Genomic DNA, 72089 nt, shown 5'->3' with positions numbered 1-72089 from the left:
ATTAAAAAATTACACTTTCAATGTATTTGGGTTAGCGTTCTTCATGACTATTCCAAATTTCAAATCGATAGCTTAAGTAGTTCTCGAGATATGTAGCAATGTGACAGCCAGACGGACGGACAGAGTCGCACCATAAGGGTTCCTTTTGTACCTTTTTGGTACGGAACCCTAAAAAGTGACGCAACCCTCCAATGGTGAAGGCCGGATTCCGGCGTCTTTAGCAACCCGGGCTAAGGCCTTGAACCTTTAGGCCACCCCGCCACGGCAGGAATATTTAATAAAATAATTTGATTTGTTCCCAAAGTTTTAAACTTTACGAAGTGTACGATCTTGAACCTCAGTTTAAACTAGAAGAACTATCGAACTATATCGTCAACTACTAGTACTTTAATAATAAAATTAAATAAAGTTTCGTAATGTAGGTATCAAACTTAATAAGTAGTGCCATTACCGTGCCATGTTACCAAATTAAAGTAAGTTGGCTTTTATTGTTAACTAGCTTTTGGCCGCGACTTCGTCTGCGTAAAGTTAGTAATTTGGGTAGCTTATTTTTTATCCAATCTGCTTTTTATCGATTTCCCATACAAACTTACACCCCCCTTTTAACCCCCTTAAATATTTTTTGGAATAAAAACACCCCCATTTCCTTCCCCGGGACTCAAACTATCCTTATACCAAATTTCAACTAAATCGGTTCAGCAATTTAAGCTTGAAGAGGTCCTTCATTTGATCTTACGTTGACATGTATTAAATTTAAATCATACTTACGTTGAAAGTAGAAAACTAAATTAGTGTGGCATGTGATCAATTTTACCAACCTTTGCTAGTTTGCTCATCATCAGAGATATGTAATGTGTGCTATGACCTGTGATCAGTCTTGTTCAGTAAAGACTGAGTTTGTTATCGTATTTTCATTGAATGCCCTCACTTTCCACGATTTAATTATCTAACGTGTTATCTCCAGTATAATACGCCTACAATTTCATACATATACATATACCAAAACCAATTCAAACAAAAACACAATCAAGATTTTATTACTACCAACAAGTCTCGACAGACAATCACAGAAACCGTCAATCAATTGACCAAAGTTTATTCTTTTTAACACGATTGTAAATTTGTCCACCAATTCACACTCGCATGGTCAGTAAGTGTCAAGTGGCTCGTTTTACACATCAACACCTATTTGTCGAAGTATTTAGTGGAGTGTGAACCGAGTTGTGACTTGTGACACTTACACGCTGGATGGTCTACTATTACAAATGTTGTACCGTTAATTAAGTACTACCTCAGATATCGCATTGGTTTTTTTTTCTAGGTAGACAAGCAAATGAGCAGACTTGATGGCAGTGGAAAGTTCCAGAGGCAGATAAGAGATAATTCCTTAATGCTAAATAGTTGATGATTAAGTACGTTGAAAGAAGTAAATATATAGGTAATCTTATGATTAAAACTTACCTACTGTCAGGGATGATGATGCAACGCCTATGGCTTTTGTGCAATATTAAACGTATATTTGTGCAATAAATATTAAAATATACCTATTAATGGGACCCGTTTAAATACTCGTATATTACAATCAAAAGCTAGGACAGGTGTCAGTAAATGTGTGCGTAAGCACTAGCGTCGTATTAGCGCTGTTTTCAAGGAGTAGTAAAACAAAGATAAACAATATCGAAGCAATAAGAACTCGTTATCTACAAATTACTAAATTGCATTGCTCTTCATATTCGTCACATCCTTTAGATTTTATTAGCAACGTAATTCATCTTACGTCTAACATCGCAAGCTGTAAAAGCGCCCGAAGCACTTGCATTGAGTGTGGCCACATTTTGGCTCATATCGAGCCGCCCGTGAGGCTAAATTTGTACCATTCCGAAATACGCTTACTCCGGCACATTATTCCATTTTATGACCTATAAAAGTCAGGGAGAACATACTACATTTGCGGCGCAGCCCTTATTTTCAGAACCTAATACACAATTCTCTTTATTGGTTCCTATCCTTATATTTTATAGCACCATGCATAGAGTTTTTCTGGACGATTTGTGTATTTACTTTTTACCGCTCTCCGATAAAACTGGTGTTTATTGTAGGAGTTTTAGTAGGGACACGTGACGAATTTGCTAATATGGCGTTTTTATTATAATTCGTAAAATGGTAGTAGCGGTAAAATTTAATATTTGTCCGACAATCAACGATTTATGGTGACCGGTTTTATGAAAATGCTGTCATTCCAATATTTCAGGTTTGGCGATTTTGCCTTTGAAATTGTAATAGATAAAAATCATATTGCGCTCTTGTTTTAAGCTTTTATCTTTCCACTGAGTCAGAGATGAGCGAAGATGAGATGAGACGTGCGGGAATCAACCAATAGCATTGCTTGTAATTCAGCATAGCGGAGTGGAGGATAACAAGCATTTCTCTCTCCCCGTTCATCACCGTCTTAGTGGAAAGGCAGCCTTTCACTTGCCTAGTAGGTTTACCTATGCAAAATAAAAATTAAAATATATTTAGATGAAGTCTCTTGTACTAATTTAGCCAACCTTGATTAAGTTACGTTCTAGAACCCGCTAGACCCTATAACTCATCTCCGTGCTCCATTTATGGAGCATATTTCTCTGGAGGGGCGACCGGATTTCAGCGTAACGCGAAACAAGATTATTCACCTGTAATAAATCACTTTACCATGCGGAGAAAGCAACAGCAGGTTAAGTAAATAACTACCAGTATTACTGCGCTGCGCTACCTACGCATAACAATCACCGTGTGTTTAATTGACAAACCTTAAGTCCCCGGCAAGCTCGATTCTCCATACGAACGTAGTCACGCTCTTATTTTACAACGACTAGCTAGATTGCGCTGAAACTTTGTACTTACAATAGGATAAGGTATATCTATGTCTGTATCTAGTTTATGTAGCTTCAGATACCACAGTAAAAAAAAAATTACAGCGAATTTAAGTTATTTATACGAAACTTTTTTTGCTCTATTTCGTTTGTTTTATATACTAGAGCTATATAAACTAATTACAGGCATATATATATATATATACCTCATGTATATGCAAAGTTTCATTACAATAGTTTTAAAATGAGAACGAAACTCCATTTGTATGGGAAGGTGAAATTCGGCCGAGCTTGCCGTGGACTATTAATTGCGCTATTAATACGGTAAACAATCATTATGTGTTTGAGGTTATTATGCATGTTGGATGAAATACAATATATATGTAGCCGTAGAATGGCTATGTGCAAACTTAAAGGATAAGTGATGATTGCGCTCAGCGTAAGAAAAATATGAACTTTGCGGGCCTTGGTTTTCATCAATACAACATCGGACACCTGCTAAATTACTCATATGTCCTAGCGGGCACCACTGTCGTGCACACAGTTAAGAACAGGTAGGTTACTTTTCTGCCCTACAAAATATAACAACCGTAAATGACATTAAGAAAACTAGATTGGACAAATAATTTAATAAGTTTTCAATCAATCAATCAATTATTGTCTTCGGTTACCGCGATAGTTACTCATGAAATCCGTTTTCATAGTTTTATTTCAATCAATCAATTCTTTATTCGTTCGTCACTGGTACATAAATAGGTGGTAAGTGGTAACTTAGTATTCTAAGGAACAGCTATGATGTGCCTCTTGGCGTACGAAATGGCTTTTGGCTTTTCGATTGTATCTTACTGTATGCGTGGTCTGGCAATGTTGCCCTTCTGTTTTACGAGCAGCATTGTTTACCTACTGTCGCCAACTCCGCTATATTTCTTAGTAGATCTGCCATCTGTTCACGTCTATGCGCACTTTATAATTTAATTATCACTTTTTACAACAAAATTCCTTTGAAGAGTCTGAAGCAACAAAAATCCTGTTATCTTCGGTCCTCATTCATTAAATTATATCCAAAGCCTGACGTTTAATCATTTTGCAGTTGAGTTGTTACAAATTTAATCAAATTACTTTTATAAAAAGAGGCTGTTTATTTTGGCTCAGTCCACTTTGATCTAACTTTGTACTATGTAATAGTAAAATTACTTTATGACGCCAAAGGTTTTTAACAAGAATTTTTTTTTCAGGCAACCTGTGGTACATACATATTTTTCTCTCGTAGAAATATTATTCCAGTACAATTCATACAAAGAAATATCTATCTATACTTTATTTAGACTGTACTGTACCTAATATCCACTAAAAGATAATGTTAAGAGGGGGCGTAAAGTCAGTAAATTAGAAGGAAGGAAACAAGAGATATAGAAGGTATGCTATAGAAGATATAGAACGGTGAAGTCCCGCGCGAAACTTGCGACGGCCGTCGCGCGGGACTTCACCGTTTATGTCCTATTTCTATATAGCTATTTTACACAAGAATTATAATGCTATAGTATGCAGGGTAAGGATAAATAAAAATAAATGAAAATTAAACATGATTTTTAGGGTTCCGTACCCAAAGGGTAAAAACGGGGTCACAAAGACTCCACTGTCCGTCTGTCTGTTTGTCTGTCCGTCTGTCCGTCTGTCTGTCTGTCACCAGGTTGTATCTCATGAACCGTGAAAGGTGAAAATTTCACCTGTTTAGAAATTTTCACAGATGATGTATTTCTGTTGCCTCTATAACAACAAATACTAAAAAGTATGGAACCCTGGGTTGGCGAGTCCGACTCGCACTTGTCCGGTTTTTTTCTATTGAGCCAACTGTAATCTTTTATTTTTTTGGTTGGAGTCTACCCTCGCAAATATAGTCTAGTTTCTCAGTTGGTTAACGCAAAAACTACAATTTTGCAGGGCCCACTGACTATCAGTCCGCCGGATGATATCGGCCTGTCAGTTGGTTCGGAACTGTCAAATTTTTGTTCTAACTGACAGGCCGATATCGTCCGGCGGACTGTTAGTCAGTGGGACCCTTAAACTACTCTTTGATGTACGCGTTGACTTTACCTGTCAAAATACACAAGATAAGCAAACGGAATCCCATCAAACGTCCATATCGTATAACATAATAATATATCAAGCCACTCTAACGTCAAATAAAAAAAAATGCAAAAAATAAATCTCACAGGAAGCCCGATCAAAGGGGTTTAGTCAAAACAAAAGACTGTCGTCCACATGTTTACGATGTCATTTTAAAAAGTCATATCCGCCCTCGTAATTACTATGTCTTACGACCTTTTAAAATTAAACTTTTGGAAGAGGTAATGTCCACATGTTTGCCCGGTTATTTTAAAAGGGCATACCTATATGTTTTTAACAGAGACAATTGGCAAATATAGACTGGTAATTTTTCAGTGGTGCGTTACTTATATCATCGTGTCACATAAGCAAGATTTGTAAGGCGCCTTGACCTTAAAACTGAAACTACATTTAGGCGGTGGCAACTAAACGATTTTTGTTGACAATATGTAGGCCCCTACTGTAATGCATGCATGCGTGGCCTTCACGGGAGCATAGCTGATAATAGGCACTTTTTTCATACAATTTCCATTTCGGGAGAAAACGGTTTCCACTAACTAAATCTCGATTTTGATGTCGATCAAAATCTATTCTAGGCTTCAGCATAATAATTATTCTAGGTTTATAGGTTTCGCTTTAGAAAAAAACCTATAAACCTAGTTTTTCATTGTGTCAATAACATACTAAAAAATAATGGAGAATGAAAAATATTTATTACTGCTACGGCGTGATGCCGTCCCTATACCTGTCAATTTTCATGATAAAATGTAGTGACCGATTGGACGTCATAATCGCGAAAGTAATGCAGCGGCGAACGTCTCACTCATTTTATCAAGAAAATTGACACCAACAGCGCGTTGCATTGTGTTGCGTGCGCTGTTTGTGGTTTTCGTACGGCAAGGCCGCAGCAGTAATATCGCAACAGTAATGCAGCAACAGTTGTCATTCAAAAGTCACCAGGGGTGCGAAAGTCCTTGCTTCGGGCAAACCCGGCTCTGTTCGGCTCAGCATTGCTCCGAGCAATTATTAGGGTTGGCACAACTTGACGTCCCTTTGCGTTCACGACCACAGATAAGATAATGACTTGAATTTTGACAACTCTAAATAGCCGAGAAGGATACTGCCATATATTAGAACGGGATAGCATGATTCGACCCTGAACCGCTGAACTTCGGTTTTGTAGGTAGTTTTCGTTCTGTACGGTAGAACTATTATTTATTCTGAAATGAAATGAAATGAAAAATGCTTTATTGCCACAAAAAAGTAGGTACAGAATATAAACTAACCTAATTTAAATAAACTATGCCTATGTAGAGCTATTGGTCAATGAAACACCTGATGAATGCAGGGAGACCTACCTCTGTCACTCAAGCGTAGGCTTATGGACATGTGCGTACTTCCAGTTCTCACCTACGGTGCTCAGACCTGACTCAAATAATAGACGTAGCTCGGAAAGCGGCCAAGTTGAAATGGGACTGGGCTGGTCATGTCTGCCGAATGCCGGATGACTTGTGGGCCAAGTTAACCACGGAGTGCCCCACGAGTCTAACCGGGGATCCGGCAGACCTCGTCGGCGATGGCGGGATAACTTGGACTCCTTCTTGACAGGCTGGCCGGATATAGCATTAAACAGAGACGAGTGGAAAAAGAGGGGGGAGGCCTTTGCCCAGCAGTGGGACACAGTGGGCCCTGAATAATAATATGTTCTGTGCCTTTACTAACTACTCATAATTCCTCTTTATTAAAACTAGTCTTTGGTCCCAGTGGCCTCGGTTATTAAGACCTTCTTTAACAAGTAATGCAGGCAGGTAGTGCGCTTTTGTGGGTTCATCGCGTGCAGGAAATTCATGAATGAATCTCGTGTGCATCCAGTTTTTGCATTCCCACGCCAAAGGGTTGAGATGACTTAGTTAGGCAGATTAATGAACGAGATTTTTAAAGCTCCTAATTTTAGACTGCTGAGGTGTGTCGTTTCGCAGTTTTTTTTTCTTTTGATCTTGACTATAATTGTGAAATGAGAGCCAAATTCAATAAGAATATGCGTCGTTGTTGTAAAAGAATTGAGGTCTATATGGGTACCAAGTTCTAGTTCACTTGGGATGTAATTATTTAAGTTGAGGAGTTGACATGGCTAGTTTTTACGTACAGGCTATATTATAATATTTGTCTGTTACTTTAAAAAAATAGTTTGATGGTATACATTAAAAGTATTAAAACTGATTATTGTCAATGTCTTGACACAGCCGCATATCTTAAATAGTTTAACAGTCTAAGTACGTAAGTATGAATATATTAGGCATGTTTGTGGAGTGTGTTCCTGATTTTATAATATCGGACCAATTCGAACAATTATCTAGATATCAACTAGATATGAAACAGAAACGATAACGAGATATTTAAGAAAGTCATGTCAAATTTGACATTTCCGCGATTCCGAATGTCCTCTTGAACGATCTGTTAAAGATTTGCTTAAGATATTACTTAGACATTCAATGGATATCTAATATCCCAAAACGTCACAATAATTGTAGCGTGAAATGACAATCGGTTTCTCGAATCAAACTGCAAAATATAACTAGTTGAAAACTAAACTATATTGATCCAGGTCAATACCTCTTGCCCTTCTGAAAATACTTAGACAACCTTTAACTTATCCCACGCATCTGACTATCTACAGAACTTGACACCCAATTAGGTCTTAATTATTTTGTTACTAAGTCGATAAGGCATATTTTTAATATTGGCTCCTATTTTTACATAATATGATGTTGAGATTATAAACAATTTTTGCACATTAATATCTAGAGTTAGACCAAGAAAAGTCTGCCACGATTTTGATCGCATACGCAAGTGTTAATACGTCATAAGTTAAGAAGTTTTGACGTTTAAAATAACACTTGCACTGAGTGTGCTATCAAAATCGTTGCAGACTTATCTTGGTCCTCTCTATACACATTTATTTTATTTTATTTTATGAAATAGGAGGCAAACGAGCAGACGGATCACCTGATGGTAAGCGATTACCGCCGCCCATGGACACCCGCAACACCAGAGGGGTTGTAAGTGCGTTGCCGGCCTTTAAGATGGGAATACGCTCTTTTCTTGAAGGTTTGAAGGTCATATCGGTCCGGAAATACCGCAGGCGACAGTTCATTCCACAGTTTAGCTGTGCGAGGCAGGAGGTTTCTAGAGAAACGCACAGTTGAGGACTGCCAACAATCTAAGTGGTGAGGATGGTAATGTTGTCGCATATTATTATATCAGGCCAATTCTAGTTTTATTTATTAGATCTTATTCCAATATGATACTGATATGATACTGGTCTATCAGTGTCAAAAGTGACGTTTTTCGTTGAAGAAATGTCACTGTTGACACTGACAGATCTGATCAGTATCATATTGGAAATATTGGAATGAAATCTAATACTTAAATAAAACTAGGTTTGGTTGATTGATTGATTGATTGATTAATTATTTGTCAATAGCGGGTTTATTAAGAATCCTTGGCCTGTTAATCAACACATTAGCTAAAAAATAGAATAGAATAGAATATAATAGACATAATTTATTCGTTAGCACATTACAAAAATAGAAAATTATGCAAAACAGAGAAACATAAAAAAAAAGTGCCACGAAACGGTCTCACCTCAGCATGTTGCTGGCGACTTCCAGCGCTGATGTAAAGAAAAAAAGATAAACATAAATAATACAAAGCGCTTATGAACGTCAAATAAAGCTACGCCGGATATTTGCTGCAAATGTCTTATAGCGTTTAGTCCGCTTTTACAATCAGTTTTCTTTTCTGCAATATACTTAGATGAGATAAATGAACATTCCGTAAGTTTTTTTATACCACGATGGTGGAAAGCAAGCATGCGGCCCGCCTAATGTTAAGCAGCCACCGCAGCCTATGGGCGCTGGCAACTCTAGTGAACTATTTAAAAACTATTATGAAACTGGCCCACTTATAATTATTATTTTACTACTTGGCAGCTTGTTAGAAACTTGATATATTCATTAAAAGTATGTTAAAAGTGGGACATCTACGAAAACTTTTGTTTCTGCCGGTTATTTTATGAAGTACCTACCTACTTTTTTTATAATTTTCTAATTAGAGGGCAGTGAAGTGATATCTATTATGAAATTGTATTAAATTTTATGATTAACGTCATTTCACTTATTTTCGTGTAACAAATTACAGAATGGACGCTTACCACGAGAAATTTCGTGCTATGACCCGCATTTTCCTAGCTCTATTGAACGCGCATAATTATGTTGTTGTCGCTCTCGTACAGTTACATTGACATCCGGCATCATGGGCGAGACAGCAATATAATAATACGCGTGTGATATAGATGCAACATAGCAGGGCGATTTCATTTAATTTCATTTATTTCACGCAAAAAACCATGGTAAGGTTATAAAAGGTGTTACATAAAGGTCATTGGTCACCCTGCAAGGGCGTAGCACTGTCTTAAAAACTAGTTAAACTAAAAAGTTTATTTATACAGAACAAAATAACTGTTTCAATAAAATTGGTAGTTGTAAAATAAAACTATGAAAACAGATTATATCGCGTATATTGAATTTATAATACATCCCGACGTTTCGTCCCTTTGACAATATGTTTCCTTTACAGCGTTAGTGGTCAACGGGTGACTGAGGAAAAACTACAAAGTGCAAAACACAGGGGGAACACGCCATACATCAAAAATCACTTGCGTTGCTTTGTGTGAACGGCACGTCCGTACACGCGGCATGCGTCATAGTGTGAGTAAGTTGCTTAAAAATAGTACTGAGCGACCGGCGAACGGCCGTCAATCTGCTGTCGCGGGGCGAAGTAATTCGAGTCGGGGCGGGGCGGTGCGTGACCGTTCTGTATGATAATACTATTACTATTCTGTGGTGCAAAAATACCCACATACAAATATAATGAAGCGTCATAGACTACCTATAAACTCGATGAGTAACTATCGCGGTAACCGATGACAATATTAAGATAATCATGAGTAAATAAAATTGATAGTTATAGTCGAAATATAATAATAACCAATTCGAAATAAATATATAACATTGGTGTTTTATCGTCAAGAAACAATTATCGTAAATTACAACGATAATAATTAAAAGTAAAAACTAGTTGAATGTCGAGTCGTTAGAGTTAGAATTAGTTAAATTGTCATCTAAATACTCAGTAATGGTATAATAACATTTTGAAACAAGTAATTGTTTTAGACGTCTTATGAAGGTTCTTAGTTCTTCGTTTCTAAGTTCGTCTGGCAATTTATTGAATTTTTTTATTGTCATGACGTATGTGCTTTACGATTGCATTTTCAATTTTTATGAGGGCAGCATAAGCATGTTTGTAAAGCAGATACAAAAAACCGGCCAAGTACGAGTCGGACTCGCGCACGAAGGCTTCCGTACCATCACGGAAAAAACAGCAAAAAAATCACGTTTGTTGTATGGGAGCCCCATTTAAATATTTATATTATTCTGTTTTTAGTATTTGTTGTTATAGCGGCAACAAAAATACATCATCTGTGAAAATTTCAACTGTCTATCTGTCGTTCATGAGATACAGCCTGGTGACAGACGGACAGACGGACGGACAGACGGACAGCGGAGTCTTAGTAATAGGGTCCCTTTTTCACCCTTTGAGTACGGAACCCTAAAAGTATCAAATTGAATCTCATAGTACGGGCACGTTCGGAGACGTCCGGACAAGGCTGCTATTCCTAATGCTTGCAAAGTACGGACGAGGACAAGCCTCTACTGAACCAGTTTTAGAACGCGTTTGGCTTATCGCTATCTCTTTCACGCTTTCTAAGATCCTGCAAGCTTAAAAGAGATGACGTTATGATTAGTCTGATATTGTCTAATAATTTACTAACAAAGTAGAAAGAGATAATTAGTTAAGAGTTTATAATCTTGTATGGCGTCGAAAGCTCACTCCGCAGAAATAGATGCACATCGTCGCTGCGCGTACAAAAGTCTCCATGTGTATTTAACCTACTTGTCATATGAGTGTACGGACGGAATGAACTAGACGGAACATTTTGCTACAATAGAAGGTACTTGGATATTGCCTAAAGCATCTGATATATGCCTAAAGGTACCCAAGCATTAAGGTACCGTTCAGGTTCAGACTAGGTACACCAGCAATACTACAGCAGTATTGCAGCGCAATATTCCTGTAGTAAAAATGCTGGTGTAGTCTGAATTGGAACGGCACCTTTACGATTTTAAGTATAGTTTGAGTTTTCTCAAATGATTTTTACGCCTAAGACCCTAATCTGTTAAACAAAAGTCATTGTCTATTTCGCTCTTATTGCGCAGGACAAAGGTTTTTTCTATGGGCTTTTTCAGATTCCGCGTCGACATAACTATGTAGGGAGAACCTTAGTTGTAACACATGTGTCTTTTGCAATACATAGTCAGTTTCGTTACTTACACGCAGAAAACGCACACGTACGTAGAGGTTAAAGGTAGATCAGGAGTCGTAGCACGGTACGCTTATCACCATGCCTGTCACGTTCTAACAAGTATGTGAGTGCGAAAGTGACGGACTTAGTGATAGGGGAAACCATGCTGCGCGGGCAGAGGGTCTACCGCGAACCACGTTCGATTATTTTGTTTCGTATTGAACTTGGACCATAGTTCTGTTGTAGTATATACTGGGTTAGTTGGGTGGTTTTCCGTTACCTAAACTTATGCTGAGTATAAACATTTATCAAGCTTGTCGTCGTGAGGGTCACACAACTTTACTTTAACGCTTTATTTTACTAAACAGCCTTCATCAATCATATTTTAACACAACAAAATAATCTTAACTTTTACTCAGACGTTATCGCGCCCAAATCTTACTTAGTATTAAGAAATGGCATTAAGAGTCATTAAAAAACACGTACAATAATTCTCTATCACAGATGTTATCTGTCCACGGCATGAGAGATCTTTAAAGAAAAGTTTTCGAACGCGTATATATAAGGTCGTTATGTTATACACAATTTCAAGGCGCTTAAAACCTTTTTTTGAAGGGCGTGGATACTTAATTGGTACACAACCAAGTATTACGACTTAATTGTTGGAATTGGCGGTTAATGAGCGTAAAGATTGTAAATGTTTTAACATGGGCATCAAATATTGGGATTGGATAAGTTAAAATGTAGTCAGAATAATATTGATTTGGTTCTTTTCGAACCATCATTATGTGACGACTTAGCTATTAGGATTAGAATTTTGTGTAACCAAAATCAAAATTTCTTTCGACAGAAAGATCGAATCAAAATATTACAAATAAGTCATAATAATATCTATGTGTATTTTTGTTGCCGCTATAACAACAAATACTAAAACAGAATAAAATAAATATTTAAGTGGGGCTCCCATACAACAAACGTGTTTTTTCCGTTTTTTGCGTAATGGTACGGAACCCTTCGTGCGCGAGTCCGACTCGCACTTGGCCGGTTTTTAATTATATTAATACCTGTAGGACATCAAAGACATAAATAAAACCCGTTAACTAATGTTGTACAAGAATGTTAAAGGTTGTATAACATTAAATTGCGTTTAAGCTACGACACAATTCAAAACAAACTAAAAAACTCGTAAAGAAGGGACCGCCAAAGACTGGGCATAAATTTAAAATGCTCTTAAGGGGAAGCATAGACGGCGTCCCGTCTATACCAAGTTAAAAGTAAAACTACGACTAAAGGTTACGGTCTCGACCATATAATTTTTGCTACTCTCCTAATAAACCTGTTATAATCTAAAAAAAACTACAGAAAAATCAACTGTTCGAATTTGCTGATCTGTTATATTTTAAGATCCTAAAGTTAAAATGGCATAACTGAACCCTTATATTTCACTCACGATCTATAAGAAGATTAGGAATATTTATTTTTTACTCCATTGATTTGTTTAATTTGTATTTTCGAAAGCCATTAGCTAATAGTACATATTATTATCGTCTTATTATACTTAGTGTAAAGGGGCCCACTGACTATCAGTCCGCCGGACTATATCGGCCTGTCATTTAGAACAAAAATTTGACAGTTCCGAACAACTGACAGGCCGATATCGTCCGGCGGACTGATAGTCAGTGGGCCTCTTAATAATAAATTCAATTAAAAATAAATAAAATCAAACAGATAATGTCAAATCAAACATACGGTTAATAATCGTTTGTCCCTATCCGTCATTTTCACATTTATCTTTGTTAGAAAGAGAAAAATTTTACAGTTTGCTAAGGTTATTTAAAAGGGTGAAAATTTTTGTGATAATAAACCGCCCCTTTTATCTTCGGACAAGGAAACAGTCGAAAACTGAACCTCCCGTTCGTAAACTTAATAAACACTAACATATGACCCCCCTTAAGCATAAATCTAAACCTTCTTAATGAATGACGTTGGATATTTGATAGGACCGATGCCGTCATTTATTTGAAATCTAATCGAATAATTGATTATAAGAGTGAAACAATAAAGTGATTAGTTGAACAAAAAGTAAGACAATGAGTTATTATTCACTGGATAGGTTACTATTGTTAGGTTAGATATGAGGATCTGACGGCGCGGTCGATGAACCTATTGGTTCTATCATTTGTTTATGGCACAGATATATACTTATATAGTTGTCTCTTAGACTACGATTTGTAATTAACGTGCTGAATAAGACATGAGACTACATACCTACTAAATGAGGTAGCAATAGTAGTAGTAAAATACTTTGTTGCACAAACAAAAAACAGCAAACTGCGGAGATTACTGACCCCGTGTAAAGAAATGTGTTTACAGCGGGGTCATTTATTAAACAACAGTAATAGTATTCTGTGAAATATACGTACTGTATGTTACGAAAAAGTATGGTATTTTTTGTAACTTATTTATGTGGGTAAATTTTTTCGGGACAAGTTGTGATTTCGTATTTATAGGAGCTCTTCAAATCAGCCAAATGTTATCCGATTCTAATAAAAAATAAACGACAATAAAATTAAAATCGGTCCAAGTAGGGATCTATTTAAATGTGTCAATGGTTTATGCGATCATAGCTATATCAATCTTCTAACGTTGAAAGATATTTGAGCAGATATCCCATAGTCGCTTCCTGCGTTTCGAATCCAATTTGTCATTCGCTTGATGATCTCGTTGATAATCATCGTCGTTAAGCGAACAAGGCACTGAATTGTTATTTCAGTCACTTACCAAACGTCGTACGTAGATTCTAATTTTTAACAGCCTCCTAGCCTAGTAGGTAAATAGTATGATTTTTCTCAAATGATTTTTATGCCACACCCTAATCTGTTAAACAAAAGCCTTTGTTTCTATTATTCAGCGGTTACCAATGCTACCGCTACTGACTGAACGGGACAAACTCGTTTAAAAATGAATTTTACCGTCTTATTTATATGGTTCAAATTTATGTAGCAGCTCTGTATTTTAAGGCCACACACATGTAACCGATCGTCCTTCATTATCCAAACTCGTTATCTCAGAATGAGCTGTTACATTTTGAATCTTAATACTATCACGATAGTTGCTTTGGCACGCGCTCGGTACGCGATGAAGGGGCTTCTCCGTAAAAGAAACAAAGGCGTTTTGTTTAACGGATTAGGTTCTGAGGGCTAAAATCATTTGAGAAAATTGATACTACAGTCAAGTGACCCTTCCTACAAAGCCGAAAGTCCAGGGTTCGAATACATGAACAAAAAAATCTGGACACGTAACAACACCTACGTTGATGAATTAGATGTTGCTTAGCTAGAAAAAATATATAACTATTATAATTTTACCAAGGACGAGTTTTGGCCGAAGGGTGTCAAGTTCCGGTGTTTCCGCCGCGGCCGACTGGCAGCCATAAGTTTTGTAGTTATTAGTTTTAAGACATATTTTAATAATATATAAATATGCTAGTTTAGTATCTACGGCCACTAGTTGCCTCAATATTTTTTTTAAATATTTCATTTCATTCGCTCACTAGACTAAACTCGGTCTACTACGAAACGTAACTGCAGCTACTCAAACTTTAAATAAGCCTTCAACTGTAATAACTAGTAGGTTTCAGTACAATCTTAAACCCACAGTAATAAAAGAGACACCTTGCCTCGTAAATACCTACGTTAACTAGTCGGGTCTATTTTCAAAGAAATGGCAAAATAATGACCGTGTGCAATTTAGTTTTACTAATGTTAATCTTAATATATACAGGATGTTATAACTACAACTTAAAACGTGTTATTGAGCACGTAAATTTGTTGTCTGCGGTAGCTTTTACTCCTCTCGAAGCCCACTATCTCTTGCCGGATTAAGGAGGAAATCGGCATTCGCTGAACCCCTAATGAAGACATTAAGAGTAGATAATTACAGACGCCAATGTCGCCATAGACTCAGTCGATGGTGACTGTAATTTTCTAGTTTATAAATATGGGCGTTTACGCACTTAGTCGCCGGTGGTCCGAGCGACTTGGCGACTCGCTGAGTATAGTAGCGCACAAGCGATTGCTGGTCGCCAGCGACCATTAGGAACACGGGTTCAAATGGAAGCGTTTAAACTACGAGACACTGTCGAGACGACCAATTTGTACTCGTCTCTCTCTTGATCATAGTTGTGAAGACCACAATATATTTTAGTTATGCTTGCACTCGGCTTGGTCTCCTGGCCCTAGTTACCTCTGTTTTGGTCACCGAGAGACCAAGTCGCTGGCGGCTAGTCGACAGTGCGTTACGGCTCGACGGTAGTGGACGACCGCTTGTCCGCACAAACGCCCCATTTTCCTACTATACGATATTTAAGTGCAATAACGAAAATATAAAAAATATTTTCGTTAAGGTAAAATATTCAAGGTCGTATCGAAACAAGATGGGTACCAAATCAATTTGTTATAACAGAATCGGCAGTCATAGTAGTGACTTACGTTGTTTCATATACGACAATAAAGCGACTGTTACACTGTGTATGTAGGCGTAATAAGCGTGTATTTATGTACATAAAGGTCTGTCTTCAATTGATCGTGCAAGACGAATTGACATAATGCGAAAAATTTTGGTATTCTGAACAAACTGTCTTTCACCTTTATCTTCATACTTCTTTATCTTGTTTTTTGATTGTAATATTTGTATTTGACTATGCCAAGTTTAAACTTAATTTACATATTTTTGACAAGTTTGAATTTGGTTTACATGTTTTTACTTATAGCTTAAAATTTATATTATATTATGTTACGACCTTTTTAACAATGAATTTAATTAAAATGCCTTTTCCAATTGCCAGTAAAAAATATAAAAAAGTCGCTTAAAAAATAAGCGTAAATATCGGGCAGCTTCGCTACATAGCCTTTTTAACAATTAAAAACTTTATTATCATATACCTACTTATAATCTTTTTTTCCGTTGCTCTGTAATATCCCTAATATTTTATGTGCTAATATTAAGTACGCGGCAAGGTATCGCTTAAGTAGCAGGTAAGTATGTTTACGTGCTCAAAACGGAACATACCTTTACAAAAATATACTTAGCAAACTAAACGGAAAAATATATCAGTATTTAGTCCCACACTTAATAACTCGTTCGACACTAAGAGGCTTACTGAGCGGTTAGCTTGAGCCATAAATTGTGGAATCTTTATAATTTTTACACCGACATTTTCTTACACAAAAAGGCCTTTTTAGAGTTCTGTAAGTTGTCAGCTATGTAGTATGATATTACTAAACTTGGCCTATAGGTATGTCTTTTCACGTAGGTACCTACAACCTACGTATCGTGATAAAGTAGCCATATATAAAGCTTGCAGGGCAATTCTAGGTTTAGTTATTAGATCAGTATCATATCTAATTACTGAAACTCGAATTGGTCGGACAGTGTTATTAATTTGATAATAACTAATATGTATTGTTCTAGATACGGAATCCTAAAAATCGGTTAAATTCTTGTACAAAAATCTAATGATGCGGAATCTCCGCCGTGGCAGTCGGACGCGCACTTAGCCGAATATGGACTTGTGTGCCGCTTAGGACGTTCCTTCGTATAAATTGTAGTCATAAATTGAATATCGTTAAACATACCGGTGAATTGAAGGTCTTCTAAAGATAAAGTCGTTAAACGGACGTCTCAGGGAGTTCAAATAAATATTTAGAGGATAGTTATATCGTATAGTTTAATGGCCGGACTAATCCCTCGGGACGGGAGTTTTTAAATCACTTACACCACGGACACAGACCCTGTTAGTGCGTTCTGTCCGTGGTAGAAGAGCCTTTTACACCAGTGATGGGGTATATTGGCTCATATTAGTGTGTTATGTGGTACCTGGGCGTTTTCTAAAATAAATATTGAAACCTGATTCTTTCAAATCTGGACATTCTTGGGCTCATTCATCATAGAATTTATAGAGATAAAAAATTATAATCTACTATAAATATGTCATTGTACTTTACCTTTTATTTTGAGGCAGTCGCATATCTTTAAACTGATTAAGTAAACGTAGTTGCAAATAAATAATTAAACCTGACGCTAATAAATAAGAAGCTTATTCCAAGATATGAGAGCTACTAAGATAAAAAGGAATGCACGCGCCGCCGAGTTAAAGAACGCGGTAGCATACAGAGTGAGAAATTGAAATGGGCAAATATAAAAAAAATATATACATGCAGCAGTTTAATGCATGTTAAAGTGAAACTTATTCTATCGCCCCAATTTTTTTGGGCTGTCTTTAGCATGTTGCATTACAGCATTACGTCGCTGCGCGTTCAAAAGTCGCCATGTGTTTTTAACCTACTTTTCAGGAGACACAAAAAACTGTTTATTTCGATAATTATTGTACATAAATGAATCAATATTTTTGTGACAAAAGTATTTGCACTTTAACATACATTAAGGAATTACATGAAAAAATATTTTAGTTTTTATAATATGAAATAAAAACTTTTTCATAAATATGTCACATAGCGAGTTTTGTTTGGGTCATAAATAACCTCTAAGTGTCTTACCATTACATGGTTAGATTTATATGGCTATTTAATAATATGATGTAAGCGTTCAATAAAACAGAAAAAATTGCTGTTTAAGTCAATATAATTGAATTTTAATCGTGAATTAATAATCTACGTACTTTTTTATTATAACTATTACTTTAAACCCATTTATGATCAATTTGTTTCAGACAATATCTTTGAACTAAATATGTTTACCTAGGTAAACTCATTTAAATTGTTTTGATAATTATTTGCCAGCCCAATAAGTAATCAAATAATATACATATATACGAAGCAAGGAGAAAAACGATAAAAATCTATTTTTTCCAGTTTTGTAATCAAAATGTTGCTTTTAAAATCTTGAAATGTAAAAAGTCTCATCTCTTTAAGGACTCTCTTCTTCCTGCCCTTATCCCACGTTGTATTGGGTCGGCACAACATGTTTTTCTCTTCCATTCTGCTCTATCTTTGGTCACCTCAGCACTCACTCCTTTCTTTCTCATATCCTCTTTCACACAATCCATCCATCGTTTTTTGGGTCTACCATCCGCTCTGCGTCCATCAGCATTCATCCCTAACATTGTTATGCCTATGTGACATTCATCTTTCCTCGTTACATTCCCATACCACGGCGCTAACCTACTACTCCTCATCTTCTCCGTTACCGGTGCTACTTTCAAACTTCCCCTTATATACTTATTCAACAGTCAAATATCAGATGACAGTCTTGTAATGGACTGTCATTGGTTTTCTCCTGCATTCCTTTATTAAGTAAGTAATCACAGTAAAGTTAGGTTGTTTTCATGATTCAAGTTGTCAAAAAATGGGTGATAGTTAGAGGCTCTGGTACTCGCCGATGCGCACAGGGAGAGGGTCAGGTGCAGGGCCCTAAATGAATTCCCTGCACCCGAAGAACTGCCGAGGACGCGTCAACAAGGGCACGAACGGATGCTAGAAGCTAGAAGGACGACCTGGAGGACTGTGGCTATGGATCTCATACTATAGACGCACACTGCAGTCAAGAATGCAATCGTTGGGCCGTAGAGTGTCGCACCATGACGGCGGCTCTTGGATTAGGGAACGTTTCGCTGCGCAACGTATTAATGACTATGTTGGGCAGCGAAAGGAAATGGAACGCAGTTGCCTTCTTCTGCGAAACCGTCATTTCAAGGAAGGAGGCCGCGGAAAGGGAGCGTGAGAGTAGGCGCTGACGACGCACACCCGAACCGGCGCAGACGGCGGTGAAGAAGATGGGCACAATTTGCTGTCCGCCTAAACCCCTAGCAGGGCCAGCGGGCTGTGGGGGCCCGCACTACACGGCGCTACACGATTGGCAGTGGGTCAAGCGTCAATGACTCTCCTTTCCAGCGGTGTAACTCCGGAGTAAGATAAGCCATGGCCGCCGGAAGGAGTAGAATCTCAGGCATCCCGCACCTCCTTGAAAACGGCCAGAAGGGTGAGCGCCGGAGTGGCTTTTAGTGGGTATATCTCCTTTTCTCCTCTTACTAGGAGAGGATGGTTGCAGGAGGGAGTCCCACATATCCACCAAATGGCTCCCCAAGCCGGAGGGCCTTTGTCAACAAAAAAAAAGATTATTAAGGAATTTCAAAAAGTTGAGTTTTAAATAATTTCTGAAATAAACCTGCAATCTATTAAGTCGGACTTTTGAAAATATAGGCAAAACATATTAAGGTCAACTCTTCTTCCTCGCGTTATCCAGGTATTTTGCCACGGTTCATGGGACCCTGGGGTCTGCTTGACAACTAATCCCTAGTTTTTACGAAAGCGACTGCCATCTTACCTTCCAATCCAGAGGGGAAACTAGGCCTTATTGGGATTAGCCCGGTTTCCTCACTATGTTTTCCTTCAATGAAAAGCGACTGGTAAATATCAAATGATATTTCGTACATAAGTTCCGAAAAACTCATTGGTACGAGCGTGGGTTTGAACCCGCGACCTCCGGATTGAAAGTCGCACGCTCTTACAGCTTGGCCACTAGCGCTTCACATGAAATAATCATGTTTAGTAGGTACCTGTATACAACTTGAGGGTAAATAATAGTTTAATATACACTAGACTCGATTGTTATAAGAAAATCCCGCTATGTATAGTAAAACGCACAATCTAGAAACATAACATCGACTGCAACTAGTATAAAAATATCGCTATGTGCGAGAAACTACATATCGGGAGCAAGCGCATCTAATCATTTTTAAGAAAATATCGCTATGTGACAAGCAACACATAGCGAGCACACGTCTGTTATTGCTGTTCAAATAAACTAATGTAGTTATGTGATTTATTCCAGTTAGCGATTATAGGAAGAGCATTCATTGTATAGGCGTCACATACCTACATTTGATAAATCCTTAAATATTGAAATAAGCGTCACGCTGTTTTTGGAGCATATGCGTATAGAAATAAGGTTCAAAATGGCATTAAAAACGAAAAATCGTCAAAAATCACATAGCGACTTTTGTACGCGCAGCGACGATTAGTAAAATTTTACTTTATTCCTAGTACTTAAAGTTCATAGTCTTTAAAATAGTCATACGACTTTTTGTTTTTGAACATCACGGATACAATACTTAATTCATTATGGCTGATTATTTGGTTGTAATTTCATACAAAATTTTAAGGATAGTAGCCTTATGCACTTATTAGTGTGCGCGATATTCAAGGTCGTATCAAAATAAGACCAAACCCGTAACAAGTAGTTAAATCTGAAACCGGCTAGATATTTTTAAATAATTTACCGATTTGTGTGAATGGCTTTGAATTAATTGAGACAAACACCAAAATATCTGATTTTGCATTAGCAAATGCTCATTATACGTATACAATTCGAATACCATTTTTCTCGAAAATATTACGTAATATAACTTATTATTTAAAGCCCTTTACTAGCATTAACTTTTTTATGTTTCTCTGTTTTGTATAATTTTCTATTTGTGTGTGCTAACGAATAAATTATTTATATTCTAGTCTATTCTATTCTATTAATATAATATGCCAGATGACTTGTGGGCTAAATCAACCACCACTTGGGCCCCACAATATCGAACCCGAGGTCGACGGCGTTGGCGAGATGACCTTAACGACTCGGTCTCTGACAGGAACTGGTGGGAGACTGGTCAAGAGGTCATGAACGGGATACGTGAAAAGGTAGGAGAGAGGCTTTTACCTAGCAGTGGGGTCACTAGGCTCATATAAATAACATAAATAAATATAATCAGTCTGCTATACACATAGTTTATTTGTTTTAATTTTATACATCCATTCTGATCCATTAGGGTTGTCCATTCTGTATATGCACTGTGCTCCTTAGTGCTCTTTTCCACTATAACTACAAAGAAGTATTAATACAAATCCGACAGATTTATTCAGAATTTGTTGACGCTCCGCTCACGTTTCAGGGATTTCAGTAACAGCTTTAAAAACGCTATTAGGTCGATCGTTAAACTCTGAATGAGTGACATCTTTAAAGGGACAAAGTTATTTTTACTGTCACACAAACTTGACCAGATCAATTTCAACCTTATTATAATTAAATAGGATTATAACTAAGTAAGGAGTGATGTTATGATGGTAAATATAACTTGGTTTCAGTAAGTTGTTGAGTTGACGGTCAGAGTAGACTTTTTAGGTCATGACTCGCTTTTGATACATTTTAACGTAGAGGATACAGTTTATGCTTCTGCCAGAGACTATTATATAAAAATTGTTAACCTCTATAAGAATATAGATCCTCGGTTAATGTAATTATTACTGCCACCATACGCTACTTAGTAAGGTGTAGAAACGAGTATATAGGTAATATGCTTTTACACTGAAATTATTTATTTACATAATAGATATCTAAAGAGGTACCTATTACAGTAACTAGTAACTACTAAACTAATAACTAGTTTAAACCTAAAATTCACATTTATTTTACATAGCTATAGTAAAACAAAAATAAGGAACCTTTCGGCTTGGGCTGGTGGAGTGATAAAAGTTCACCTGATTATTTATATATCTCTATACCCATGGTATTTAGCATGGCATCAATAAAATAAGTAGGTACGACGAGCTCAAGAGCTGAATATCAAAACAAGCAATCAAAAACATGTTACAACATATTTCATATTTCGGTTTCACTAACTATTATTTTTAGTGGCTTTTGGTGACATGTTTCGGATTCTTTGGGACTCCTTCCTCAGGCATGAGTGTCCGCGGCGGTTGTACTTACGTCGTGCCAGTGAACAAAAATAAGATCTATATTAAAAAATTTCTTGACATTTTTCTACCAGTCTTTATTACTCACTTGTCTTTCTTTTTGTCAGGCCATGCCAAATTAACGCTTTCCATATGGCTCTCATACTGATATACGACTTTTTGGATTAAGGAGGCAGGTTTATGACGGAACAGTAACGTGTTTGAGCATTTGTTTGAAAGGGCTGGATAATGGGCTGACATATTGACGCAGTTGGCGGAAAGATATGTCAAATAGTCCGATAAAGTAGGAGTTAATTAATCCTATGAATGACGACCGACCAGTCAGGTTTGTCGTTAGTCGCCCTGCATATGCATATGATGGTCCTGGGTTCGAATCCCGATTTATATTTTCTCATGAGCACAGATTTATTCCTGAGTCATGGGTGTTTTCTATGTATTAAAATTTTTGTATATTACCCATGACACAAGCCTTCACTTGAGCTTACTGTGGGACTCAGTCAATTTGTGTGAGGATGTCCTATACAATTTTTGAACGGCAAGAATCCTTAAATTCAATATTCATGATTAAATATGATTTTTACTGTATTAAATAATTAGGAGCGTCCCAAAAATTTTAGTTAGATATAGACTTTTATTTTTTAATTAAAACCAATTCTTTTCACTACACATGACGAACGTAGCTTACAAAATCAATAGCTGTCTATTATAAAAGAAATAACGTGACTGTTCATACGTGTTCCGGAGCGGAGCAATAAACCCACATGCCGTCTCTAATAGTTGTAAAATGTGGAGGTAATACTTACACTTCGAAGCGAGGCTCGGAACACAAGCGATAGCGGAGCGATTACCGAGAGTGGCGAAATTAACTTGACCGGACTGAGTGTATCAGTAGAAACAGGAAATGAGGCTCCATTATGCGTCGCAACTCGCACCTTGCGTTGCGACAATGCGACGGAACGCAACTCACTAAAGGGGCCTCACTCTAATAGGTACTTACACTTCAACGTGAGGCGCTCACGCCTCAATACAACCGATCCAACCAACAAAACAACGGTCCGCGATCGGATGTATCTCAATACATCACTACTTTCAGCAGTGACTAAATAACTTAAGCGGACGGTGCAGAGCGGCAAACCCACATGACGTCTTTATAGTATAGTTTAGTTAGTTAGTTAGTTTGTAATATAGTATAGTTATAAAATGTATAGGTACACGTCGGCGCTCGCTCGATGCAACGCTATGCTGCACGCGCCCTAGAACGCTCTGATGGACGCTCGCCACTGAAGCCGTACACTTAAGAGAGACCCCGAACTAGCGTCTCTCGAGCGCCAGCGTCTAGTCTAGTCGATTTTATGGCTGCTGCTCAACGCAACGTTGGCGCAGCTCAGGTACACAATTTTCCATAGCGCTGACTAGACGCCTTACGCTAGACGCTATTGTGGGGTCTCTCTAAGTGACGCGCTTGAGCTTCATTGCTTGCACCATAATGGCGGACGCATCCCGCAGCGCCCGCCTTGCTGAGGCATACGATTCCGACTTTATAGCTTAATCTCTTACACGCCATATCAATAAATAAGACCTTTATTTTAAGCCAAATGAAACTAAGTGATATAGTTAGGTTTATTGAAAAATTCAATAATTTAAATCTAGCATTATTGTTTAAGGGAACATTGGTTTGGACCCTATTTTAAGGAACACATTTAAAAATATGTCTGGTAATTAAATCAGTACGTACAGCAATAAAAATATGAGTATACAATTCCTTATCGTAAAAAAATCAGAAAACCTACTTGTAAATTAATATGGTCTAGTGCAGAAACGTATCACTTTCTTGTTATTAACTTCTAAAGTATAGGTACCTATATATCAGCTGTCGGCAGCTGTATATGGCAGCTGTCTAAAGAGACATCAGAAGAGATCTCACCCAGAGATCTATTCTACATCGAACATTTTTGCCCTTTTTAACTACGTCTAATAAATAAATATTGAACTACCTAGATTTCGTGTACCCTGGCTTAAAGTATCAATCTCCGCATCCATATACTTTGTACTGCAGACTGAGGCATCGTTACACGAACGAATCGGGCGATGTAGTGAACTTCATTTATGAAAGTATTCCACCGCGTACCTAGCACTGTCGAGTTGAAGGGGCAGGTGAACCAGATTAAGTGCACTCTCGCTTAAAACTGCCCACTGGCTATGGAAGCCAAGAGGCAATTTAGAGAGTGGCTGTCATTCAGCGTGAAAACTAGCTCACATTTTTATACAACTTTAATTGTAAATGCTTGTTTACCAAGCATACGTCCCCTCTGATGGTAAAAGGTTATCATAACTTATAGAAGCTTGCAGATCTGTGAAGTCTAATGCTATGCATTTCTACTAAGACGAATAAAAACACCAGGCAATCAACCTTCGTTACCTTTTACATCCGACTTGGACTTTCGAATTTCGCTCCAACCGGCGCGTTCTCGACGTCGTCCCTGCCGAAGGGTATTATGTTGAGAATATTATAGTTGTTATACTTCTCAAGGTCTCCTTATAATGGTTTGTCCGAGATCTCTACTCACCCTTTGCAAAAATAATGGGAGCACACGTTCTGAGGTAATCCGCTCAATTCTAGCCCGTTGCGAACTTCGCTAGCGAACAAATGAACCGAATTGGATTTCATCTCCGACTGCAACCGCTTTTGTGATTCCCGTTATTTATTTAGAGTTACACTATTGTACAATCTGTACAGTAGGTACAGACGGTACAGTCAGAAGCAGGAGGTAAACGGACAGAGTGAACTTCTTCACAATCTCTGAACATCTCGTGTAATGTAACAAATTTTTAATTTACCAAAACTAAAAATGAAAAAAATACCGCCTTGGCCAAGCCTAAAACTTGCGAACAGTCGATACACCGGTCGACTAACTATCCTAACTATCTATTTCTATGACTATTAACTAGTTCAGCTAGTAACATGCTAGTAACTATAAAAAATTTGTAGTATCGCTCGCAGACGTATCTGTTTGATAAAAATGTCATGTAACATTTCATTTATTTGGTAAGTATTCAAAGTATTTTTTTTTTAATTTATTGTATAATTATTTCTTTTAACTAAATTATGTATGCATTAATTACTGCAATATATTAATTTAATTTTGTTTTTGAGGCATCGTCACATTTCTATTGTTATATTGTATCTGATGTAAATAATTGCTCTTTAACTACTGGTATTCGTAATTTTATTGTACATTATTTTTTATCCACTCAAAACAATAATTAGCTAGTTATGCGCCCATCAATATACGTTACAAATAAAATACGTACCTATACCTGTATACGTATACTATACAAATTAAAATGTACGTAAGCATACTCAGATAATTAATTCGCTAATTAACTTAATTAAAAAACCAATTAGTATCTAAATCAAGCAACTATCTAGAACATCCTGTACCATTTCCGCCTCAAAATCTAAGACAACTAATTGCGCGAACCATACACCTTAAAAGGTTCCTTACTACATACTAAACCGTATTTGACGACTTTAAAACTATGAGCATTCGCGAGTCTTTGCCATAAAAAAGTTAGAACAACCTTTTTGAAATACCAGAACATTCACAAAAACCATCTAATCAGTTTAAAACCAGTGTATGACTGTTTTTGATCTCATAATATTATAACGAGCCGTACAGGCCAATTCGAGTTTTGGTTATTCGATGTTTCCGATATGATACAGATCCGATATGATAAGCAAAAACGTCACTTTTTACACTGACAGATCAGCATCACATCGGAAACATATCGAATAAATAAAACTCGATTTGGCCTGTCAGAGTCTACTACTTTCCCGAGGAGCTACAGTGAGTGTACAGGTTTTTAAAGGGTCGGCAACGCGCGTGTAATATCTCCGGTGTTGCAGGCGTCCATAGGCTACGGTAACTGCTTACCATCAGGCGGGCCGTATGCTTGATTGCCACCGACGTGGTATAAAAAAAGACTAGACTAGACAAGAATTTACAGTCGAAGTATTTTTTTCATGAATTAAGCTGTTTCAACGTCCGTCCTTTGGGAGACTTAGCAAAACACGTAAAACAACTAGGGTACCGTTCAAATGAAAAAGATCGTAACTGTGTAGGAAACTCTAATGTTTTTAAGATCATTTTGCCTTGTAAATCGGAAGGCGTAATAGAAAACTTTATTTCTGGAAGTACCTATCGTTATAGGACCTGTAGGTTATGTTGACTTGATGAAGAATAGAGTTAGCTCTGGCTCTTTTGAGAATTTGTGACGAATTTATTTTGAAACAAGTTCCTGTTTAGAGTTTTTAGAGTTCCGTACCCAAAGGGTAAAAACGGGACCATATTAGACTCAACTGTACGTCTGTCTGTCTGTCACCAGGCTGTATCTCATGAACCGTGATATGTAGACAGACAGCCTATTTTAGATTTAAGCTAGTTATTAATTTCGTTTACGTAGTACCATTGTATATATCTTGTATGTAAATAAATAAATTTAAACACATATATATTATACAAGAGCTACTCGAAGGTCCGAAGTTTCATGGATGAAGTTTTAGGCCCTCGGGAGCCTGAAATTCGAGCTCGACATTACTTAAATACACAGATTTTAAAAACTATAAAATAACATACCTAATTTACATAGTCATCTAATGACTGTGTCTGACAAACTGATATTTCATATGAAATAAATAAATAAATATTAAGGACATTATTACACAGATTGACTAAGTCCCACAGTAAGCCCAAGAAGGCTTATGTTATGGGAACTCAGACAACGGTATACATACAAATACATAGAAAACACCCAAGACTCAGGAACAAATATCTGTGCTCATCACACAAAAAAATGCCCTTACCGGGATTAGAACCCAGGACCATCGGCTTCACAGGCAGCAGATATTCTTTATTGCAACCATGGTAATATACAGTTCTTAAAAATAGAGTAACAGGACTAGTCTCATGGACCCTGGATGATGATTTCAGACTCCTTAAAGGTGACATTGGGATGGCAACTGCAGCATTTACGCGGGCGCTGTATTTGTCTATTTTCTTGGTAAAATAAGTGACGGATTGAATGTCATAATCGCGGCAGTAATGATTTTATTAAGGAAATTGAAGTACACATCAGCGGCTTCAGCGGCAGTAATGCTGCAATAGCAGTGCAGCCCCAGTAACTATCGGAATATTACTTTTAACTAACTTAAATCACTAGGTATTTAGGGTTCTCAAGGGTCGGCAATGCTTAAGTGGCTCCTGTGATGTTGCTTATGTCCATGGGCGACGATGACTGCTTCCCATCAGGCGGCTCGTCTGCTCGTTTGCTGACTATCACATAAAAGGTACTAGGAGTAATAATAATTATTTATAAATATTTGCCCTTTAAATGTTTTGCCGGATATGACATAACCGTGACTTTAAAATGACTCTGCTATAAATAGACTATTTTAATGCTATAGGTAATTTAGGTGTTCATAAGCAAATTGAGCTCACATCTGAATTAAACTTATTAGATATCTCGACTGTATTTGAAAACTTAGTGTTTCTGTCTAGGACAAATAAAACAAACATGTGAATAAAAACAGTGAAAATTTATTATAATAAGTAGGTACTAAAACAATAGTTCAATAAAAACAACTTAAAATTACAATAAATAAAAATAAAAATCAAACTAAACTAAACTAAATCTAAAAAAGGCCCCTGCGGATGCTGGCTGCGTTACCCCGCGGAACTGCCAGACTGATGCGTTGAGCGGGGTAACTGCCAGCTCTCCGGTCCTCATAGTAAATTTAGTTTGATATTTACTTTGCGTAGGTAGAGTTTTGAATGATTCAAGGTTAGTTTTACTAGACTTATATTGACCGGGATATAGACCGTGGTTACCTTTTTTATTATTTGTCACCCGTGAACATGATGCATGTAACTGCGTCGAAATATCGGGAGCTCACAAATAATACAAAAGGTAATCACGGTCTATATCCCGGTCAATACTTACTTTGCGTAGGTAACCTAGGTACGATCTTGTAGATACATACTCGTAGCTAAGATTTATATTAGTAAAGATATCGCCGCGAGCGTGCAACGATTTCGCTGCGTAAGTACTATAATACTGGAATACTACTAAGATACTACTATAATACTAAGATACTGGAATTCCTTGAAAATACGACGACGCGCAAAATCATTGCGTGATCGCGGCGAACTCGCAGCGCGCTCGCCTCGCTTTCAACTCGCTGTGTAATAGGGCCCTTAAAGAATACCTACGTGTAGTAACTACTAACTAGTAACCTCGTGGTATTTTTAAACGTCATAAATCAGAGTTCGCTTTATTTATGAAGCATAAGCGAAGAAGCCAGTTTCATTAAACTAATTTGTTCTTCAAACTTTCGTTACTCTTTAACTCCCAAAGATCCCAGTATTTCAAATAACTGAATAACAGCTTGATAAATGAAAGCATATTTTAAGGAAAAGTAATTGATTAAGGGCCTGTTGCTTTTAGATTATGGAAAATGGATAGCATCGTCCTTTTGACTTTCTCACCGTGGCAAAATAGCATAACTCACAATTATTCGCTAACAACATATGTCATTTTGAAATTGGGAAACATTTTGAGATATCAAAGGGTTGTTAAGTCGAAATATTCTTAGAAATCGAGTACTTAAGGTATTTCTTATTTAATTTTTCCATTTTATTAAGAAATTGGCTTGAATGCGGCTAGGTAATAAGTGTATTAACGTAAATGTTGATCATAGTTCCCAGTAACCACACTTTTTGAGATGATACCACAGGACAGGTCTAGACTCTAGAATATTCAAGATTACCTGTCAAAAATCAAAACCGCGACCAAAATCGTCATAATATCAATTGTGGAAGTATTTAATTCAGAATTAATATGTTATAAGTATGAGTATGAGTATTGCGTACATTATTTGCTTTTCTAACAGCATAATCCAAGATAATAATATAACCCCCGACCGTATCTCCTAAATGCAGCTAACTTTACGCAATCTCAGTCCGCTAACCTTAGGTTTTGTACATTCAAGTCGGGCGCTAGCGGCTGCTATGAAGCCCAAAACGATTATACGTGTTTTCATTTCTAGTCTGCCTCTTTCACACTCAGAAATGTTCATAGACTTACGTCATTCTATATATGTGGACGATACAAAGACTTGCCAGACCAATTGCAAAATAAGTTGAATACATTAAACGTTATTAAAAAGCTGCTCAATAGCTCTGCGTAAGAAAGGTATCGGCCGCCCGCCATTGACCTGGTGGTCTAACATCGAGAGAGACCTTAAGAAAACTCAATTGCCAAAACCGACAATCCAGAACCGACGGGCATGGCGCAGAAATATGAAGAGACCCGACCCCAGATAACGGGAGCAGGGACGGACAAAGAAGAAGAAGGAGAAAAAGCTGCTCAATTTTTCAACTTACTCAATAAATAAAATGTTACCAAACAATATTTTTCACATTTGCATTCCACCCGCCTCAAACTAATTAGTTCGCTATTATTATTCAATACCGTTAGAGGGGTTGATTAATCAGAAACGTCGGCAGACTGTGAAATCCTGTCAAAACAAACTACTAGTACCTAGCTAGGACGCGTGGTAATGGGAGCGGACAGGCGTGTGACTATTGGGATGGGTTCTATAGGCAGGTGAATACATATATGAATATTAGGTGAAGAAACTACGCAAATAACTTTTTTATTTGTTTGGGTTGGAAAATCATTATCTGGTTTGAAAATCTGCTCATTCTGGGTGAGATAAATAGGAAAACACAAGTCCCGAAAAAAAGTACTTATGAATTTATCGTTGCCGTACAAAAATCCGAGAACCATATTTTTTTAGGTTTCCGTACCCAAAGGGTAAAACCGGGACCCTATTACTAAGACTCCACTGTCCGTTTGTCCGTCTGTCTGTCACTAGACTGTATCTCATGAACCGTGATAGCTAGACAGTTGAAATTTTCACAGATGGTGTATTTTTGTTGCCGCTATCACAATAAATAATAAAAAGTACGGAACCCTCAGTGGGCGAGTCTGACTCGCACTTGACCGGTTTTTTGTAACTCAGAGAAAGATTTTTAGGACATACGGTGAAGATGCTCTTAAAAAAATTGTACAGAATATGGAACTTTATCTGTCTATCAAATTTTATGGACTTGCTGATGCAACTTATTGAGTATCAATCAATCAATCGATATTTTTATTTCAGGCAAAAACCCATAGATAAAAATTACAAATTAAACTTAATAATACATAAAATAAAATAAAATTAAGACCCTTGTTATCGTGGCATACTGTAAAGTGTAAACCATAATTTGGCCATCTCTGCCAATTGCAAATCATTGAAGTTAGAACTGGGTGTCGTATAAACAGCTGTGGGCAATATTAATTTGGAAGGCGCTCTTCTTACTTCTAACCCACCAGCACCAATATATAGTCCTCGATTTTGAACATTAAGTGTCCACGGTCATTGTAGTAATATTGTTCATACACTGACCCATAATCCATCTCTACCTTATTTGCCAATCACTGACAACAGAGCTGTGTGTCATATAAACAGCTGTGGGCAATATTAATTTGCAACTTGTTGATGATTAGACGCGTTTATCGCCCCCGTCACGCCCGCGCCGCACATTAATCACGTGACCTCGCCTCGCCAACGACCATAGATTATTTATTATAGACATGCCGGTTGTTACGGTTTAAAGCTTCGAAGTCCCAGAATCATTTTTGAAGAATTTGTCCATTTAAAAAGACATCGGAACTTAGGAGGTAAATTAAGAATGAACTGCGGCATCGTAATTTTGCAACTCAACACAAAGATAATTTTAAAACTAACACGGGACTTAATCGCGTACAAACTTACGTTTATTTATGGCCTGACGTTTCGAACGTGACGTTACGTTCGTGGTCAACATATAGAGCTATAAGTTTAGCAAAATCGATTTAGGTACTTCCTCTGACTCATGGTTTTTGGCAAAATATCACATCATATCTTCACCAAGTGTTGAGCAGTAAATAGTGCTTTCTTTTCTACTTGGACCCGATTTTTCTGTGAGAATCAACTAGGATATATTTAAGAAATCCTTATAAAATGTATTAAGTATTTCCCATTTAGATCCAAAATAGTTTAGGACTAAAATAATGGACATAACCTTTGATCTTTTTTTTTATTACTAACGAGGACCAAAAAGGAGATGTCGTGGCAACTTCGACGCATTTTACACGGAATGATGGGAAAGGACAAGCGATAGGGCCGAATGAAAAAAAAATGTAAAGGCTAATAAGAAGTAACATTAAAGTATTTGGGTTTAATACCTATTTCCGCGTCTGTTCTAAAGCAACTCTGCCTCATGAAACATCGTTCCACCCTAAGGTGAGACGTCGGCTTATTAGGGGAACCTAGAACTTTGGGGTCGAGTTTACCTTACATGGGGACACGAGGGAATATGTTTACCCGGACCACCGTCCCATGCCCCGGGCGACAGACGCAAATATTTACTCTATCCCTCTTTATTTTAATATGTCAGAAGAAGATGGAGACGACTCTAATGTCTGCTGATGCAAAGGTAGGATTACTAGGAGCAGAGCTGCCTCAGGCTCTTGGGAAATATAAGTTACGCAAGTGAGGGCGAATCGTCAATCAGTATTAAAGTTCAAAAGGTTTATGGATACGTTTGGTATTTCAATTTGTATAATGCCTCGGAGAAATGTTTATAGCTAATTTAAACGGGGGTAAGTAACTTTAATCTCCTTTTGTTTCGGAGTGCAGTTTTAATTAAAGCGATGCGTTGACTTGGGGTGACATGGGTAATTATTGCAGAGAATGTATGAACTTGAGTAGGGTGTGTCACTATAGAATGTTATACCTCCAATATAAATTGGGTATGGTAGTGTTAGTTGAAATAGGTTAACCAATTGTAGATACATTTTAGTAGGCAGGTTACCAGTCACTACATGTAGGTGTATTTAATAAAAAGATGATATAAGGAATCAGTGTAAAATGAAAGGCACAACAAAAAACAACTTGGATGTGTAATTGTCCGAAAGGACATGAAGGTGGTGGGACTTCATGAACAAGACACCCAAGAAGAAATAAATGGCGTCGCATGATTGGGAAAAGCCGACCCCGCGTAACGGGAAAAAAGGCGAGGCAGAAGAAGACAAGTGTGTAAAATGAAAGGCAAACCAAGGAAAAGGACTGTGTGAGAGATGACATGAAAAAAAAAGAAGGTGAATGATAATTATGAGAGATTACGGGCCACAGATAGGTAATATGGAAGATAAACTAAAGGCAAGCGAAAGATAAAATATAAGGAATATATACTAATGTTTAATTTTTAAGTCTGATACTTTTTGCCTAAGAAAATAAAACAAAGTTTTCTAATTTTTAGAGCTATATACTCTTTTTAACAGTTTAACGTATGTAAATTCAGAATATATTTCCACTTGATGTACTGCAAAATTACCCTCTTTACACTAAATAACGCTTCCGCTTCCTCCGCAACAATTTATGAACACGCCCTAAGTCCGACCATAATTTCGTACTATAAAAGCCAAAGGGGGAGCAAATACTACCTTTCTTATTCAAAAGGCATTAAGTCACTATAAGACTTGTATAGTGATACATCTTTTTGGTTTTGTGGTGTACATAGCCCCGCAAGGTAGCAAATGCTTGAAAATCGGTCTCATACAATAAAACATATTCGCCGTAACAAATAAGGGGACTTTAACGATGTGCCAATTCTTTCATTTGTTAACTGGGGACAACTGGGGACTACGTTATAGCTGCTTAAGGAGAAAATATCGTCGGAAATTAGTTTGGTAACATATTATATTATTGGCTATAAATATAAAGAAAGAAAACTGATGTCGATTATGGAAAATATATCGATATGATCTTTGGGCCGTTCTCTGAGAATATGTCTGCGGTCTATATGCCGCGAACCATATATTTTCATACAAAATGTATAAAAAGTCGTGGCAATTAGAAGCATTTTTGAGAATGACCCCTTTATCTTGATCACTGCTTACTTACTCGTAGTGCCTTTGAATGAAGCCTTCTATACTTTAGTGTTTTGTAAATTTATCAGTATTATAAAAGTAAATAGACCAAGCAGTAATTGAAACAGTTAGTAATTGAAGAAGCTTTGCCTTAAGAAGGCACATATAACTATTATTTCCTTTATTTATTCTTCTTCTTGTGTTAGGATTTTTACAATATGCATATAAAATAAAAATAAAAAAATCAGAAAACAATATAGAATATATAAACCCCTAACCCAGGGTGCCGCAGCGGCGGGGCAAGGCCCAAGCTGCCAGTGGTCAGGGCCGCAGAGAGAGGAACCGGCGGACTATCCGCGCCGTGTCCAAGATCACCGCCTTCTGCATCTGACCCTTGATCCAACCACCTAGCGAGAGTATCGAGACTCTTCGCCATTCGACTGTTCGCTGAAACTATTATAAGACTGAAGGAGAGTCCAAATAGCATCCTAAGAGTGTTTGCTGAGAGATGGGATTCACCGATGCTCCAAAGCTGGATTAATATGCACTCCAGCTTTGTAAATTATAACTGGTAACACACTCCGGATTGCGTTGTCTTAATTAGCATTTATTATCTATTGAATATTTTTTGTGTTTTTAATTTATAAAATTTGACAAATGTCAATACTTGTAATTTTAATTGTAATAATTGTAATTTTAATTATTATTAAATTTTATTTATTGAATTTTTAATTTAATTATTTAATTTGAATTGTATTGTGTTGAGTTTAAATTATTTGTTGCATTTTCTAGTCAAAAATGATGATAATTTGTGGTGATATGTTACATTTATAAGGCTCATCCGGTGTGTCCTAGCCCTAAGTTAGCTCCTAGTCATTAGTTAATTTGCATGTTAATTTGTTTTGTAATAGCACTAACATTATTTTTATTAGCTATGTAAGTTACTAACACATATGGGTGTATTAGGCCTGAAATAAATGACAATTTAATTTAATTTAATTTAATTATTATTTATTATTATGGATAAAATCTTTTCTTTATTTTAAAACGGACAGCTAATTGGTCCGTGGTAATAAATGGGTCCAAAGACACTTCCCATCAGGATCTTCATTCTTCAAACCGTATAAGTAGTTTAGTATGCTAATTAAATATTCAGTTAGTTTCAATAACATATTAAAAGTACGATACCGATCAATATACCGAATCGAGTTTAATTCCACTCCGCTAATTTATGTCCAATCACAGCTCGATCACATTAAAATGGAATCAAATATGGAAACGAGGACATTCCGATTTATACTAGTTATAAATTATAGTATAAACAATCAATATTGATGTACAAAAGTAAATAGTTTGTTTATAATGAACTTGACTGATTGAATGTTTTTGTGGAGGTAGCGGACCCGGGACCCTTATTAACTGACAATTTCAAATGACTGTATTTTCACAATAAAATCAAATTTCTTTGAAAGTCTGTTTATTTTTTTATATTATGTCTCTTTATTTTATTTACATTGCTTAATTTATAAATACCTGTCACCAGGCTGTATCTCATGAACCGTGATAGCTACACTTGAAATTTTTACAGATGATGTATTTCTGTTGCGCCGCTATAACAACAAATACTAAAAACAGTATAAAATAAATATTTGAATGGGGCTCCCATACAACAAACGTTATTTTTTTGCCGTCTTCTGCTTAATGGCACGGTACCCTTCGTGCGCGAGTCCGGCTCGCACTTGGCCGGTTATTAGAATTGTTATTCTATTCTTTAATCTTCCGACAGATATCGTAACGCTTTTTACTTTCAAAATTAACATGATTGAAAAATTATTTGAATTGAATAACGCTCAGTGCCCAGCCTTCTTCGTGCAATTTAATATTCAACACTTAATTGATTAAGCGCATATATTGGCATTTGCTATTTATTGAATCGTTTATGTATAGAATTTGGATTCATGTAACACATGTAAAATATCTATAAAAAATCAATATAATGTGAAAAAGAATCTCATCAAACGTTTTCTTTTCTTTCAGCGAGAGTGACAGTTGAATAAGACACATTCAAAAAACAATTTTCTAGATTTATTGACATAAAAGATATAAATCATCATAAATCATAAATGTTTATACTATACATGTATGTTTATACAGTTGTACTACTAAACGAAATTAATAACTAGCTTAAATCTAAAATAGGCCCTTGAGGCATTGTACCAAAGATGCTGGCGGCATTTCCTCGCTGTATCGCAATATTGATACGTTGTGCGAGGAAGCCACCAGCTCTTTGGACACCAGTTATGTCAACCAGACGCTTCGCGATTTCTGCAAACAACCTGTGGGCGCTGGGACCCCATGGACCTAGAAGAGGCTTAGCAAACCAATGTGGATGAGAATGAATTTATGAAGCCTTACAACTGGACTTCGAAAACAGTACCTGTTATTAAAAAAAGTACTCGTTCCTGTTTTGCTCTCAACATTCATAACTTCCGTCCCAAGTAACAAAGTATAATTTTATGCAAACAAGAAGTCGATTTTGTTATAAAACTTGTCTATTAAATAAATCGTAGCCACCATTAAATAGTGTCTGTTTTTTACATCTAAAACAAATGCACGCAGCAGGTGTCAATCTACCACATTTTTAAAAGGTCGTAAGTGCCTTGATTTAACTTAAAAATACGTCTATTTATGAGAAACAGGAATGTTGTTGTCATATCTGTCACTCTTGTAATCGACTTCTCTATTGGGGTCCCGTACATTATTTTAGTACGACACTGTTTTAATGTAATAACGAAAATAATTATTTTAAATTTATTGGTAGTTACTGCGTTTATGCTTCGGGCAATGAAGATTTACATTTTAATATTTTGACATTGATGTCTGTATTAAAAATATTGATAATTTGTCGTTTATTAAATAAATGCGTAATATTTTACTGTAAGACCCTAGGGGGTCACTTCATGTTTTATCTTCTCTAATAATAATGTTATAGTCTGTATCGTCTGTGTCTTTCGTGTTTTATTAATAAATTCACAAGTTAATCACACCATTCACAAATAACATTTATATTCTTAGCATTCATTCAAACTATTAACATAATTATTTTTAAAAGCCAGATTAATATACAGAATTGGGCATTTTAAAAGTTTGTTTGCCAGTCTCTTAATTAGTATTCTATGTTAAAGCTTAAGTCATTTAAAAATAATTATACATACTTGTAACTTGAACCCGATATGCAAGGAAGTCACCAAGAGGTTGAAGAAAACTCAGAAGCATAGAAGCTTAAGTAGGTGGATCAAGTGAATAAAAAAATAGGGGTCGTATCGTATCAATAAGTTAAAGAGCTGGCGCAAGATAGGACAAGATGGAAGATACTCCACCGAAAACCTCCTCCTCCAAACCTTCAAGAAAAGAGCGTATTTCCATCTTAAAGGCCGGCAACGCACTTGCAACCCCTCTGGTGTTGCGGGTGTCCATGGGCGGCGGTAATCGCTTACCATCAGGTGATCCGTCTGCTCGTTTGCCTCCTATTTCATAAAAAAAAAAGAGAATAACTCTTAAGTTTAATATGATGATGATTAAAGCAGGCCAGACCTAAGAATTCAACTTTGGTATCGAAAAACTTTGTTTTAGGGTTCCGTACCCAAAGGGTAAAATGGTAAAAACTAGTGCCTACGTCAATTCTTGGGATTACATGTCAAGCGGACCCCAGGCTCCCATGGGCCGTGGCAAAATGGCGGGATAACGTGAGGAAGAAGAAGATCTATCATAAAATGTGAAAATTAATTTGGTCGTAAGATGACGTTATCGAGTCATCAGTATCCTCACAAATCACAACAGTACACCACACCTGTAATGGCGGATTTATTTGGCGGGGTTACCGTAATCTAATTGTATCATTACAATGGAAACTTTCACCCCGTGCGAACGATATGTTCCTCTTAGCTCTGACGATATTATTATTTTTTAGAACTGTGTCCCACAGCTGGGCAAACGCCTATGTCTTCTGCCACTCGTCACGGCTTTGTGCATACTCCTACCAGTCGCCACAAAATGAGTCCAGGTCGTCTCGCCATCTCCTTTTTGGCCTACCTACTTATATAAAAACTTTGCAAGACTTCCTGCCGCTTCCACCTCAATCCATCGTTTACTTGACACAAATTGTCAAAAAACCAAAAACACCTTGGAATTTTCGTAACTATTTTATTTTATTGACAAAGTTTGCGCTAATAATAATAATTATTACCATATCAACAGAATAGATAAACAAAATTAAACTATCGTTAGACATATTTTAAAATACACTTACTTGTATTTCCCCAATAGCGACTAAAATACAAGTGAGTGTGACCGTTGTGATCTAAATATTTTAGAATAGATAAATAAAAAATCCAAAAAAATATTACGGCTGCACTGCATGCAATATTCGTTAGGTTGGTAGTTGTTAGGTAGGTAAGTTGGTATATTGCCAACTATATTGTAGGTACAATGAATTCAGTCTCTCGGCCAAATACGGAATGTTTATTGGGGCTTAAGACTCTAAACTAATCTAGGCTCCTAGTGGAACAACTGCGAATATCAGATGTCCGCGTCACAATTGCCTCACGACTCTCACTTCGCCATTACCTCATTCGTGTACCAAAGTGGCCTATAATTTGACAAAATACAAAATAGAGAATGAGATGCATTAGCATTAGCAGTAATAGGGCCGAGTGTATAATTTAACGGTGCTTCCGCGATGGCTGTTTGGGATGGAAAAATGTTGGGTAATAGATGCATTGTCACGCTGATTTTGAAGGCATACTGTTGCTTTGATTATCCGTCGTTTGATAAACCTAAGGGATAGATAACTTCGAAAGCAAGGTGATGTTGAAAATGACTAGTATCTACTAAACCAGAAGCACTTCATAACTTTAACAACACTTACAGCGTTTTCACATTGTTCTTTCCGACATCGGATGTCGTAAGGAAGTAATATGTAAGATATGTGTGTTTCTCTGTATTTATTTATGCATTTAATAAATCATTATTACTAAAAAACTTAATGCCATTGACACTCTCCTGCAGCTGTTTTTGTCATAGGCGCCTACCGACATCCGATATCGGAAAGGCGCTTCCGATAAATTTAGCCACGTCGTGTGTACTAGACACAGATATAATAATTACTTGAATGTTCATGTCAATTTCCTGTTATGTCAAATGTCGTTGTAAAGAGGTCATCTTTAATTGCATGGCAGCGATTAGGTTCGTGTAACAACTCTTAATGAATAACTACATACTACATACCCATGTTTAATACTGGCTAAATATCCTTATAAATATAATTATTACAGTCGTGAGCGTCAGTACGATATGCACCGTGCAGATCATTAGCATACAAAACGCACTACCGATGATATTGTTCTAACTTAAAAAACCTCTCATTTAAATTCATGCTTTACTAATATGAACTCTACTTCGATTATGCAAGGTTCAATTTTGAAGTTGAAAATAAGTTGCAAGACATTTTAAAAGATACTCCGCAACGTATTGCGAAGATCTGACAACTAAAACAATCTCCGATCAAGTCATTACAAATTAGAACTTTGCCCCCATTGCGTAAGGTTCCATATTGTGAATGGCTGTCTTCATTAAGAGATTGCGATAGATATTCTGGATGTAGCAGATAAACTGTCTAGATAAGAGGCGGCGAAATAAGTTCAGTTGAGGGTAATTACAGGGCAGTCGGACTGAGTGTGAAATGCGTGGGTGACTCATAAAGGAAAGGAGTTTTAGTATAATTTGGTGGGTTAATGCCTTAATCTGCTTTTTCTCGACTGATTTTGGTAATACCGTGATGCCATTGACCGAATTGAATGATTTGATTAAATTTATGGTGAGTATGGCGGCAATAGTTAGTTATTCATAGAATAAAACAATTTAGTCTGATCACATGAGTCCAGCCCCTCCCATACAATGTAAGTTACGCTCATTTTAAAACGATATTCTGAAATAACATGAAATTTGACATTAATGTATGTTACCGTTACCACGGGGCGGACACGCTATGCATCAAAAATCACTTGCGTTTCTATGAGCCACGGCACGTCATTGTGTAAGTTGCTTAAAAACAGTACTAAGCGGTAGGCAAACGGCCGTCAATCTGCTGTCGCTGTGTTCGAATTACCATTCGAATCGGGGCGGGGCGTTGCGTGGCCGTTCTGTATGATAATACTTTTACTTATTCTGTACCGTTACTACGAGTTACGATACTACAGTTTTCCGCATCGTCTTGTTGAAAATGTGTTTTCACTAGTTAAAACTAGTTTTCGCGAAATGCTTTTAATTTTTAGCTACAAAAACTTTGTACTAGACCTAGATATATTATAATTAGTTTTGCGAGTCACATTCGGCCCATTTCATAATCCGGATAAGAATTTGAAATTAAACTATCGTGAGACATATTTCGCGGACACTCGTGCCTGAGGAAGGATTCCCGACGAATCCGAAACATGTCGCCACAAGAAGAGCCTAAAAATAATAGTGAGTGAAATCGTACTGATCTAAATATTTTGGATAAGAATTGTTGATGGAGTCGCCATTGCCGGATAAGGCAAGGAAGATTGATGATGATGATGATATTACATGACTGTCTGTAAATAAGTAATAGCAACCTTTAAATTTACCCAAAAGGACAATGACATATTACACACAATTCTTACAAACATAACGAAGTTATGTCCACTGCACCAGTCCATAAGCTTTAATTATTCACGGCTTCAAAATGTCCGTTTTTATTACAAACTGGATGAATTTAACAAAACTGGCACGACGCGAACTTCCCAAAATAAATCGATGCGAGTTACTGTCAATTAAGGCTGCAGGAATAACAAAAAATAACTTCAAGAAGCTCCTTTCTTTTTTTTTCTTACACCCTAATTTGAACCTTAATGCTATAGAAATATAGTCTAAAACTCAATGGCATATTATGCAAGTTAGGTGTTAAACAAAGTTATCTCGTGATAATAGTCAGTTCGGCGTGCCAGTATCAGATGCAGATTTCGCGATCTGGATCGTTGTTTTAATAACGAAGCGCTGGAGAGTCGAACTGTTCGACTAACCGGAATACGGTCTCGCAAATTTCGGTCGTCTTACTCTTATAATCGTATTTAGGTGTGATTAGAGCGACAGAGAAAGATGCCCTCAATTTGCGAACTTCGGTGTCCGCGGTAGGACCTCAGTTGAGACAAATGCCGTCATGGGATAAATGCGCCTACGACCACAAAATGAGGGTTTGAAGTCCCTCGTTACTCAATTTTCTTTTCTTAAGCAGTGTACTACGTAGGCGAACAACACGCGAACGAGAAGCGAAGCAATGCGGCGCGGGGTGAACCAATACTTTGCTACATATAGAAGTATCCTACGTGGGCGATCTCGTTGTGAACGCAAACGCCGTGGGCCCGCCGCGCCGCGCCGCGCCGCTTCGCATTCGCGAGTTGTTTGCTTAAGTAAGACGCAGCGTTACTTGAAAAAGCGGTCAAGGCTCAAATACCCCCATGGAGCGAAGGCGACTATTACCTAAACGCCGCTAAGGATTATTGCAGTCTGCAGCAGTATTGCAACGCGATATTACTGTTGTTATCCAGATTTTTGACATTTGCGCCAGCAGTACAGTGCAGTAATGTTGGTACCTATAGTCTGAATCCGAATGGTTTTTTGAAGGCAATAATCGCACTGGAAACCAGAGAATCCGACTCTGTCGTCAGAAACGAGAATAAGTATGGTACCGTTAAAGGATTATCTTGAGTGACGAGCCCGTAGCACCCAATTAACCCGATACGTTGCACACGTATGAACACTAAACCGATAAAGTAGTAAAGCACGTGAAATAAACAAGTGGTTTCGGATCCTCTGTGAAGTAGTTTAAAAATTGGTAAAAAGGTATTAATTTGTACGTACTTATCTACGAGCATTATCATAGAAATGCCTATGTTGCACATATTTCGACGGTATGCCTCTCGATTTATCCCTAATCTGATTATAACGGATTTACTAAATGCTTCGATTACTATTGCGCAATACTGTTCTATTACTCTTCGATATTGAACCATATTTCTTACCATATAAGGTATAATAATATATCAAAGTTTATTAGTGCGACGGTATGTCAATGTCATTCATTGTGAGGATTAAAAGAGTTTGTATTACAATCGTAAATTGAGATTTGTGATCAGGAGACTCATTTATGTAGATATTGTAGGAGAAATTTTGTAGCTATGATATCTGCATACAATAATTTATATAGGAAAATACGTAAATTTCGTAACGGATACCCGCGAAAAAATGTTAGGAAAAGATTAAATATTCGCGGTCTCAATTGAGCGTTGCTCCAGATTGACTGCACGGCTTGAAAAAACTTGGAAAACATTTTTTCTCAAAAAAAAAAATCATTTTTAATACACACTTTTTTTCGCTGACTGTAATTTTATTTCGACTAGCAACTAATACTCATCGAGACAATTGTAATAAACCCTAATACAATTAGGTTGCGTTGTTTTATCACAGAGTTCCTATGGCCACCCCTTCTGCTCGAAGGTACCATAATATTGCATTGTCACCTAAGTACATAACTTTGCTCAATCGAATAATGAGAAGTGAGTCTAATTAGCTTGCAAGATTTGACCCGAACAAACATATTACAAACAAACATTGCAAGTTAAATAAAATATTGTACAAACTGTTTTTTAATTAATACATAATAATTACTATGTGATTGGCAATTTAGCTATCATCTTGACATCAGGCCAAATTAAAATCAAATAACGAATACCTCTACACCTCCGGCGGATTAAAACCATCGGAAGATCTCAAACGAACTATCGTCGGCTTTCAAATATGAACGCCTTACTAACTAGTCCTCTTTTTGCCGCCGCGGCGCATTCCTATCGCTTGCGCGAGTGTGGTGAGTGGAGATCTCAGCTGGGCGCGTAGCCAACGTGCCAATCGTTAATGTTCCGTAGCGCGACAGAAGTAGTAGAAGTAGTAGAAGTTTTATAGGAGACAAACGAGCAGACAAATCGCCTGATGGTAAGAAATTACCGTTGCCCAAGGACACCTGTAATACCAGAGCGGTTAAAGATAAAGATAAAGATTCTTTATTTGCAAGAATACTTAATTCTAAAATACAGGTGTTGTTTTGTTAAAATATGGTGTACAGTATTCAGTCGCATAACGACATGCAAATAAAAAAAAAATGTTATCTAAATAGTATAATTAATAGATTAAAATTCTAATATTAAAATTCATAATAAGTAATTGATTGATTAATTAGTAATAAGAACACTTAACTTAAAATAAATACATTTTTCAACCATTAATTTTATTCTTAGGTACTACTGCAAATTACATTCCAAATATTCCTTAACTTATATTCCTAAACAGTGCTTTAACAGAAAACTAGTTAGTTTTTTCTTGTATTCCATAGCGTTTAGTTGTTTTATTTTAAGTTAAGGTTGCAAGCGAATTGCCGGTATTCAAGATCCGTACGCTCTTTTCTTGGAGGTTTGAAGGTAGTATCGGTCAGCTGTGCGAGGCAGGAAGTTTCTGGAGAAACGCACAGTTGAGGACTGCCAACCATTAAAGTGGTGAAGATGGAAATATTGTCGCGTTTCATTCTCACTATTCGAAATAGTTTATGTACTCCAAAGACCTTTTATTATATGGCGACCCTGTTTTTAAGCGAAAAAACGGAACCCCAAAAAAATTTCCCTCCCATACAAAATGGACCAGCCAAAATGTATGAAACAGCCAAATTATTTTTCGTGATTTCGGGGTTGGTCCCATAGTAAAAGTTGCTCAATATAATCCCAAAACCTCCCTGGCAACGGGAATGCACTTATTTTTTAGCCACCGTGTATAACTACCTATACTAAACTATATATATACTGCATGGCCAAAAAGGGTCACACTCCGTCCAACTATCCTCTCGCTGAGACCGTTTGTTGTATATTGCTTTCCTCAACCTTAATAGTAGCTAAATACGGTTCAAATATGGTTAGTCAAAATCTTCAGTACACGGCGTAGTCATACTTGTTATGGCCATTTTTTGCCCGGATGCTGCACTTCATGATAAAAGCAAGCCGCTTTGCACAGTGCTAGTAGGGACCAAACTGAGTGATTTGACCCGCAGCAGCGCAAGTTTCACCCCTTAGGAACAGAGATGGCGCCACTTCTTTAAAAAATATTTCAAAAAATTCTACAAGCTAAACCAATGAACCGATTTAAATGTTTAATATCTCAAATGAAAGCTCATTATATACATTACTTTTAAAAAAATACTCAAAAAATATATACTGATTACTTTCGACAAAAAACGGCATCTTAAGTTTTTTTTTTTACTCGATTGATAGTTTTTACTTGGTTTCTCAAAAAAAATGTATGAAACATGAATAGCTTAATGCATGTATATATTACTGAATAAATAATAAGTATTATAAAAAAAACTCGACACCGATATATCTCATACTTCACGAAATATAAAAGTTTGAATGTGAGTGTAAATTTCTTCAAAATATATTTCAAAAAATTCTACAAGCTTAACTATTTGACCGATTTCAATGTTTAATATCTCAAATAAAAGCTCATTATATACATTACTTATAAAAAAATACTCATAAAACATATACTGAACCCTTTTGGCAAAAAACGGCATCTTAAGTTTTTTTTCTTACTCGATTGATCGTTTTTACTTGATTTCTTAAAAAAAATATTATGGAACATGAATAGTTTAATAAATATATACCTATATATAGTACTGAGTATATAAAAGTATTACAAAAAAACCCGACACCGATACCTTTCATTCTTCACGAAATATTTGTTCAATTATGCACGTTCTTACAAATAAATCCTTTAAAAGAAATCTTCAACCGCAGTAAGTGCACTGATTTTAATATGAAATGTGTCATATGAAAAGAAATCACCCAATTTATTTTAATAAATAAAAAATTTATAAATAAAAACTGAATAGTTTTTTCCTGGTGGTGAATTACAAAAAAAATATAACATCTAAAATTAGGAATTATTTTTATTTAAAGTGACTACATTTGTAAACAAAAAACTTAAATGTCCTCTTCGGGTTCATATTTCATATTTATTTATTGCAACCATGGTTTTATAGGTATTACAAATTCTTGGTAGTGCCACATGGACCCCGTGGGGGCATACCAATATTACATGCATACTTAGGATCTAATCTTAAATCTATGTGTATAATATAAAAGTAGGTCAATTTAGTAGTTTTTATACATATAAGCCGAAAAATAAACGGGCAACTAATTATTATTAGGTGATGTCAAATTATATGGTTCACCGGTAGATGTAAAACTGAAAAAGAATAGTCGTACTCGTACCATTCCAATACTACAAAATCACTGATCATACATGAACTGGTTGCTGTAGATTACTGTTGAATTATTTTTGTGCCTAGTTGATAACCATTAAACCTATAATTTTGTGCCGGACCTATAATTAGTGGTCAGCATGCAAAATAACCCTGGATTGAAAATTACATTAACTTACTTTTGATTTGTACAGCCACATTTGCATGATTTACACTGGGCTGTGCATGGCCAGCTGACGCGACGATACCCACAATGCATAGTTTCGCAGCCAGATTTGCAGCCACAATGGTCCAAGAGGCTTAATTGAGACCAAATCGCTGTAACTGCCGACCATTCCGGAGTCCAACTCTCTTTTTCCTCAGTCCATCCCCGAAAAGATGTACATGGTATGGAAACTTCTGGTTTCAGAGCGTTTCCCCATATATGGCCCTCTTGGTAAGCTGCTCGAAGTGCATGTTTATAGAGAGCAGCTGATGTAGGTGGCAGGGTTGGCAGGTTCTAATTTCTCGGCCAAATCAGATTTGTTCCCTGAACGACGCCCTCCATTGACTGACAACGAAGGTGGACAAATTTGGTTTTCGTACTGGAAGAATTCATTCAGATCAAGCTGCCTTTCTCTGGCCACTATAAAAAGACGGGAAAATAGGAGTATGTCAACTTTTAAGTTTTTGATTTTGTCAGTTGTCAGGTGTGTAACTACATATTTTAATTTTAGTATAAAGTTACCTTAGATTTGTGTTATTGTTTGGCCAAACGAAACACATAAACGTAAATGAAGTTCACAAATATTTGTTTGTTTCAAAAAACAAGCTTGTGACAAGCCTGCCACCTACATCAGCTGCTCTCTATAAACATGCACTTCGAGCGGCTTACCAAGCGGGCCATATATGGGGAAACGCTATGAAACCAGAAGTTTCCATACCATGTCCATCTTCTTGGGGATGGACTGAGGAAAAAGAGAGTTGGACTCCGGAATGGTCGGCAGTTACAGCGATTTGGTCGCAATTAAGCCTCTTGGACCATTGTGGCTGCAAATCTGGCTGCGAAACTATGCGTTGTGAGTGTCGTCGCGTCAGCTTACCATGCACAGCCCAGTGTAAATCATGCAAAGGTGGCTGTACAAATCAAAAGTAAGTTAATGTAATTTTCAATCCAGAGTTATTTTGCATGCTGACCACTGATTATAGGTCTGGCACAAAATTATAGGTTTAATGGTAATCAACTAGGCACAAAAATAATTCAACATTAAATGTACAGGCACAAAAATTATCCAACAGTAACATACAGCAACCAGTTCATGTATGATCGGTAATTTTGTAGTATTGGAATGGTACGAGTACTTCTTAAAACGACTTTTTTTTTAGTTCTACATCTACCGGTGAACCCGAAGAGGACATTTAAGTTTTTTGTTTACAAATGTAGTCACTTTAAATAAAAATAATTCCTAATTTTAGATTTGTTATATTTTTTTGTAATTCAGCACCAGGAAAAAACTTTATTCAGTTTTTATTTATTAATTTTTTTTATTTATTAAAATAAATTGGGTGATTTCTTTCATATGACACATTTCATATTAAAATCAGTGCACTTACTGCGGTTGAAGATTTCTTTTAAAGAATTTATTTGTAAGAACATGCATAATTGAACTTAAATATTTCGCGAAGAATAAAAGGTATCGGTGTCGGATTTTTTCGTAATACTTTTATATACTCAGTACTATATATATATTTATTAAACTATTCATGTTCCATATTTTTTTTTTATTAAATCAAGTAAAAACTATCAATCGAGTAAGAAAAAAAACTTAAGATGCCGTTTTTTGTTAAAAGTATTCAGTATATGTTGTTTGAATATTTTTTTATAAGTAGTATATATAATGAGCTTTTATTTGAGATATTAAACATTAAAATCGGTCGAATAGTTTAGCTTGTAGAATTATTTGGAATATATCTTGAAGAAATTTACACTCACATTCAAACTTTCATATTTCGAGAAGTATGAGAGATATTGGTGTCGGGTTTTTTTTATAATACTTGTTATTTATTCAGTAATATATACATGCATTAAAATATTCATATTCCATACAATTTTTTTGAGAAATCAAGTAAAAATTATCACTCGAGTAAAAAAACAAACTTAAAATTCCTGTTTTTATCAAAAGTATTGAGTATATATTTTCTGTGTATTTTTTTAAAAGTAACTTATATAATGCGCTTTCATTTGAGATATTGAACATTTAAATCGGTTCATTGGTTTAGCTTGTAGAATTTTTTGAAATATTTTTTAAAGAAGTGGCGCCATCTCTGTTCCTAAGGGGTGAAACTGCCGCTACTGCGGGTAAAATTGCTCAGTTTGGTCCCTGCTATCACTGTGCAGAGCGGCTTGCTTTTATCATGAAGTGCAGCATTTTGTTCATAACAAGTATGACTAGCGGTCTTGCTATATAATAAAAGGGTAAAAAACTCATACTGGTTATCCCTAGCTGTCGACTAGGCAAGTGCCTACAACCATACCCCGGATAGTATCTCAGACCATGTTTCTACTTGTTGCATTGTATTCAGGCACGATACCTCACTGACGCGTCGCGCTGATCTTTAGATAACGTAAGATATTTTGACGTTTGGAGATATAAAACAAAATCTTAGATGCGAGATAGCTGGTCTAATGTTTGCATGTCTGGTTATTATGTTCGCATGATAATCGTTTCTGTATTTACAACATTGTAATTTATTTTAGTAGCTTGTAAGTTATATTTCCGACATGATTGTAAAATTGGATTGGAATGGAACAATTTATCTTATCTTATCTTATTTTATGACCCTAAAATATGTTGTTTTTTATATATTTTTCGTACACATCTTTTACAAAATTTTATTAAAAATTAAAACTACAATACAATCATTTAACGGAAACAGACCATACTATATTCAAAACTTTCTCGTTTGCTTTAATACACAAACTTGTTAAAATGATGAACAATAGGTACCTAAATTACATATTTATTTATTTATTTTTAAATTTACTTCAGGCAACAAGGCCCATATTACATTTATACCTTAGAGATTTACATATAAAATTAAATTTCATAAACTTAAAAACTAAACACTATTTTGGCGACAAAATGCATTTTTAGTAAAAAAATCTTTGTCAGCGTATTTTGGGGCCAACCGTATATTCCTTTCCTATAAAATTGATATTTCAAACCTTTAATTTACCCTTGTAAATGCCATTACCAGGATTTGAACCCGGGACCTACTGTAGGCAGCGTCACTAATATCGACTCGACTACTCGGCCGCTTCGTCTATTATTTCTGAAAACCATCAGATATGACAACAACAACGCTAGTACAAAGTAATGGCTGATTAAGCGACATGTCGCACTACCTATATAATGGTCATAACTAAAACGAACGGGCCCCTAACGAGCCAGGGCGGTCACGCCGTAAAAACAAAGTGGAATCGGGCTGCGCCGGCGACCATAGTGAGGCGAAGTATAAGAAAGTAAATAATACAAAGTATTATTTGAAAATATTTGGAAGTATCTAAAACCAATGGGCCCTAACGAGCCAGCGTGGTCACGCCGTAAAAACAAAGTATCGGGCTGCGCCGGCGACGATAGTGAGGAGACTAAGAGAGTTAAATAAATACTTGGAACTGAAATAAATACCCTACTAAATATCCTATACTCCACTAGACCTAGCTAGTAAATAAGGTATTTTAGGGAGTTCGGACTAAAACTAGTTAAAAGTTTTGCTAAGTGTAATTAATAATTCAAAATTCATCAAAGTGTTAAAGTGATATAATATTTAAGGTGGTAACAGTCAGTTGCAGAGAAAAGGTGCCCCCTCCCCCCTGCATAGAAGTTTGTATATAAAGGTGCTACGCGAATAGTATTGCTGACTGTACCTCTGATTGAATACACTATTCCAAAAGATACTTTTATTAAGAGACGTTTAAGTTTCGAGGCACTTTTCTTAGACAATTTCAGTAAGAAAGCTCTCTAAAGCTCACCAGTCCCATAAGTTCCATGAGTTCCATCTGACCTTACAAAGAAAAAGTGTTCAAATACTTTTGTATGTCAGTTCTTCACATTAGTGACTTAGTCGCAACACTATTACAATATAAAACACACGTGTCTGACTGTCCGTGGTTTCCTGATAACGGGCATAAGGAAATCAAGGAGTTCTCAGTAGTGCAGTGTCTCGTTTCCGAGAGTAAAAGTTACGATCTACCGATACAATGTTGTGATAGTTAACCCTTTTAATGCTATACATAGTGATGGTAGGAATTCGAGGGTCGGCGCTTAAAAAACTTTCGAGTCTTTTTTAAGCGCAACTCAAAATGACTCGTGCCTCCGATAGGTGACGTTCGGATTTAGATTACACCAGTATTTAGTATTTTGCAGTATTCCATCGCGATATTACTGCTGACGCATTGCTGCCGCAAATGTCTAAATTCCGGGCAGCAAAATCAATTTGTAATGCTGACAATTTGTAAAGACTGTAATGGTATATAGTCTGTCAAGCCATTTCCGTCAGTAGAAAAAAGCGGCAAATTAAAAAACTTCCATAGAAACTTTCTACTGACAAAGTTATTTGACAGACTATACAGTACTATTTATTTCACGTGTAACGGCAAATAAGTATTTAAATGAAGTTGCCCACTTAAGGGTTAACACTTTGCGAGAAGGCAAGTGTAATTTAGTGTTTGATTTACGATATTACCAGAGAACCACCCCGTGGGTGGTTCGCACATATTTCAAATATAAAATTACTTTCTAAGTTGGCTTTATGACACTAACTATAATTAATTTGCAGTTCATGGAATTAAAAATGTACTGGACTGTTTAGTAGAAGTGGTGGACTAAATACACACTGGGGTTATAAGAAAAAAAAACGGAAACGTGCCTAATAAAACGCTTTATTATTTTTTAAGTTTACTTTATGGCATCAACTTTTATTACCTTATGTAATAAAAGTTTCATCGCTACAGTCAAGTAAATTAGTAATATTTAATTCTAGAGGCGAATTTGATTTAACATTTTTGTTACATCATTCCCCATAAATAAAATTACCTAATATATTGCTTCTGCTTTGAATGAATGAATGATTTATATTGGGTTACATAAGTAGGTGTTAGGTACAATATTTTGAATTTGTTTCACCAAGATTCTAAGATCTTTTAGACTAAATAAACCCATTTGGTTTTTTATTTTCGCTATATTGATAGTGTAGGTTAAATTTAGTACCTAATTATAATATACGTTCATCTGTTAACCATACCTAAAATCTCTAAAAATTCTAAAAATTGTTGTTTTCTTCATGCACATTTTGTTCGTTTTCATAATAAAGTAAGAAAGAACGATGTACCAAGAAATGTCACCAATTCTAAGTTCTACCCTGTTTATGACAAAAACAGTATCATTTGTATCACAACTTTGTAACTGGAAGAAATCCCTTATAGGGATAAGCTCGCCTTTGTACCTAAATTTATATGAATTTCATGTTATCAATTTTTGTTTTGTACAATAAAGTGATTTACTACTACTACTACTACTACTACTTTGCATATGATATCTACTACTGGTAGCAAACAACACTCAGTCAAAGATAGATAGTCTCCCGCACGCATAAATTAGGTACACTTCATTATGTACTTTCCAATAACTGCCGTCATCCTAGTTCTTATGCCATCGTGGTAAGGTGTGTATCAGCTTGACCAAGGTACAATTATAAGGTGGTGCTGATGGTTTATGTTCAGGATGTCGTGATGAAGGCACTTTTTAACGGCACATTTCTATGCAACTCGTAATAGTCGTAATGTTTTTGAACGCGCGAATGCCTCGTTTTCTAGTAACGGAAGAAAGGGATTGTACCTACAGAAAAAAAACCGGCCAAGTGCGAGTCGGCCTCGCGCACGAAGGGTTCCGTAGTATTACGCAAAAAACAGCAAAAAAAATCACGTTTGTTGTATGGGATCCATATATATTTTATTCTGTTTTTAGTATTTGTTGTTATAATAATAGCAGTAACAGAAATACACCACATTTGAAAATTTCAAATGTCTATCTATCACGGTTAATAGGCTCCCGTTTTTACCCTTTGGGTACGGAACCCTAAAAACAATCAGAATTATGTTGTGTGTTAGTTTGTATTGTAAGGTAATATTAGGTTTTTTTTAAATTAATTTATCATTAAATTAAATACCTCTTCTCTTTACCCTTTAAAATAAACTAGTATATCCATTTGGCCTTATTAGGGCTTAGTTATTTCGTAAACTATATCTTGGAATTGCGGAACCCTAAAAGTACAAAGTTATACAAACAATGTTCAGCTTGAATAATATATGCAGCGCCGTGGTATCCAGTTAATGACTTCATTTTCTTACTGTTAACCTACTTTTCGTGCCACACGACATTTTAGCCGATTATTAATTATTATGACTTCTGTGCACTTCTATAAATTGTGCTGTCTGGTAAATTATGCTTGCGATAATTAATATCTTTTAAGTTTAAGTTTAATTTTTAAGTTTATTCATCTTCAGAGACTCAATATCATTTAACAATTACGTCATTGGCGTGTATTTCCAATATCATAGAAAACTGAAAATTGGCAATAAACATGTAGAACTACTAGAAAAAAAATATCTTTAGCACACCTCTTTCTCTACCTCTAAATTTGCACATGCCGTATAAGAAAGTATGTGTTCTAACATACCGGGTGTTTCCTGTAACAGGAGCATTAAATTAAACTGGAGGCTGTACGCCTCAAACTGACCAACATTTGTTCAGCAACTTTTTAAAATTATGAAATATTTAGATTATACCTTTTTCATACTAATTAAATATTATTTTCAATGTACGCTTACGCTTTAAACATAACAAATTTTGCAATACATTTCGTCTTAGAATAAACTTTAAAGTGTAATAAAAATCGAAACACAAGTTATTTAATCGAATTTAAACTGTTGTGAGACATACTAATATTAAATCATTTTACGGTTTAGACTTACTTGTTTTAGTCACTCGCGCGACATGTTTCGGAGAGCCTAGGTCTCCTTTCTCAAGCACTAATAGTGCGAGCAGCGTTCACCGTTCACGACGACCGCAAACACACGGTCGCGGTACGCAACACACGGTCGTCGTGAACGCTGCTCGCACTATTAGTGCTTGAGAAAGGAGACCTAGGCTCTCCGAAACATGTCACGCGAATGACTAAAACAAGTGAGTCTAAACCGTAAAATGATTTAAGACAAGTTATTTTTAAAAGTTGCTGAACAAATGTTGGTCAGTTTGAGGAGTACAGCCTCCAGTTTAGTTTAATGCTCTTGTTACAGGAAACACCCGGTATATATTTTAATTCAACAATACTCATACAAATTCATAGCTATCATTTCGCCATTCGAACGAGAATGCTCAATAGCGATCTCACCCAAGAAATATCTGGTCTGCTTATAAAAGAGATATTGGAATCAGATTTGAATTTATCGGCATCTCTTTGGCAGTCAAAGCGCTCCGGCGATATCAAAAAATTATTTATCACATCTTGAATGAAGAGATTGTTTCCATGGTAGTATGAAGCGGTAATCAACAAAGTCATGTCTGTTATACTTTTTAGGGTTCCGTACCCAAAGAGTAAAAACGGGACTCTATTACTAAGACTCTGCTGTCCGTCTGTCTGTCACCAGGCTGTATCTCATGACCCTTGATAGCTACATAGCTAGACAGTTGAAATTTTCACAGATGTTGTATTTCTGTTGACGCTATAACAACAAATACTAAAGACAGAATAAAATAAACATTAAATGGTGCTCCCATTCAACAAATGTGATTTTTGCCGTCTTTAACCGACTTCAATTTCATAGAAGGAGGAGGTTCTGTATTCGGTTGTGGCTATTTTTTGCGTAATGGTACGGAACCCTTCGTGCGCGAGTCCGACTCGCACTTGGCCGGTTTTTTTTATGACATAGGAGGCTAACGAGCAGAGGAATCATCTGATGGTAAGCAGTTACCTTGCACACCTGCAACACCATGCAAGCATGGGGTTGCAAGCGCGTTGACGGCTGTAAGATGGAAGTACGCTCTCTTCTTGAAGATTTGAAGGTCGTATCGGTCCGGAAATACCGCGGACAGTTCATTCCACAGTTTGGCTGTGCGAGGCCGGACATTTCTTTTGAAACGCACTTTTGAAGACTGCGAACTATTAATAGGGTATTTGACAAATTTTTATTAATGGAATTAAATTTTTATTAGTCGATCAGGTTTGTTTTGAGGATCAAATGTCTGCATTATGACCCATTGTCTTAAATTAATACAAAAGTGACAAATGATGGTCAAAATCTGGCACCCGCACTTTACTGACGAAACGATTCTAATAAAATGCCCCGCTTGAGAAAGTAACTTATATGAAGGATTTGGGTATTATTCACGATTCTAAACTTATATTTGACAAGCACATAGATAGTATTATTAGTGGAGCACTAAAAGCGCTAGGCTTTATAATGAGAAATTATATACTTCACCCAAGCTAAAACCCTGAAAGTGCTTTATTGCGCATATGTGCGGAGTAAACTGGAGTACGCGTCACAGGTCTGGAACCCCTGCTATAATACTTACGTTGACCGAATCGAACGCGTTCAAAAAAAATTTATAAAATATTTATGCTTTAAACTGAAATATCCCTATAGCTCATCCAATTATTTAAGTATTTGTAAGAAACACCATCTAGTCCCATTGCAAAAAAGACGTGACATATCTGATATTACCTTTCTCCTGAACATCACCAGTGGTGTAACTGACTGTTCCGAGCTACTTAGTAAACTTTCTTTTAATACCCCCTATCGCTCTAAAAGGTACCATCCCCCAATATCTGTTAAGACTGCATCCTCCAAATATAGACAGAATAGCTTCCTGGTTCGCGCGAGTCGAAGGCTAAATGAGCTATCGAAAGAACTTGATATCGATATATTCAACTGTAAAGTTCCTAATGTGAGGCATAGTTTGGTTGAGCGGTGTTTTATGTGAGCGACATTTCTATTAATGTAATGTTACTCGTAGATGTAATCTTTTTTTCTTTTTTTTTTGTTTCGTTTTCATTACGCGATGAAATGCATGGAATTTATCAACTTAGTGTATTGGCGCCTTGTCACTAAATATGTATTCTTCATTTGAATCTGATCAATATTACTTTAGAGTGTTTTTTATCTGGAACTATGTGACCTCTGTTGTTATTGAATAAGTATACCTATAAGTAGAAGCCCCTAGAGGGGCTAATGAACTAAGTGTTCAAAACTTAGGATTATTGTAAGGCTTCCATCGCCATTAATTTTCAATTTGGTATGTTTTTTATTTTATGTTATTTTTTCTCTCTTTTTTGTACGCATGTGTGTGTGCGTAAGTGTTAGCATTAGTTTAAAAATGAATATTTTGTTACTACCTGTGAGTTCCTGTAATTGGCTTCCTGTTTTAATCTTGTTGTTTATTGTAAGTGTATAGCTGTTGGTTCTCCTTAACATAAATAAATAAATAAATAAATAAATAAATAAATAAATAAATAAATAAATAAATAAATAAATAAATAAATAAATAAATAAATAAATAAATAAATAAATAAATAAATAAATAAATAAATAAATAAATAAATAAATAAATAAATAAATAAATAAATAAATAAATAAATAAATAAATAAATAAATAAATAAATAAATAAATAAATAAATAAATAAATAAATAAATAAATAAATAAATAAAATGGCAATACATTAATTGTTGCGTCACCATGTAACGTCGCTATTGCTTAGAAGCCGTTTCGATGTATGGAAAACAAGAAAATTCACGATTTTGTCAGTGAAATATTGCGTTTATGTATATTGTAGCTATAAAATATTAAAAAAAAATGAAATGTAAAGAATCGAATGGTACCATTATTTTTCCTATTTGGAAGTTAAAAAAAAATTGGAAAGTGAGGTCTTTAATTTTTTTATTATTCCCATTCCCGTATATTTTTCTAGTTTCCAATTTATTGTGATAAATTGTTCATTTTGTATCCATTGAACTAGATTGTTATAAAATTCAACATGGGTCAACAACCCTATAATATGCTCGAAAGTGATATTTTATACGGATTACCCGAATGCACTTTTCACTTTATATGGCATGAAAACTAAAATTATGCGACAATGAATTAGTTATTAACAATCAAAACCCACATGTTTGCTGTATGTTATTTAGTTATTAGATAAACATCAGAGAACAGATTATGCAATTGATATATAATTAAAGCGATATTTGTCAAAGTGAAACCTCACCGCACAGCATCCGGGGATGCATAACTACTAAGCCAGTTTATTTACCCGAGGTGCGGTGCGATCACGGACATATAAGTAGGTAGACCACGAACATGAGCATAATTCAGGCGACAACAATTTATTTACAGTAGTGGTTGTAGATATAACAATCTACAGTTCTGGATGTTTTGGAATATATTCGATATTTAATTCAATTCTATTATTTATTTCGAATCATTTTGATCCATATAGTGTTAGTAAGTACAAAAAAATTTAAAATTAATTAAGGTTAGTGACATGCAATTACAATTCACAAAACACACACATAAATTATAAAATAAAATACAATAACAAATAAAATAAAAAAAAGTTAAGTACATATGTGACTAGAGACTGATGACCCCACAGTCAAACTCATTATTGAGTTTTGCGGGGCTATGATTATTGTATGAATACTCTGTATTTTATTAAATAAATAAATAATAAGGCAATCTATAGGTATAACATAATATATATAGGTTATTACCTAACCTATTTAAATCTGTGACGGAAGGTCTATGTAATAAACGTAAATATGTGTGAATGTATTGTATAATGTCAGTTGCCTTGGAGGCTCCATCCTCCAGCTCTGCTTAGGAGTTAGGAGTAGGGGATGCACTTGCACGTACTTATAAAGCACGTTATACGCTCCCGCGTCCGCTCTCGCACATGGCTTTCACGTGACTGCCTCCCATTCCCGGTGTCATCATCATCATCATACATGACTCCGTCATACCCGCCAAGGTATGTCATTGTACTACTTTATGTCATCAAAATCATCAAAATGCGGGTCGAAAATAATTTTATTAGTTTTTGTTGTCATGTCATGTTCATCGCTCAGAGGGTCTACCGCGAACTCCGCTGTTCGAAACACATGGCATCTGTTTTGTTCCAAATAAGTGGAATGCCATGCGACGTCTACTTAAACATATATCTGTGGGTGCGGTGCGACGTATGCAGTCGTATTTGCATTTCATTATGCTTGTTAGTGTTTATACGTTCCTAGTGTTATTCAGAAGAACTATTTAATGCCAATTTACCTACAATTAATTCAATAGAAAGTAAGGAATGTCGAGATCCGTCGCCGCACCAAGGTGCAGGACGTTGATTTCGTCATTACCAAGCTAAAATTGAGTTAGGCGGGACATGTTTGGCAGAGTGATGGCAGGTGGACTAAAATGTTAACGGAATGGTGGCCGCTTGCGGATGACAGAAGCCCCTGGCGTCTGTTGGCTCGTTGGTTGAACGACATCCGGAAGATTGCGGGTTGAGAAGGCACTTCTTGACGAGATTAGCTCAGGACCAGGACAAATGGCTATGCTCAGCGTGGGCGATAAAAGGCTGATATAATGATGATGATGAAGGAAGGGATAAAACATTAAACATATTTAACTAAATCAGGCCCCTAAAGTTTTATGAATATGGGTTAGAGTGTGGAACGACAAAATGACATCGTTTTGATGTCGTGTGTAAGTTTCAATTGGCCTCCAGATTCTTCAGACAGAGAAGAACAAAAGCCAGTAGAACCGCGGTTACAGTAATTTATTGTATATTTTAAATTGATCTTTTGCGATGGTTGGAATTTAGTTAATCCCCAATTCCAAAATATATCCTTATCAGATTTCCATCTACTTTCCTCAAAACTCGATAAATCCAAAAGCACTTTCATACAACAAAATCTGCAACAACAATAAAATTAATCAGTGCATCTCATCATTGGATGCAAACTCGGCTGGATGGCTAAACGCCGTATGTGACCAGTCAACGTAATGACATGTGACATTATTCGTTTAAAGGGTCAATATATCGCTGATCCCTATTATCCGGTGCATTAAAGCAATGCCATCGATTGTTCAGATGGACTAAAGGACCGCGTTATGCGCGATAGAGTGAGGTACGTTGTTCTAAGCGACGAATGAGATTCGATGCGAGGAATGTGTGTGCGATTTCAGACTACATACATTTAAATACTATGTCGTGTAGCTACATTAAGTAAATTAATCGTGCAGCTACGCCAAGAGCTGCTTAAAAATGTATAATAGGTATTATCATTAATTAGAAAAAAAAATATTTCTAATTAATGATAATACCTATTATACATTTTTAAATTTTAATTTTTAAACATATTTTAGTGACATTGATATTAATTTTATTGAATTTTGTTTTTATTGTATTTTGTTTGATTTAATTTCTCTTCTTTTCAATTTTTAATTAATTAATTTATTATTAAGTTTATTGAAATTCGTTATATAGTGTATAATACTAACCATATATTTAAGCTTTATGTGTACTAACAACAATGATCTCAGTTGGTCTATGAATAAAAATTAAATTAAAAAATTAAATTAAATTAAAATCAGAGTGTTTTTAATTTCTTCTTATAATGGCTAGTCCAACTTTAAGAACCCAAACTCTTTTGTATTATTTTTCCTTATAATTTCATTTTGTTTTACTGATCTTTAATAGTACGTAGCATCTAACTTATTGAAAAGTGAAACTACACTTGCAAGATTTACAAGCGACCCAGCTAATCTTAAATCAAGAGGCGTACTACTTCACAAATATAATGAAGTAGGTACCATATGCGACACAAGTACATACATTTCACAATCATTTGAGTTTTCACGTGGATGTTACATAAAATATTTTCCTAACGTGTCCTGCAATAAATTTGATGCCGATACAATTATGCTTAAAAATACACCTTAACAAAAACAGCCTGGTTACATGTCGCATAACACCCAGTGAGAAAAGTGTCAGCTGCGCTCTATCGATGAGTTCGCAACCATTTCACAAACTGTAAGTGCAGAGCTGAATTAATTTGCAAAACAAATGAGCGCCAACAAAAATAAAAATTAAATTTATTCATAATATTACAGGGGCAAGTAATGATCGGTGAATATTTTAATTGTTTTAAAGGTAGTTTGAGAGCGATCGAGAAATATTTACTTTGTAATTGTTTTGTACAATGTAAATTAGATAAAAAAAATTAATTTTGATTGATACATTACCATCCTCAACATCTAACCAGAAGCGTACAGTTTTTTCGTAGGTAACGGACATTTATGTATGGAGGATTCACATATGCATAGTAGCCGGCTCTATAATCACTCCACTTTGTATAGACTATTCATACAAAGTAACCTCTTGAGTTTACTTCAACCTGCACCTCTTACATTGGAAGTGGAGTGGAACGCCCTGCCCGAGTCTGTGTTTCCGCATGAGTACAATTTGGAGCTCTTCAAGGCAAGAGTTAATAGGTATCTCATAGGTAAGCGTGCTCCACCGTAGACCACATTATCACTTACCATCAGGTGGGATCGTGGTCAAACGCCTGCCTATTCATCATAAAAAAAAAAGTTGCAAGATCTATCAGGGATTCCCTGTGACATCTGTGTGTGATCTTAAACAGGACATTCTAAATGTTCCTACCATTCGGATTCAGACTTCACCAGCATTAGTCCTGCAGTATTGCAGTGCGAGATTACTGCTGCAGGTGATGACTGCATTACTGCAGGAAACGGATAAAATATATTGAATTTAATATAATTGCGCGGCAGTAACGCATTCGGCAGCATTGCTGCAACAGTATTCAAAATGGTGTTTCAAAGTGAGAGAGTAACTTAGATGGCGGCGGCTAATAGGTTCGCGTGAATTAATCAGTTACAAGTTAAATTCATACAAGTGCGTTAATTAATTATAAACGACACAAATGTAGCCACAGTAACCTGCCCGCCCTTCTAACAACAAATGTTAAAAATCAGGTCAAACCGACAAGTGCTATGAATACAAGTTTATTGCAATAAATGAACAATAGTTGAATAGTGGAGGACAATACGTCGTAATTATGGTCATGATAAACTGACACAGTTGTAAAGCAGTGACAGTCGGGGTGACCCTCGGTGTCAGTAGGGGTGGCACAATGCAATGGCGGCAAGCGGGGTCCAGCTCAAAATAAAAGGGCAAATTTTGCTTGAAAAAAATTAACCAACAATCATTTTTGCGACCTTTTCATCATATTTTGTTAATAATAGTGCAGTGAATGAATAATTCTAGTGAATAAAGAAAAAAAAACAATTTCTCGAAAAAAATAAAGAATTCCGTGTTCTGTGATTTTGGTAACATTTGTTTCAACTCCAGCTCAACCGTTTTTACACCAAAAAGCGGACGTTTTTACACAAGAAGAAGTGGACTAGCTCAAGCTGTATAATATCTGTATGGGCTGGTAATAAAGGAGACCAATGAGCTACCCTAAGATGAACATGCCACAGTCATGGTTTCGCTCATGTATAAAATATGATTTATAAATATACAACGATGTCGCATTAGTGTGATAACCACGTAACAGTTGGTGCTTTTGAAAATCAAACTAAATCAAAGCGTCTTAAATATGACTTAAAACTAGGTACATACATATATTTATAGCACTGTATTTATGCACATATTCCTTTGGTAGGGTACGGTATTTTTGTATTAAACTAAATGTCAACTAGCATGGCCAGTCAACTGGCATGGCATTACCTATTACCAATAAATTATGAGGATGAACTCATAACTATGAGTAATTGAGTACATACTCATCCTCATAAAGCAAGTATCATTATCTACTTGCTTTTTTTCCAGGAACCAATTCCGCCTGGACAGAGCATATCGCTATCGAGGACCGTTCCGTGCCTCAGGGCTCGAATGTCGGGAATACCGTTTTTGCATTGCTCGTGAATGATCTGCCATTTCCCAGCACTATTGTTAAATTTGTAATGTACGCAGACGATATCTGTGCAATCGTTCACGGCTGTTACCATGAGGAATTGCAGTCTAATACTAAGGACGTTATTTTTAAATTGCTGCACTGGTTTGAGAGTAACGGGATGCAAGTGAATGCTGCCAAAACAAACCTAATTCACTTTACACTCAGTGGTACGGTGCAATCAAATTTGGATGTTGATGTTAATGGCAACCAGATTAAACCTGTTAATCATACCCGTTACGTTGGGTTCACTTTTGATAGGGGTTTGCAGTGGGGTGAGCATATTGATGCGCTATGTGCGAAACTTAACTCTGCCTACTACGCTTTGTCACGCTTAAGACGTACACTTTCGCTGCAGAACCTTATGACAGCATACTACGCTTACTTTCATACTCACCTGAGTAGCGGAATAGACCTGTGGGGCCTAGCAGCTGATAGGGACCGGCCATTCATAATTCAAAAGAAAGGTGTCCGACTAATATGCGGTGTTCCTACGGACGAGCCAGCCAAACAGCTTTTTATTAACCTTGGAGTTTTGACAGTACCATCTCTCTATGTTTTCGAGGTCGGCAAGTATGTGAGGAGAAACCCGCATGAGTTCCCTGTGGTAAAGGGAAATTCCGCAAGGAGGAAGCCAGGACTGGCTGTCCCCGCGCATAGGCTTAAAAAAACCGGTAAATCTCTTGGTATAATGGGAGCAAAAATTTATAATAAAATACCCGAGCCAATCAGAACCGTTGACACCGACTGTACTTTTGTTCGTAAACTTAAGAATTATTGCACAATGAACGCCTACTATTCGGTAAATGAGTTTCTGGACGAATGAAGTATGTCCAAATCCCCGTAATAAATGTAATTGTGACCATTATTTTCGTCCATCTAATTCTAATGTAATTGTGATTATTTCTATTGTAATTGTAAGTATTTAATTTGAATAATATTTTACTAATTTCCTAATGTAAGTATTAGAATCTCAAAATTGTCGACATTAATTTTTATGTGAATTTAAATAATTTTAATTTATTATGATTTTTGTAATCAATTTTTATTATGTAATTGACAATGTATGATTAATACCGAATAAAAATCTATCTATCTATCTATCATATTATATTTTGCCATTTATTTTCTCATTCCGCTTATGACTTGCACCTAGAAGATGTAGCAAGAATTAGTAGCGACAGCCTACGAAACCCGAGCCGCCATACACATGTCCCGTATTCCGTCCCACTCAGCAAACAGGGGACAAATTTATGTCATTTTATACAGAATACTGCACGATATGTTCCAAGTTCAATGTTGACATTTTGTATTTTGATATACAGAGTGTGCTAAAATCGTGATGATTGTTGTTAATAATATTGAACAAACAAATACTTCAAGACGATCTTACACAAGCCGACAGAACTAAGCATACTATTTTATAAAATATTTGGCAATTACATAATGGCTCCTCTACACGATGGGCCATCATACTGGCCCACTAAGATAGGCCAACGTGTAGAGAGGGTAGTGATGTCGGATGGCCTCTGGCGCGGCAGGATGGCGATGGGATGGCCACGGTGTCGGTTTTTCGGTCCCACATCAAAGGTAGTGGGTCAGCGATGGTACGCATCTACACTTGGCCCATTCTATAGTGCGTGCTCTGAACCATCGCATAGCCAACTCGCTGGTCCAGCGCTGGGCCATCGAGTAGAGGAGCCATAACATTACAAGACATATTTCTTTTAAATAGAAAAATTAACGCGTACATGGCAAACACAAAGTTTTTTCCACTTCACTTTCATTTAATATAGAAAAACGGTTGATAGCAAAAGAAAATTAATGATATTTTATTCATGCATTTATTACATACCACGGAATGAGTAGTTTTTTAATTTTCCTTTTTTCGAATAAAGCAATCTATTTTAACATATGTAGGTATTACCTAACTTGTAACTTTCGTAAAAAAAGTCCTATTCTTGTTCTTGGGAATACGTATCGGAGTAGATCCCATTTCCCTTAACTACCCGTAAACGTCAGTAGGACTAAATAAACTTAAATTATACATGTACTTGCTTAAAATAGTTATTTCATAAAAGCATCGATGAAGTTAAATAAATTATACCATTCAGGTACGCCACCTATATTGGTTTACCCTAGTTTGGTTGACAACTTTTTTGTTGAATTTTGTTTCACAGAATATTTTTAAAGTAATTTCATGTCAAAGTAATCAAAACAAGGAATGTTTACTTCAAATAAATTCAGTTCGGTTTATTTATGAATCGTCAAAAAATGAAAATTATCTTTTTGTAGGATTTGATAAAATATTCTAGGAATAATTTTCCGCAAAACAAAATTCGGTCAAAAGTAAAGGAACACCCCCTATATCGCAATCCAAAGCCGGCCCGTCAGAGGTTAATCATTTTATTCAGCAGTATACAGTTACGGATATTATTGACACGAATATCGGGGGAAACGGTCAAATTGAATGTGTGATTGGAAAATCAATACTAGGACCGTTACGCTACTAGTTTTGCTCACTCGATGTTATTAATGTGTGCACGATAGTTGCAGAGTAAAAATTAGTCGCAATTGATTTGATTACTCGCTTTACTAGTGTTCGTAAGTGTAGGTTATGTCAGCTAGGTTTTGCAAAATAGGTCATATTTCCTGCACCGCTCGCCGTCGGCAGGGTGTTCATCCTCACACCCTAGAACCAAAGATAGATATAACTCCGTAATAGATGGATACAGTCTAAGGAAAAAACGTGCCTCGAAAATCAAGAAAACTTGATTCTCGTTCAGAGGGCGCTACTAGCTTTGGCTTACTGTCGTATAGATGGCGTTGACGGTTTCGTTTGTTATTTAACAATTTTAACGCATATCAGTGAAAGAACATGGGTCAAAATCATAAAAATAATTAATGCAAATAAAAAAATCATTTACCCATATTTAAATACATTTTGTCGTATTTTTATAAATCTTCATGTTTAGTTTTAAAGTGTGTCGACAGATGGCAGTGAATTTACTGGGGTTACAAAATTTACTATGACCGCTCTAGTATAAGTTAGTCTATGCTAGAACCTAAATGGTCGCGTACTGTGCGGTTTAAGAGGAATTTCCTCCCGCGGACGCTTCGGCTGTGGAATGAGCTCAATGCCGAGGTTTTCCCGAGAGGCTACATTATGGGGTTCTTAAAAAAAGGAGTGTACAGGTTTTTAAAGAGTCGGCAACGCTCATGTAATATCTCTGGTGTTGCAGGCGTGCATAGGCTACGGTGACTGCTTACCATCAGGCGGGCCGTATGCTTGTTTGCCACCGACGTGGTATAAAAAATAGCAGTTTAGCAAAAATCTGATTTTGCAGCGTAACATCAGCAGTATTGCAGCCATAAATATCAATGTCGCGCCGCATTACAGCAACAGTGATGTGGTCTGAACCCGAACGGTATCTTTACGAATAGATATTAAATACACGTTTTACGAATAGATATTAAGTACAAGTTTTACGAATAAATATTAAGTGTCAGATATTTCTAACGCGTCATTCTATCTAATACTTACGCAGCGTACTACGTAGGCGACAACACGCGAACGCGAAGCGAAGCGATGCGCCGCGGGGTAAATCCTTTGATACCTATAAAAGTGTCCTACGTGGGCGATTTCGTTGCGAACGCGAAGGCCATGTGATTGCTTACGTAAAGGGGCCCACTGATAGTCCACCGGACAAAATCAGCCTGTCAGTTAGAACAAAAATTTGACAGTACCGAACAACTGACAGGCCGATATCGTCCGGCTGACTGGTAATCAGTGGGTCCTTTAAGACTTTAAGGTTACTCTAAGGTACTAAAGTAGAGAACACTAGACACATAGGTATAGAGTTAATAGTAGTTTTATATAGGTAAGATAAGTCAGTAGTGTTTTTTTGTTAATACCTAGTGAGACAGATATAAATTATGCTTACCGCAAATACTGAATACAAGTTCCAAACGTGAGTTATTTCCATCTGAAATGCGAACATTATTAATCAGTTTCCGATCGATTTCATATCGAAGGAGTGAAATCAATTTCAGATTTAGTACATCGATCGGGATCACAAGTACCGTTTCTTCATTAACCGATTTTATCGCGAGCGATTTTAATAATTGGAACTCCCTCAGATTTCGTTCGGCTGATTAAAATTTTGGACCTTAACTTGAGTTCTAAGAATCTTATCTTTTGAATTTGCAATTGTGAAGATTGTTCTGTCAGTGCGTCTGGTCTGAATGATTGTTTAATTATGAGTAAAATATGTGACTTAGAAAAATATAACATATTCAATCCATCAAAAGTGTTTGGAGCAACTTACGCTTAAGGTGTCGCAGGTTTAGAGAGCGGAGTTTTTTTTTAAATCGTATACCGCTTTTTTAAATCACAATATGGTTGTCAATAATTTAATTTGCAATCTTGAGGATTTTCCCTAGTGAATTCATTGATTTGAATTCTGATTTTTCGACTAGTTCGAAAAAAAAGCACGAACATAGGTCTAAAACGCACTTTAAAAATTTGTAACATAACCCTTTATGCACAAAAACTAAAAATATGAATATTGCTGTCTTCGGTTACGGCGATAGTTACTCATAAAATAAAACTATCAAAACGGATTACATAATCCGTTTCCAGTTTTATTTCATGTAAATTGCTTTTAAAATGCGCAATTTTATTTTTGAGAACCTAAAGGTGACTGTCCGTTTCCAACCGCAGCTGCACTGCTGCTCCGACACTACTGCGGCGGCCCAAACGCGTCGGTGTTATTGTCAATTTCCATAGTAAAATGAATGACGATATCGACTGCACGTAATATGGTGATTTTAACGTTTTCCCGACCGCAGCTGCACTACTGCTCCGACACGTCGGTGTTATTGTCAATTTCCATAGTAAAATGAATGACGAGACCGACTGCACGTAGCATGGCCATTTTTGCGTATTTGGTGTATTATTGCAACTGCGGCTGCAGACCGCACGTCAAATCTGTCACCTGCACTGAATTGTCTTTGATCACAGATATTAGTAGTTTTAAGCAAAGAGGATATAACCACTACGTTCTAAGGAGTTATTACACCCACGGATAAACAACCCCGATGGTACCGTCGCCATATATCGCAGATATATCGGGGCGGCCAAGGAGCTCACAGATATCTGAACACGCCTTTATTGTCAAGGCGCTAGAGTGCATGTTCAGATATATTTAGCACCTCGGTCGCTCCGACATATCTGATGGCGACTGTAGTACTACTGTAAACTTTTTTGCTAATCTATATTGAGCCATACGAGTATCACAGAGCCAGTTAGGAAACTAGAATGATAGGTCCGAAAAAGAGAGTGTCAAATTCGGAAGTTAACTATAGTCTGGCAAACCCTTCGAGCAACACCGGCTTCCGACACGTCGGAAGGGAGGAGCCCAAGCGATATCTTACCGTACAAATCGTTCTGCCATTTTTTGCGGGGGAAAACGTGCACACAGTCGCACTTCTCACTCACTACTTGCAAAATCCAATCTCTAATTAGGATTGTTAATTTTTTTTTAATGTTCTATTTCGAAAACCATTTCGAGATATTAGGTTTTTAAACAGTTTCCGACATTTGCTGCGATATAATAATCGAGGATTGAAGATATTTCAACAAACCTTTGACCTTCTCGCGAGGCTGAATATAATAATGTCATCGTATAGTAAAAGTTATCGAACCATAATAAATAAATCCGTCACTCACGTAATTGTCAAAGATGTCATTGTCATCAATTGTCATAATAAAAAAATTCAGTTAAACCGCTAGTTTCTTACGATTTGATTTATAATTTTTAATACCTAAACAGTAGATTTTGATTGCTTAATATATCAAAAACCTTGTTTCCACTTGTGGGAATGATTTACAAAAATTATAGTCCGCGAAGACCTACGTGAAAGACGGTGTTGTCGTGAAGTAAATGTGGAATGGAATACTTCAAGTGTTACACACAATATTGCTGTGAGGATCACGTCGATATAAGTATAAAATTAATATTATTTTACTACGAATATTTAAAAGTCCATTTTGGTGGTCGGGTCACTATTACCTATTTATTTTCTGTGATGATGTGGCCAGAATATCTAAAGACAAACCGTTTAACACAGCTTGTCCGCTACTAGCTCCGTTTTACTGATTTGAAGTTAAATTCAACAAACAGACATACATATATGTAACTTGCAAGCAATAAATCATATACATACAAAAATACATAGTTATATTCAAAATACAACATGAAACTGAAAAGATAATTTCTAATTTCCAGGTACCTACAAGTTGCAGTTCAAGGCTCAAGCTGCTGATATCACGATCATGGCGGACAAAACTAAAGTTAATAAAGAGTTGTGAAAAATAAAACGTCTTATTTTTTACTTTTTTATTAATTTACGAAAAACCTGTTTCCCAAAAAAGTGTATACATTATATGTTCAACATGTTCTGCACGTAAGGTTGACATTGAGGGCTTTGTTTAGTAGCATTCAGTTGAAGTTGATTTAGGTTCTACTCTTGTTGATCCAGAAAATAATTGTATAGTTTATTATTAAATCTATGCCCACGCCCAGGCACTATTCTTGCTATAACTTTACATTCTCCGCCTTCTCTAGAAATTTGTACATTATATACATCCAATAAAACTAAGGTATATAACTTAAGGCAGATTTGTGGAATCAGCTTTCACAAATTTAGCGTATTTTGAGATTATTGATTTAGGGATTCAAATAATACGACGATATTATTTATAGATTCATTAAATAAACTGTTCTTTTATTTTTTCGTAGTTTTGCGAGGATAGCTATAAGCTCGACAGGGCACGAGCGATAGAGAGGCAAATAGAATACCGAATATCCGGCAAAGTGGCCAAATACCGAATAGTTGCCGAATATTCCTGGCAACTGTAATTGTATTGTAATATATCATATTATATAATGTCGTTTATGGTGACAATTTCTCATTTTGTCATTGCAAAGCCATTCCTGATCTAAATAAAAGAAGCAATCATTTATTTTTATTACAAGGGGCAAAGATGTTATTTAATACCTCATACACATTGATATCATATATTGGTAACATATTGATATCCAAACATACGAAACGATACAAAATTGAACCACGAGAGAAGCGAATGGTTTAAAATTTAGAATATTGACAGTTGCGGAGGTCTCAAGGCATGAGGGTTAAACAAACTGTGTTACAGTGCAACACGTAATTCTTCACACCAACACGAGGAAACCATTTATTATTCAAATTAATTTATTAAAAGTTCTTTCTATCGGCCAAGGCGAGGGAAATATCTTTCTTCATAAAGGATTTCTTGTCTCGCCCGTCAAGTTTTATATGGATGGTGCGGTCATATCATAGAGTGCCGTCGCCCATTCACACCTGCAACTGGACAATATGAAGTGTAAATTACAAATTATTTTTTTCATCATACTTCACTGTTTGGTACCTAAGGAAAGTAAAATTGGCTTAATATGGATACTTAGAAAGATAAATCTGTAATATTTTGCTAACACCGAACGACTGCCTGCCCACCATTGGATAATTTTATTCTTACGTGTCGCATCGTCATCTCCAGAACCCACGAATCACTTTGCAGAAATCAATAAAAGGCTTGCTAAAAGAGCCTACCTGGAATGGTTTTGAGGGGACGTTTATTACAGACTTCTAAATCCAGCCGCACGTTTCTGACGGCCGAGTACCTATACGTGATGCAGGTGGATCAAGTGCGCACTCCCCCCGTATATATCACGAACTCCATGAGTCCCGTTTCCGTCGGATTGCTGTGTGCGGTGGTCACGCATTTAGGCAAGAGGATGGGGAAGAAAATTTCACATTGTGAACTTACCTTAATGTTAAGAATAATTTTTCCTCTGCATTAATTTTATTTGAGTAATTTGATTGTATTTCGTCAATTATTAAGTCTCATTCAATGTTGAATTGCTTTTCATTTAATCGGCAATATTATCTGAATAAAGGATCACCATTAAATATCAGATTTTTTATTAATATTGCGTAGCTGCCTTCGTCGGACTCTGACTATTGTAGAAAGGCAAACTGGTCTTCTTTTTCATGTAGCATGTAGCTTTATAGTCACTCGCTTCTTCACGTAAAAAATACAAAAGTAAATTAGTATTTTATTTGTACGTATGACATTATATGACTTGACATTGACAAGCCATCAACGAACGCTGTCGCGACTGCACGCCACAACAGCCGCAGTCGTGCTGCTACAGTAGTGCGGCACCGCGTAACGTCGCAACTGCAGTGCAGCGGCAGTTACAATTGGACAGTCACCTTAAGGGGGGCCTTAAATATAATTGTATATATGCATAGTGTTAAGTGTATTCGTGTATTCCGCAGCCACACTTGGCCATACTGACCTTATGAACTTAAATAAATCCAAATTCGTGCCTACTTAAAGCCCATTTAACGCCACCAGGGCATTATATCGAAACAAACCTTGTCCCTATAACAATATCCATTCAATATCTACTCTTATCTGATTCACACTACCCACCGTTTGGACCTTGCATTTAGTGTTGTTAAAGACGTTATTCCTTTAGGATTTTAAAAGAATATAAACAAACCACCACCACTACGTACTAGCTCAGCAATGATATTAATTCTATGGATAACAAAAGTTGTATCTCATTTGGTGGAATGACTGAGCCATGTGACGTGAGACTATAGAAGTTGTAAGTAAGGCTGTGGTGTACGCTAGTTTTTAAATTTCTCTTAGAGAACTTAACATTTTTGCTAAAATTTTGACCTAAATATGGAACTAATAAACCGTTTATCAAACGCGTTGATTTTCGTTTTAATTAGGCTACAAAATTGACGGAGAAAATTCTTAAAACATAACTTCATAAGAATTCTGCATAAGGAAAATATATGTACATAAAAATGATGTTATAGTGCTCATTTTTGCCTGACAATATCTTATTATGCATTATAAACCAATCACCGAACGATTAAAAAACAAGATAGTATTTTATACAATCGTGATATAATAGAGAGTTTTTCAGTCGAGTACCGTGTTTAAGCAACGAAGCTTGCTGAGTTGCTTAACTAAGGTACGAGATTGAAAAGCTTGATTATATCACTATTTTATACAATACTTTTTCTACGAGACAAAAAATAATACTTTCAACTAGTAGAATCATACCACCAAACCAAAACAAAACCAAAAGTATACAGCTAAGATACGCGAGCTGCCGCAGCCCGCGATACCTTCATACTCGTACGCGCCCCGGCCGCCGACACCAGACCTCCTCGTAACTCATGAGGCCCTGGTACCTACTCCGCGCTAAATTAAATTTTAAGACAGTTTTTTTCTCGATTTTGGCCACCGTAGCCTATGGAGACTAACAAGCAACGCTAAGCGGTTTTCGTAGGGTATGGATGTTGCTATATGAAGGGTGTCACATGCGCGTTTCTGACTTATGAAGCAATTGTTTCTACTACAATATAAAATAAAATGGTTTTGTTGGCCAACCAATCACAAAGCAGATGCGACGCAGCAGCGTGTTTAAGTAGGCTAATTTGCATTGAATCTAGTCTCCTTAAACAAGAAATATTTTATCGAAATGTATGAAGTTCCATTTTCAAAATTTTTATAATTGACTAAACCGTATCGATAAAATTCTTATGTTTGAGTCGGAAGTGCCATAGACTATACAACGATGAAAAGAGTAAGGTTGTAGTGTTGCGTGTGAAGTTGTAATACACAGATTATACTCGACGAGTAGAAAAACATCTTTTAAGCGCAGATTATTGTCAAACTAAGTCAAAAGACTCATAAGACTCGACGTTTAAACAACACTAGTCGCAATATATTGTTTTAAAAACAACTTAGGCTATTATGGCGATGCAGATACTATCAGCGGGATGTTTTGTGAATAAAATTGGTCGCGCTCGGCATCGGATCTCGGATCGGACGTATCGATGAACCGATCGACCGATTCGTATCAGCTGTGTTACGTAATTATAGAGTAGCTTGAGCAGTGTTTATACTTAGTAAAAGATACAGTTAAGGATGCAACCCTATACAACTGCTTTATCCATTATTTTAAACAAAAAAATATATTAAGCATGGGCGGCGAACATAGACATAGTATAGTAGTTATAGCAGTTATAGACATTAAACCGAGCGACCAGGGGTAAGAGAAAAACATATTCATGTATTGACAGATTAATGTATGGCAGCATAATCCTTTTTCTCTTTCACTCTTATAAATTTCGGTATTTCGCCATCGCCTCCTACCTATGCTGCCATAACCCGACCATGCCACTATTTTCTCTTTCCTCTTATAGTAATCGCAATAACACTATATTTCTCTATCAAAGAGTGTCAGGCCCTGGGCGCCGAAATGCTCCCCAAACCAAGCGAGCACTCACGTTTGAGTCGCGTTTCACGGAAAGGGGCGACTACTTTAGGGTTAACACATACTCGTACCACATTTATGTGGGACTACAGGGCTTATTACACTTTGCTAAATTTAGCGACTAACAAGAGGGACGCCGCTATACGTGAGACGCGATAAGATACTACCGCTACCTACCATCGCCCACACTGTTAACTGACAGTTCTTAAACCTTATTACAAAAGGCATAAGGTCCACCGATGGACAGTGTTGCTGTTTGTTCTCCAGAAGCTTAGCGCAGCACTTTTGAAGTAATTCGCTTCGTTCAGGCTTATAATCGGCTTCGTCTGCGGTCTCATCCCGGAGCATTTTAATTCGTACATTCAGCTGTTATTGTAGACTAACAAGAGGGACGCCGCTATACGTGAGACGTGATAAGAGATACTACCGCTACCTACCATCGCCCACACTGTTAACTGACAGTACGTAAACCTTATTACAAAAGGCACAAGGTCCACCGATGGACAGTGTTGCTGTTTGTTCTCCAGAAGCTTAGCACAGCACTTGTGAAGTATTTCGCTTCGTTCAGGCTTATAATCGGCTTCGTCTGCGGTCTCATCCCGGAGCATTTTAATTCGTACATTCAGCTGTAGACTAACAAGAGGGACGCCGCTATACGTGAGACGCGATAAGAGATACTACCGCTACCTACCATCGCCCACACTGTTAACTGACAGTACGTAAACCTTATTACAAAAGGCATAAGGTCCACCGATGGACAGTGTTGCTGTTTGTTCTCCAGAAGCTTAGTGCAGCACTTGTGAAGTATTTCGCTTCGTTCAGGCTTATAATCGGCTTCGCCTGCGGTTTCATCCCGGAGCATTTTAATTCGTACATACAGCTGTAGCTTATTGTTTTCGTAGTGCTGTGGACGCTGTGGTGTACACGGGGAGAGCTATTGGCCAGCATTTGTTCGGCTTTACTTATCATGGCCGTAGCACGGTAATAAATAATAGTATGTACCAAGGGATGTTAACCAAGGGATGAAAGGCACTAATTTCAGTTCGAGCGCCAACAGTGAAACTTAAATGGTTCCTGTTAACCGAGTTAACTAAACACTACTTTTCATTTCGAATACGAGGAAAGTAATAATACTAATATATGTATTTAAAATATCGTGACTAATGACTAAGTATAAACTTTTACAGTATTTCTTAAGGGTTCCTTGAATTAAAATTTAGATGAAAGTATCATTATTTATGGAATAGGGAGTTAAATATCAGAATGAAAATGTACAACAAAACAATATAAAATATTTTAATTGCTTACTGCAAGTGAGTTAAGAGTGAGTGCTGAGGTGACGAAAGATAGAGGAGAATGGAAGAGAAAAACATGTTGTGCCGACCCCACATAACGTGGGATAAGGGTAGGAAGAAGAAGAGAATTGCTTACTGCAACGTTTACATAGGCATCTTGCTTACTGTTGTTACAGTAGAAGGTACTTCTAGTACCATAGATATTTAACATTTGCATAATTTTACCACAATTAATTTTACTTACCGATCGACACACCCGTATGTATCATAATCTCCGTGTGAGCATTCGTATGTCACGGAAATAGTGGATAAATTAGCAAAACGTGATAACGTGACGCTCAGGCAAAATTAAGAGCAATCCAACGGCTCAACTGTTGATGTGTTTTTAATCTGTTGATTGTTTCCATTAGCGCTGTTGCGTGCGCCTTTTGTTTCTTGATGTATCCGCTTGAGCGCCATCTCTGTAATTAGATTAAAAGGTACTCAATCATCAGACTTCAGTATGCGTAGAGAGTGAATGATAAATATTGGATAGCAATTATTTAGATTTCATATGTAATGTGTTAGTTATTATTAAATTTTCCTCGCGTTAGTGTTGTGAAATTTTTTGTTTCCACCCGCTTCGCCCATGGTCTAATTTTGTAATCTTTCGCTCGCTCGGGTATTATATAAAAACAAATAACTATAAGGATAATTACGAGAAGAATTTCATACAGAATGACCACGCTGCACCCCGATCCGAACGGAATTACCTCAACAGCAGTTTATCCGAG

This window comes from Cydia strobilella, chromosome 10 (genome assembly GCF_947568885.1).
Source record: "Cydia strobilella chromosome 10, ilCydStro3.1, whole genome shotgun sequence".
Lineage (NCBI taxonomy): Eukaryota > Metazoa > Arthropoda > Insecta > Lepidoptera > Tortricidae > Cydia > Cydia strobilella.
Note: the sequence above shows the minus strand (reverse complement) of the source record.